The sequence below is a fragment of the Ascaphus truei genome, chromosome 7 (assembly GCF_040206685.1).
Source record: "Ascaphus truei isolate aAscTru1 chromosome 7, aAscTru1.hap1, whole genome shotgun sequence".
Lineage (NCBI taxonomy): Eukaryota > Metazoa > Chordata > Amphibia > Anura > Ascaphidae > Ascaphus > Ascaphus truei.
The window spans coordinates 51,259,660-51,331,748 of NC_134489.1; the positions used below are offsets into that span (position 1 = coordinate 51,259,660).

General features: G+C 43.6%; 1 protein-coding gene across 1 annotated transcript; it reads left to right on the forward strand.

The window, feature by feature from the left end:
• The first annotated feature begins 6,786 nt into the window (after positions 1-6,786).
• Positions 6,787-56,717, forward strand: STAT1 (signal transducer and activator of transcription 1). Its single transcript, XM_075608355.1, has 24 exons — positions 6,787-6,927; positions 8,421-8,549; positions 9,881-10,025; positions 11,567-11,665; positions 13,213-13,302; positions 16,796-16,874; positions 17,619-17,710; positions 24,578-24,729; positions 25,501-25,659; positions 26,828-26,920; positions 27,803-27,862; positions 28,409-28,438; positions 33,519-33,612; positions 37,059-37,100; positions 37,829-37,912; positions 40,645-40,743; positions 41,853-41,988; positions 43,622-43,674; positions 44,478-44,572; positions 44,701-44,840; positions 47,918-48,103; positions 48,596-48,671; positions 48,868-48,970; positions 51,708-56,717. Exons 2-24 carry the CDS (start codon positions 8,422-8,424, stop codon positions 51,726-51,728), a joined length of 2,256 nt encoding a protein of 751 aa, XP_075464470.1. The 5' UTR covers positions 6,787-6,927; position 8,421; the 3' UTR covers positions 51,729-56,717.
• The last annotated feature ends 15,372 nt before the right edge of the window (positions 56,718-72,089 follow it).

Consider the following 72,089-nt stretch of genomic DNA (forward strand, 5'->3'; position numbering starts at 1 on the left):
TCAAAGCCAGAATACATTGTACAGCCCATTCAAACATTCTGTCACAGTGTGACAAATTGCATGATCACTTGCAAAAGGGACCAGGGCATTTCTACATATCTCTAATGGTAACTTTAAACTTTACTCCTTTTGGTGCTGGAAAGAAACCCAAATTTATTTAAGACAAGTAAATTAAGCGAGAATTATTTTCTCATTTGATAAAGAATACATTTATATGTAAATGTTTACAGTGAGCTTTTTAAATGGGGATCTAAAACATTTTAAGAATACTGCTGCACACATCATACAGTATTTTGCTCTCTTCCTTGAGAGTTTTTTCCTTGAAAGTTGCATAAGAATTACCATCTGTGTTTTTCATTATTATTTATAGTCTAATTTGACAGATCATTGATTCATTAACCGTGTAAGCATGGACACAGAAATATTGGCAAACGAGGTGTTTGATCCACCCATTCTGCTCATTTTCCAACCTGCTGTGAAACACCTTACTTGATTTTTATAGAGTTGCAACAGACAAACATGGAAACCCATTATGATCTTCAGAGGTGTGATACAGTAGATTCTACCTGTATGGTGGTTTCTAAATAATAGATAATAGTGATGAGACCAAATGACACTAAGGTGCTGGATACAATGTGTGCAAACTAATTTTCATGCAACAACTTATCCTTGGAAATGCAGATGGTTCACTTTGTACACCCCCATCATAGAAACCATGGTGTTATTGCCAGCCTTGCGTACCACAAGGTTCCTGAGGTTCAGTACTTACCGATGTAGTTACCAGTGTTTCTGTTCCATCCAGTGGAAACAAAATGGGATCCCACTGATTAATAGGAAGCAGTACTGTCATTGGTTGTGATATCCCATTGTATGGCCATTCAAATCTCAAAAAACGGGAAGTAACACCTGTATACAATGAATTACTACGTTTCTGTCGGAGAGAGGCCTACAACACATTAATGACAACACATTTAGATCTTTTTTTCTATTTTTTTTGAAGAGCTTATCAGAGCAATATGAAGGGTAGACCATCCTGTGTATGCCCATCATTCACAGCATCAGGACACCCCAGGGCATGATGTAATAATGAGTCGAACAATAGTGGAAGGAAATGGAAATACCTGCATGTCTCAACATCATAACTTGCCTACAAATGTACTGCATACATAATAGATCTCTTAAGCAGACCAACAGGCTGCTATTGTTAAAGATGGGGCTGTATTTACTGTAGTGCCGACGAGTATTCTAAAACAAATCTGGGGCAATCACCAACAAGACCCAGGTGCGTATTTTTTTTTTAATGCCAGGGGTTGGGCTTGTGTAGAAACTGGGTCTTGCTGATTGGAGGATGCGGCCCGGCATTGTACAAAGTCCCGCCCCCCCGGCATTTTCCTACCTTGGCCAATCCCCTGCGTCCCGGCATTAAGCCCCGCCCCCAGCAGTGGAGGCAGTGAGGAGGAGGGGGTTGCCTCCTGTCCTGGTGCTCCCTTCCCCTGTCCCCTTGATGTGGGAGATGAGCGCGGGGCGGGTAGTGGTGATGCACTGCTGGCTGGTCAGATCGCCGGCCTTTCCCCCCCCCTCCCGCCCCCAGTCACTTACATCCGGCGCTGCATCTCTTGCTCCACTTTGTGTGTGTGTGTATATATCTGTGTCTGAGTGTGGGTGTGTGTGTATCTGTGTGTGTCTGTCTGTGTCAGTGAATGTGTGTCTGTGTCAGTGAATGTGTGTCTGTGTCAGTGAGTATGTGTCTGTCTGAGAGTGTGTGTCTGTCTGAGAGTGTGTGTCTGTCTGAGAGTGTGTGTCTGTCTGAGAGTGTGTGTCTGTCTGAGAGTGTGTCTGTCTGAGAGTGTGTGTCTGTCTGAGAGTGTGCCTGTCTCTGTCTGAGAGTGTGCCTGTCTCTGTCTGAGAGTGTGCCTGTCTCTGTCTCAGAGTGTGCGTGTCTCTGTCTGAGAGTGTGTGGGTGGTCAGTGTGTGGTCAGTGTGTGTATTGGTCTGTCTGTGAGTGTCTGTAGATCAGTGGCTGTGTACAGGTCAGAGAGAGAATGGGGGGGGGAGAGGGAGAGAATGGGGGGAGAGGGAGAGAATGGGGGGGAGAGGGAAGGGAGAGAGAATGGGGGGAGGGTGAGAAAAAATGGGGGGGGGGAAGTAGAGAGAGAATGGGGGACAGGGCTGGCAACGGGGGTCTGTCTGGGTTGGCGTCCCGGGCCCGGTGAGTCAGGGGGCCCACCCAAGTGTCAGTCAACCACCCTCTCACCCTCCCTGTCTCTCTCCCTCTCTCTCCCCCTGTCTCTCTCCCTCTTCCCCCTGTCTCTCTCTCCCCCTGTCTCCCTCTCCCCCTGTCTCCCTCTCCCCCTGTCTCCCTCTCCCCCTGTCTCCCTTTCCCCCTGTCTCCCTCTCCCCCTGTCTCCCTCTCCCCCTGTCTCCCTCTCCCCATGTCTCTCTCCCTCTTCCTCTGTCCCTCTCTCCCTCTCTCTCTCTCCCTCTCCCCCTGTCTCTCTCTCCCTCTCCCCCTGTCTCTCTCTCCCTCTCCCCCTGTCTCTCTCTCCCCCTGTCTCCCTCTCTCTCTCATCTTAACTGCCGTATACCTACACCGAAGTAACCTACCCTGCTTTCTTCCAGATCTGACTCAAGTTTCACGCGGGAGACATCGGAAGACAGGTAGGGAACACCTCCCCTCCAGTATAGTACCTTGAGGGACTGCGGATCAGGTAAGATCCCAGCCGGGATTGCTGCTTTAGAAATTGTGAAGAGGGGGCGTCCTGACAATGGTTTTTTTTTTGTTCGATTAGTGAGGCCACACACCACACAACACACACCACACACCACACACCACACACCACACAACACACACCACACAACACGTAACTAGGACTAATGGTAGTAAAGTATAAGTGTAATACAATAAATAAACTGTTAATGTAAAAAAAAAAAATTGTGTCCCGGTTTTTCATTTTCAAAATCTGGTCACCCTAACTAATGGCCCATCGGATTAACAGCGGGGTCCCTGGCAGCCCCATTCAAACTGAATGGGACTGCCAGGGACCCCTGCTGTGTTAATCTGACGGGCCATTAGTCTCTGCAGAAATGTCACTGAAATGTTGCAGCATGTACCCAGCATGTACCTGGATCTTGTTGGTGATAGTCCCAAATTTTTCAAGGCAAGTTTTAGAATTCTCATCGGCGCACCTGTAGGTACGCCACTCAGGTACCTATTTAATATACTGCTTCCCAGTGCTGCAGAATTGTTCAGCTCCATTCAACAGAATGGGACTAAAATATCTGGTCTCTTCTACAGGGTACCGCTCACGACTACAGTACATGAATAAATTAGGGGGGTGTATAAGGGGAGGATGTATTGTGGGTCAAGCTGAGGGTCCAGGTACTGTCTCAGGACTGACTCATACCAGTTTTATGTTTCTTGATAATAATTGAATCGACCTTGGAAATCTATGGAGAACTATTGCAAATCAACTGATTAGGAGAGCAGGCGGGAGGATTAGAACCTTCATGCTGAAAACATAGGGGGTGCAGTTCCATTGTACCCCTACTTCTAGCCAGATGTTATTATATGTTATATTTTTCTTATTACTTTACAGAGTTGCAAGCAGCAACCAATCACAAAAATGCTTGTGACTTTGAAATGAATCTCCTTGAAAACTGCATTGGTGATCAAAGTTAAAGAAAAAAATTCCACTTTTTTCCTTATTATTTTTTTTAACTTCTTAGTAATGTTTTGCCTTTATTTTACGGGATTAATTAATCAACATGACATCTTAGCTGACACTGTCAATTGTAGGGACTTTCCACATTTTTATTTAATCGACATTACTTTGGATGCAGAGCAGAATGCTAACATTTAAAAGGCGCTGGCTCAGTACAATTATTTTTACTGTAAATTGTATTTCTTTATTTGTTCATCCCCTTCACACTCGTTTTTATGAACTGATATGGCAGTGTTTAATTTTGTTGACATATGAACTATTCATAATAGTTTTACCTTATTTTATGTTTTAATTAATAATGAAAGCCAAGATGAAGCCAAGATTGCATGGATTTTAAACATTGCAGATATTATGATTTTGTATAAACTGCATTTTCAGCATTGAAAATCATAAAGCAACTAATTCCTTCCTCCTAGAAGTATGATCATAGAAACCAAAACAGAAAGCAGCTGAAAATAGATCTACTTTAGTTCCTCCATTACTGCTGGAGAAAATATGAAGTTGCAACAATCTTACAGGCACTAATTAAATGTTCAAAACGTGAAAATTAGGCTTATTGCATTAGAAATTGACTTTATTGTGGAAGAAATTTTCTGTTTATCCATTCATAGGATTTGGAAGCACATTACATTCTCTTGACATCTTCCAGTAAAGATGAAAATGTAGATCAGTGTATTTCAACCAGGGTTCCTAGTAAACCTTTGGTTCCCTGGGCATCCCTAAAGGGTTCCCTGCAATTTTATGGTCATTAGAAAATGGTATCAAATAGAGAAGACTTTACAATGCATCGGATCACAGAGTTGCTATTAAAGATAGTTGGGGGATCCTCAGAATTTCATGTAGGGTTCCTTAACAAAAAAAGAAAAGGTTGGAACCACTGATGTAGAATATATGGAACAGTTGGCACTCCTGTAGGTGCTGGTAAGCTGCAGGTGCATATCCCACATAGATAATATATTGCAACCCCCTGAGGACCTCGGAATGGTGTGTGTGTGTGTGTGTGTGTGTGTGTGTGTGTGTGTGTGTGTGTGTGTGTGAGAAAAAAGGTTAAACCGGCGCCAAAGGGGGGTAAATACCAGACCAGTGGAGGGTGTGACAGTCCAAATACAGTCCTTGGGATGCTGAATAGTGATGATTTCAACTCAGCAGTGCATATGTGGAAAAAGAAAAAGAAAAGAAAAAGATAATGGTGCAGTAAATCAACACAGGGGGGGGGGGGGGGGGGGAAATGCACAGATAATTTACAGATAATGACAATCAACAAACTAGACATACAAACATGAAACAATAGCACGGCCTAAATATTAATAAAAAGCAATTTATTTGTGTGGAAAGTGCATGAACCGCATCCGGAGGGGTAAAATTACAACCCTACTCACAGAATGCTGGAAGGGTACAGGCAATGATCTGGTGCGTGCAGCTGGGCTCTCAAGATGGCGACCGGAGCACTTGGGCTGGCGTCTACACGTAACTGGAATGCCAGGCTGGTGACTCAGATGACGGGACCTCTGGGCGGACGTGACGTCACCTCCGTTGTAATTTCTCCACCGGCTCACAGGTCTCCAGTCCTCCAGTCCTCCTCAGCAGCCGCAATGTCGCCGCACCGGTTTAAAACACTTTTCAGAGACTGCAGATTTCTCCTTAGGAACTGCAGACTTCTTCCACACAGTGAAACACTCTAAAAACTTTAGAGTTTTTAGAGTGTTTCACTGTGTGGAAGAAGTCTGCAGTTCCTAAGGAGAAATCTGCAGTCTCTGAAAAGTGTTTTAAACCGGTGCGGCGACATTGCGGCTGCTGAGGAGGACTGGAGGACTGGAGACCTGTGAGCCGGTGGAGAAATTACAACGGAGGTGACGTCACGTCCGCCCAGAGGTCCCGTCATCTGAGTCACCAGCCTGGCATTCCAGTCACGTGTAGACGCCAGCCCAAGTGCTCCGGTCGCCATCTTGAGAGCCCAGCTGCACGCACCAGATCATTGCCTGTACCCTTCCAGCATTCTGTGAGTAGGGTTGTAATTTTACCCCTCCGGATGCGGTTCATGCACTTTCCACACAAATAAATTGCTTTTTATTAATATTTAGGCCGTGCTATTGTTTCATGTTTGTATGTCTAGTTTGTTGATTGTCATTATCTGTAAATTATCTGTGCATTTCCCCCCCCCCCCCCCCCCCTGTGTTGATTTACTGCACCATTATCTTTTTCTTTTCTTTTTCTTTTTCCACATATGCACTGCTGAGTTGAAATCATCACTATTCAGCATCCCAAGGACTGTATTTGGACTGTCACACCCTCCACTGGTCTGGTATTTACCCCCCTTTGGCGCCGGTTTAACCTTTTTTCTCATTTGCTTCCCTGACTGGTTGTACTACCAGTCATCCACCTGGCTGCCTGAACATTTATTTAATTTCAATATAATTATCATTAGCGCTGTTTTGCACCTTACCTTTTTTCTGTGATTGTGTGTGTGTGTGTGTGTGTGTGTGTGTGTGTGTGTGTGTGTGTGTGTGTGTGTGTGTGTGTGTGTGTGTGTGTGTGTGTGTGTGTGTGTGTGTGTGTGTGTGTGTGTGTGTGTGTGTGTGTGTGTGTGTGTGTGTGTGTGTGTGTGTGTGTGTGTGTGTGTGTGTGTGTGTGTGTGTGTGTGTGTGTGTGTGTGTGTGTGTGGTTTAGGTCCTTAAAGGGCATAATAACAAATAGCAAATCTACATTTACTAATGCGAGACACACACTTTCCTGGAAAAATAACACCGCACTCCATTATTTATTTATTTTTAATTTTAATATCCGTATCAGCAAATAATCTAGTACATTTCCCTGAAACCTTTCTTAATTTACATTAAAAAAAACATAAAATGCGATGTGTTATCTCTTCCAGAGACCGCGATATAATGTATACAGTGCGACAGCAGACAAGAACAAACAGGTGAATCCAAACACTAGTGATAGCGTCAGGGAACCTTGTGAGCACTTCAGTGTAGCAGAGGGCGGTGTGTGACTGAAAGTAACAGCCTGTGCTGAATACGCAAAGCTGATTGGCTGAGGTATGAGGCCGGCCTTGTGACTTTTGAGCGGGGATTGGCTGTTGACTGGGAAGTGCTTGATTATATGTTGCTGCTAACTTTCGGTTTTGATCAGTCTGAGAATAGACAGCTAGGGATCCAGTGATCCAGTCTACTGACGAACAGCAGAAGCATCTCTCAACTACAAGGTGAGCTGGCATAAGGTCTATTGCATTGATTCACCTATCTTAATTATCCATAAGTGGATCCTATACAGGTATTAATTAGTATCCCATAACTGAGATCCACATTGTAAAGGCTGCAGTCCTTCTAAAATGTATATTTTGGCTTTATGCAGAACATTAAAGCAATTCTTCACACTCAGTTATCCTCACAAATCCTTAAATAAGATTTTAACCTGTGTTGCCAGGGGGTCTTTCAGTGCATCGCAAAGCATGTGTAGGTCTGTGTATAGCTATACATGTGTTAGTGCATGTGCAAATCTGTATACGGTGTTGCTTTTTATTTATGTTGCCGGAGGTGTTAATTTGGGATAAGGGTGAATATTAACACCTTTTGATGACATAAGGCTAGTAACACTTAGCTGGCCCTTTTGCAGTACAGAGGGTTTCCACCCTAAAACATAAGATTTTCACTTTTATCCCCCCCCCCCCCCATCATATGTGTGTAAACAAAAAAAAAAGTCTGTTTCTATTTTATTTGGGTTTCTGTAATTGGATTATTATTTACAGCACATAAAAATACACTTTCTGAGCACATTCAGATGTCTCGGACAGGACTTCAACCCTGCTTTCCCCATTATCTCTTGGCATACAATGCTTTCACTGCAGCCAGGGATTCTGGGTAAGGACAGGCAAATGAGCACTCGCCGTGTGTCACTATTAAGAACTATTCTTCTTCCCTGTCTTTTTATACTAATTGTGCTGCAATAATTAGAAATATAAAACAAAAGGGGGAAAGTCTGTGTCACCGGTTGCCTGTACTGTATATTCTTGCCTGTTCACAGTCTTATCACAAAAGACATTAGGTAAATATTTTGAGCACACCAAGGTGCTTTTGAGATATTAAAAGATAAAACAAATACAAATTAGTACACCAACAGCATGGAACCAGAGTGCCTGCCGGAGCTAAGCCATGTTATTTTCAGCTCTGGGCACCCACCGGTCCACGAGCTATTGCCAGGGCCGGCTTGATGGCCGTGCCATCAGTGTAGTCGCACCTAGCCCTGCACTTCCAGAGGCCCCACGCTCTTCCCCACAACATTTAAACTGATTGCCGGGGGAGAGTGTGGGGCCTCTTACCTTCTCCGGCATCTCCTCCTGCTCCCCATCTCCATCATCTTCTCCTTGTGTCGTCGCGATGTAGCTGGAGGATATGCAGAGATGAGGAGCAGGAGTGGATGCTGGCACAACTCCTAGCTGGCCCTGTTAAACTTACCGTTGTAGTTACCAGTGTTTCTGCTCCATCCAGAGGGAGTCAAATGTGGTCCCACTGACGAATAGGTAGCCACAACATCATCAGTTGCTGTAAAATAACTAATAATAATATTAATTAAAAAAGGAGAGGGTGGTAGCTAGGTGGAATTGCTGCTTTAAATTGAATTGTATATGTCAATACAAAAGGCACATGAGTAAAGTAAGCATGCGATGTGATCAAACCTTTTTGTATTCTTGATGCTCAGGATGGCCCAGTGGTATCAACTGCAGCAGATTGACACCAAATTCTTAGAACAAGTTCATCAGCTGTACGATGACAGCTTTCCTATGGAGATCCGGCAATACCTGGCACAGTGGCTAGAAGCACAGGACTGGTAAGCGTGAACCATCTTGTCTTTTTGCTTTTTTGGATGTTTTAGTAAGACAGGTGGAAAACTCCAGGGTGCCTAAAATTCAGCTACTGGCGCCTGTGCTGAGCACTGTACTGACTGACCTGTCCGTTAGCGCCACGAATGGCAAGCACGCTCTCCAGTTTACCATGCCCGATGCTCCTTTGCGGACGCGATGACTGACCGGGTGTGGTGGTGTTTGTCAGAGTGTGCGTATCAGAGAAGTGTGTGTCTGATACACACACACACACACACACTGATTCTGTCTGGCTTCTTAGTAATTTTGATTATTTCCCACCCCTAATGTAAGTGATACAACAAAGAAAACCGAATACAGGTTTAGAGCAGCAGTCATCTCAATCTATTTTTGCATTATATAATATAAGTGAGACCATTCTGATATAATTGGTCATTGAGAATAACTATTGTGTACATGGTGGTCCCATTGAAGTCTCTCATGGAAACAGATGTGTAGTTGTCATTGAAGTCTACGGCACCTGTTCAGTATAGTGAAAATCTGACTTTAGCTCCATATGTATTTTGTGTGTGTTTCGGCAGGGGTTTAGGCCTTAGGCCCGGGCCATGGTGTCTTCGCGCGTGCGGAGGCTGTGAAGTCACCCGCGTGACGCGGGTGCTTTCCTTGACCATGCTGGACCGGCTGTGCGGGGCGTTCCTAGGGGCGTCACAGAGCTGGTTCGCCCTTATTGGGCAAACTGCTCACGTGACCTGCGTGTCGCGCCACAAAATCAATTTCAACTGATTTCTTTCACAACTCGCATCCCCTCCTGCCTCAGTCCGCACGGGCGCACACGATGTGTGTGTCCAATGCCTTAAGGCAATCTGATCGTGCCCGTCTCCCACACCATGGACTCAGCTTTAGGGCAACTGGGTTAAGGTTTTTAGGGTAGGGGGTAGCATTAGTGTTGGGGTTTTTTAGGGTAAGGTCAGGGGCTTTCCTTGGCATCTAAGTGGCCAGCAGAGAGAGAACCCTGCGATGAGGTGAGTAGCGGCTATATGCTGGCGGCGATTTGGTCACGGCAAAATGGCCATGACCAAATGTCCTAGACTCCATATATTGTGTGTATATGAATGTATACATCTGGAACAGAATATACGCACTCACAGGATAGCTTGATAAAATAAATGTTGGTTTCAGTGCATATACGTATTATATACAAAGTACCATTCTGTAAGCATGAAACATGCCAGTGTAAACTGTTTGTGACAAAACTTAATACTCAGATGTTTTTATTGTCTTACTGTAGAAGCATAAAAAATAAGAATAAATATTAAATACATTATATTTAATATTTTAGGGAACATGCTTCAACCAACATCTCCGTAGCCACAATATTATTTCATGGTCTGCTGTCTCAGTTGGATGATCAGTATAGCAGGTTTTCCTTGGAGTGCAACTTCTTGTTGCAACACAATATCCGGAAGAGCAAACGCAACCTACAGGTATACATTTATTTCCATACTTCCCCAAAGACGAGCTGCAAACCAGAGACAATAAAGTCTTTAGAAGTTTAACAAAGTAACAAATACACTCCCCTGCTAGTGGCACAGTAAATACACACAAACATGAATGTAACAATGTATGTATACGTGACAAAATAATAGGAGACATCATTAGAAAACAGTAAGCTCTACAGACGTAAAAGTAAACAATCTTAGGCTCCGCTTATAGTGCTGGCAACAGCGGCGCGACATTGCGGCAAAACAAATGCATTGCCGGCATCGTGTGCGCTTATAGTAAGCGCGACGCGATGGATTGGTCGTGATCGCTGGAAGTCATCTCTATTTGATTTTCCAGCGACCGTCGCGTCGCCGGCACTATAAGTGTAGCCTTAGTTAGCAGATCTATGGATGTTCCACTAGCTAACTATACCTATGCTATTACACACAAGACTACATCAAGCTCCATCTGGCGTTAACTGCCATTGACTTGCAATGGTTCTCTTTATCCTTAATAATATAAAGTAACTATGCACACCCATAAACTATGCACACCCATTTCAAAAATAGGGTTTACCAGTTGGTGCCTTATGGAAGTGCAGATAACCATGTACAAATGAGAATGAAAAAGACGAGAGCGCCCAATAATACAGTACAACAATATATACTGTGTCCTATTATGACAGTTAAAGAAAAAAGAATCCAGCATTTTTTGGTTTCTATAAACCTTCATCAGGGATGATCCCTGACGTTTTATAGAAACCGAAACGTTGGATTCATTTTTCATTGACTGCCATAATAGGATTATGTCATAATTAGGGTTTCTGGTTTTAACCGAAAAAACTACGCCGACCAATCAGTGAGTCTTTTGATTAACACCGGAAAGTGAAATTTTATGACGGAACTGATCAAAATTACTTTGATAATTTACCGGGTGCGATATTTGACCCATAATCACGATGCGCGAATTAATGTGACCATTCATAACGCGTTTATTACCACATCGCGATGGCAGTAATACTATTTATATCATAGGCTTCTGTAATCTATTGACAGAAACCTATGGTAGAAATAACATTTCCCCTTTGATTCCTGTGGTTACCTACAGTAGGTATACCACAAGCACTAACGGGGCTAATACACCAGCACAATCTACTACCTGTCCCCCTTGGCTACCTTAGGGCCAGTAAAGCATTGCCATGCAATGTTTTACTAACCCTTATTAACCTCCCGCTGCCCTGGAGGCCTAACCACCCTCCTGTAATTATCCCCATCATCCAACGCCACTAACCTAACACCTCCTCCCAACAAACCTACCTTCCACTTGACTAATGGCCAATAACCCTATTAGCCAAATGTCGCTAATTCAACTTTTGGCCATTCCAAAGGAAATAAAAAATTACACCAAAAATATAGTGAAAAAATAATCACGTAATACGAAAAAAAACTTTGGATGATGCTCTGTATCCCAATCTTCCGCCTCCTTTTTCTTTTACAAGCATTTCTTTTAAATAATGTATTTTTTTATTTTTTTTATTGTCTAGGATCATTTCCAAGAAGACCCATTACAAATGGCCATGATCATAAACAACTGCTTGAGAGAAGAAAGTAAAGTATTGGCCAATGCTCAAACATATAACCAGGTAAGCTCCGGTATAGTAGCTTCGTATGTATGTATCAAATGTGTGACACTCGTTCATCAAAGGAGTGAGCTCTGGCAGGAATAAGATTTTTAAAGATAAGGAAAAAGGAAATAAATAGCTGACGCAGGTGCGGAATTTGACCATTATGCATGGGGTTACCCCCACCTAACTACTTTTATAATCACCCCCAAAATCACCAACAGCAAAGTTATTCCATGGCTTGTGCGCATGCATACATACACAAGCATGTATTCACCCATGGATACATACAGTGCATCCAGATTTACATACTCCGTAATAAATGCATAACTGTGTATATTTATATATAGAGCTTACTCAAATTGACATACATACAGAGCAGCTGGACTCTTTCTGCAGTTGCAATTACAGACCCTGCCAAGGGAGATCCATCCAGTCACTAGAGCAGTGGTTTTCAACTGGGGTTCCGCAAGCACCCCTCAGGGTTTCTGCGGCCGCCAGGGGGGAGAGCTGGGACAACTCTCCCAGCTGCCCTAGACCTGGCAACGCGGCCTCACCCTCACATTGCAGTGACTGGCGGCTCCCGACCTAAGACGAGGCTATTCTTCCTCTCTCTGCCTGCTCAGTCTGACAAGAGGGAGAGAGAGAATTGGGCAAGCGAGCGTGCTGCTCTCGCAAGGGGGGGGGGGACGACACTCGTCTCCTGCAAATGCCCAGTAGTTGCAACACTAAAAGGATAAGAACAGGGTTGTGAGAGTGTGGAAGTGCTGGGTGATGATGGTGAAAGGTGGGGTTGCAGACCTGCCTGATATATATATATATATATATATATATATATATATATATATATATACATACATACATACATACATACATACATACACACACACACATGTACGTACGTACGTACGTACATACATACATACACTCATCCATTGTCTGGAGGATTATGCTATTACAAAGTATATGTAATAATATTGATTATTGATCCTGTCTTACATTTACAGTAACTGGTTGGGTATTGTTATTGGGAGCTGTCAGTCGACTACAGTGGGAATTTCCACCTAAAATGACTGCTTCAGACTAAATAACATTTACCCCCTTATTATTGAAACCAAAAAAGAGAAAATGGAAGTGAAGCAGGCATTTTGTGCGTGACAAAAATGTGGTCCTAAGGGGATTTTGTACAAAAGGTTTCAGGTGTAAAAGAGTGGTAGAAACAGGTACTGAAGGTCACAAAACTGGCAATATTGAGAAATTTACAAGAGGATAGTGGGCATGGGGTCTCAGCGACATTTAACAGTTGTTGAGCACCTTTTTGTTACATGCAGGGATGCCCTTGATAGATACTCACGTCAGGGGTTCAAGCGTTCTGAAGTTAACAGTGTATTAAACAATAAAAATGATGGGCTTAGAGAATTCTGTGTTAATGAAATCAATCTGGAATAATGATATAGTCAGCCTGCTTTGGTATATACTTTTCTGGAAGCCTGGCCTGTTGCTAGCCCTTGCAGTCTGAGCTGGAACAGCGCTGTGTTAATATTTTAACATGCTTTATTTCCTGGCAGAATCAGATGGGTTGCACGCAATCCACAGTGATGCTCGACAAGCAGAAGGAGCTAGATATGAGAGTCAGAGATGTGGAGAAGAGAGCACTTGTAAGTAGTCAACAATCACACTCTCGGATGTATATTCATACATAAGTGTTATATTCAAGGTCTTTTTATACAAACAGTGCTATGGACATTCTTCTTTTCATTTCAAGATGCCTCACACACTGAACTTTCATACGTGGAATACTCTAGCTCTTCATATTGGGGTCCCTTCAGTCCACAAATATCAACTCAACACACTGAACACGTTGGCCCATATTTTCTAAACCTGCTCCTGTCATAAGACACTTTACAGCCCATTGACATAAATGGTCTCTTATGACTGAAGACTGCTTAGTAAATAGTACCAGCAGTATGCAGTAAATAGGCCATATCTTTATTAATACCAAGTAGAAATGTCACGTAATCCTAGGGTTACCATAAATTCATCCGCCAAAAAGGACACCAAAAGCCGCATGCGCAAGCGATGAGCGCTGACTGCACATGGGCGAGAGATGAGCACCGGCTGCAGATGTGCGGTTGGTGCTAATTGCTTGAGCATGCATGGTTGGCTTTCGTTCACTCATACGCAGCCAGCTTTGGACGACTTTGCATTCCTGGTCATTTTTAGTTATTTACACATTTTCTCGGGCCGACGACCTTCGATCAAAAATCCGGATGTCTAGGGAAATACGGACATATGGTAACCTTACCTAATGCCAGTTTCCTATCATCATCTGCTCTTAATGACTTGTTGCCTTATAACCTGCAGCCATTATTGGGGCTTTATTCCATATATTCCAAAGTGGGCTATTGGGCTTTTTTTCATGCAAAACATCCCCATGGAAGTCAGTGGGGCTTTCTGGTCGGAAACGGCCTGAACTGCCGCTTCAAGCTATATAAAATGACTCCCTTGGCTTGTGGGCAGCGAGTTCTTGCTGCCTGCCAGCCTGGCCTTACATAGGCCCTCTGGAAACTCCTCCCCTGGGCGGGGGAGGGAGGTGTGGGGACGGGCCAGCGAGGGGAAGGCCAGCCCCCACGGTCATGAGACCCCCCCTGCCTATGACTAGGGGGACCGCTAACTGGCAATATATCTTCAACTTGTACCAGTTGTGGCAAATTGACAGTCTCGGAACAACTCAAATGTAATATATCTCTCTATCTCAATACAACTACATCCAATTATTCTATCATAACCTGTTCCTATTACCACAGCTTGGTGAGTGGACTTTAGTGTCATCCTAATAATGTTCTGTCCTTACCTCTTCCTCTTTATTTCATCCCCCCAAGATTCGAGGCCCCTCTCACAAACAGAGATGTTCTTCCTGAGATCACATAACTCCTCTTATACCCTCAGTGCGCCATGACTGTCATGTGACACACTGAATCTACCTTTCCATTCTACGGTCAAAACAGCATTTATATGGTCACAATTCATGTGGGAATTCTGTTCTGCATTCAGTTTCGGACTTACACTTTGCATATAATTTTTTTTTGTTGCAGTATACAATAATAATTAGTAGGAATAATGTAAACTCCCTTTTTATTTTACACATTGGTCCAGCTTATTTTCCCTACCACATCTTATTGTTTCCAATAACCCTACATACATACTTATGTACATATGATTATAGTATATTTGTAAATTAGTCTCATCATAGTTGCATAGTAGATGAGGTTGAAAAAAGACGTACGTCCATCAAGTTCAACCTATGCTTAATGTAGACAACAGACACTTTATCCTATATCTATACTTACTTATTGATCCAGAGGAAGGCAAAAAAAAAAAACCTGTGTTATATCATCCAATGATATCTCATAAGGGGAAAAATAAATTCCTTCCTGACTCCAAGAATTGGCAATCGGATCAATCCCTGGATCAACATTCTTCCCATTTGGTATTTTCCTGTATACCTTTCCTTTCTAAAAAGATGTCCAACTTTTTTTTGAACCAATGTATTGTATCTGCCCACACAGTCTCCATGGGCAATGAATTCCACATTTTAACTGCCCTTGCTCTAAAGAACCCTTTCCTTTGTTGCTGGTGAAATCTCCTTTCCTCCAACCTAAAGGGATGCCCCTGAATATATTTGTATATAGTTATCATATACCCTCTTAGACACCTCCTTTTATAATGTAAACAAATCTAATTTAGCTAGCCTCTCATAAGTTAGATTGTCCATCCCCTTTATTAATTTGGTGGCTCTTCTCTGCACTCTCTCTAGTTCCATAATGTCTTTTCTAAGGAGTTGTGCCCAAAATGGTACTCCATTGTGAAATGTAAAACCTAGAAACTGCTCAATGTTTAGAACAACTATATACTGTACATACAGATGCAGCAGCCGTTATTCGAACATTTCACGCGTTGAAACATCCGTTGGTGTTGCGAGATGTTCCGTTGCAGACATAATGGCCCATCGGATTAACACAGCAGGGGTCCCTGCTGTGTGAGTCCTACCGGGGTCTGCCTGTCTGTAAGAGGCGCGCAGCAGGAGGCTGAATCAGTCACTCTAAGGGCTGGGACCCGCTGCGCCCGGCGGCGCGGATGGCCGCGCGAGCGTTCCCCACCAGCAGGGGAATCCTCCCGAGCCGGTCCCAGTCCCCCCTCGCTGACGGCTCACTACGCACTGTGACGCGTCAGCCGCCAGGGGATTCAAGAAAATTGTGATCCCGAGCGGTGACACGTCACGTGGTGCGCTGATGAGCCAATCAGCGGCGGGGGCGGGAGCGGGAGCTGTCATCAGGCAGCTTCCTACTCAAGGTAGTGTGTGTGTGTGTGTTTTGTGGCAGAAGGGGGAGGGAGCTGCTTACCTTACATCAGCTCCCTCCTGCAGCCCGAGCCCATGGTGGGAGGGGGGGGAGTAGCTGGTCCCTCCGCTCAAGCCACGCCCCCCCCCCTCCCCTCCGGCTCCCGCTCCCTACAGACCGCATATCGCGGTCTGTGTCTGTCAGCGCCCCGCCTGTCTGCAGTGTGGGTGCGCTGACTGAGGGAGCGGGGCCTTAGCCTAACTGCAGGCCTCTCACAGGTGATCGCAGTAATACTGTATTGTATTGTAATTTGTTTATCTTTCTTTTATTTTAGCCTTAGTTGATGTGATCTTAACTTACTAATTGAATAAATGTTTAATAACATCAGCTGCGTCTGCTGTGGTTTTCTTAATTATTTACGCAGCACCTATAAAGGTGCTTGTTTCCGGTTTGTCCTATACTCCTTGGGAAAGCGCAGCAATTGCGTGGGAGGACACACTCTGTTTTCAGACTGCCACTCTCTTAATGTTTTAATAAAGCCTCTATGATTTTTTTTCACTATCTGGGTTTCCTGATTTTGGGCTTTTCGTGAGTGCCCTGAACCTCTGTTGCAGATTCGTATGTACAATATGTCTGTGTGTTTCTCGTGTGTGTGTGTGTGTGTGTGTGTGTGTGTGTGTGTGTGTGTGTGTGTGTGTGTGTGTGTGTGTGTGTATATATATCTCTATCTCTGTAAACATTTCAAACTGTTTGCTTCCTGTTGGGGATGGCAGAGCAGTTTAAAATGCTAATTGCTTTGTTTTTACGCTAGGAAGTAGAGCAAGAAATCAAGAGTTTAGAGGACTTGCAGGATGAATATGACTTCAAATACAAAACTGTGCAAAGCAGAGGTGAGCCTTTTTTTGGCTAATTTAATAGAATGCGAATCATCTTGAGTAAATGATCTGTAACGAATATGGCTATGTTTTTCATATCACACGCTAAAAGATGTTCAAAATAGGAATTACAGGCAGTCCTCGGTTATCCAACGGAATCCGTTCTGAAGTTGCGTTGGATAACGCATTCCGGCGTCGAAAAATGGCTCTTAGGGTTACATTGTAAAGTGTTGGATATGCCATTCGTTGAAAGTGAAACGTTGGATAACGAGGACTACCTGTACTGCATAGTTGGGCAAAGGCTGTTATGGAAATTGCAGCTGGCTATGTCCAGTCCTTGAGCGATATCAAAAAGCCATTTTATCTAATGCGTAATAAACCTACTGTAACTCTAATTGTTACAAAGACAGCATGATTAAGTATGGTTTGGCCTGAAACCGCCGGTCCTGTTAATAGCTTCTGATGACTAAACTTGTCCAGTACTGTTATACACACAATTCCCAATCAATTACAAAAAAAGAAGGTAAATATATAAATTTTTGTATCCCATTGTAATTGGGCTTTTGTCCACTAGGGTGAGCCATGAGCACAACGTTACATTGTACGTCATTTAACACAGTGACATTGTATATGCAATGTGAATACTTGATTTACGATTGGAACACATTGTTGGTTTGAATGTAATCTCCGTTCCAGTATTGTACATTTTGAGCTTTTCCGTTGCCATTTAATCTATACAATTTCTCTTCTATTATACAGAAAATGAGCACAATGGTCTTGCACAGAATGAACTGAAGCAAGAAAAAATGATCTTAAAGAATATGTTGATCTCTCTAGATCTAAAAAGAAAGGTATGTATATATTTTGTTCTAATATATATTGAATGCAGTTGACTTGTAAGGTAAGCTTACTGCTGTTATATATATATATATATATATATATACTATATATACATATATACATATACACTGACCAAGGGGACACTACATTATTACGCACACTCAGTGTTACTACTGCAAAAATGTTTTACTCATAGCTGATTTGACACTCTATTCTTCCCTGTTTTTTGTATTTTTTTTTTTTTGGGTGTGTGTAAAATTTAAGACCTTACTCCTAGTAAGGTCCAGTATTTTAAAAGATCCCACACAGCATTGATTCACTGGTAAATCTTGTCAAACAAACATAATTGATTTCTTAAGACTGGGTGACAAAGGTAATTGATTAGGGTGGAGCAGTATTTGTAGATGATCTAGATTTTAGTAAAGCCTTTGACACTGTCCCACATAGATAACTGGTTAACAAGTTGCAATGCTTGGGACTGGACTCTAAAGTGGTTTAATGAATAAGATATTGGAGATTGCGAGTTGTGGTAAGAGGAGTGTATTCAGCGGAGGGGAGGGTGAACAGTGGGCTACCGCAGGGATCTGTACTGGGACTGGTGTTCTTTAATATCTTCATTCGTGACATTACAAATGTCCTGGAGGAGAAAGTATGACTTTTTGCAGATGACCCAACTCTGGGAGGGGGATAAACAAAATTAATGAATGATTTAGGTAAATCGGTCAAAGATTGAGTCTCTGATTGAGCCACCTGTGCTGAAGCAGGGATATCCTGAAAACCTGACCTGTTCGTGATGCTTGAGGACTGGAGTTGAGCAACCCTGATCTACATCATACTGTAACACTCATCAGGAAAGACTGGACCTTAATATGTACAGCTTAGAGGAGAGAAGGGCAATACGATAGAAACGTATGGTTATGTACGGGAGTACAGTTGTGTGAAATTTTTACCCATATTTGCGAATCATGCTGTAAACATTTTCACAAACATCTTTTTTGTTCCTCCATACTAGAAAATAGAGGTGGCCAATTTGTATATGTAAATTAGCTTGTTTGCATATTTAAATTAGCACATTTTCCAGGTATGTCAGGTGTGTACGAGTATGTCTCCACGTGTTGTATAGAGGAGTGTTTTGAAAGGTATAAAAGTCGACCGATACTCATACTCTGAATGCTGGAGGATGGCGGGCTCAGTGGAAACGTGAGGATGTCCTGCTTCACGGAAATCGTGGTGCATTCATGGGATAGCTTCTCAACGGAGGTGGTAGAGGCTTGTACAAGAGGATATTAAAAAATATCTGGGATAGACAAAACGCTATCCTGAATATAAAAGAAAGCCAAGGACCAGTATAGTCTGAGGTTTTACAGCACAAAGGAAACTTGGCGTAGGGTCCACATGTTTCTTATCCTGTTTTTCCACTTCCTGGAAAATTTTCCGATTCTCCGGGATCAACTTTCAAGCACCGGGAAATACCAGGAAATCGGAATACTCAAGGCCAATGCGAAACGCAAGACGGACTCTTGCTGCCTTGCCGGGCTGAGATGCTTAGAGACAGGGAGTGAGGGACTAGGAGCCTTTCCTCCTGTGATGTTAGAGGGGCCGGGTCTCTGAGCTGCCTGCCTGAGTATGTCTGCGGAGAGCTCAATAGTTGAGCACAAGAAGGTAGGGATCACCCACTGCCCTCTACTTGTCACTCCCCTCGTGTCTCACTGCCCTCCCTCCCCTTGTTTCTCACTGCCCCCACCAGTTGGCCCCCTTTGCCCCCACCGCTTGTCTCTCACTACCCCCACCCTGTGTCACTCCTCTTCCCCCTCCCCACATCTCCCCCTCATCACCCCCTCTTCCCCCTCATCCCCACTTGTACTCAGGCTATACTATGTGTTGGTGTATAGTGCCGTCTGGTGATATACTCTGGGTCGGTGTATACACTGAGTATAGCCTGACTAATACTATACACGGTATATAACCAGACCTTATTGATGCAATGCCAGGTCACCTCTTCGGCATGCAGCTTTGTTGTCTCGTTGCCATGACAATGGGGTATTACATCATGGCACCACAGGGCGTACCTTTGTCATGGAAGCGTGACACCATTTGACTTTGCGGTGCCATGATGAAGGACCCTGCAGGAAGAGATGGCGACGGAGAAGATGAGTTACATAGGCCCCTCGCTCTCCCACTGCAATCAGTATAATTGTTGTGGGGAAGAGGGCGGGGCCTTTGTAACCGTGGGGCTTGGTGCAGTGGCAATTTGTTACTCAGTTTAAGTTAGCAGACCCTGGGGGAGACACAGACTCGCAAACTAAATGCTCTCACACACAAAATGTGTAATACACACACACACACACACACACACTGATTGCAGCAAGTTTATTAACTGCAGAACAGCAGATAAAAAGCAGGGAATCACACAGAGGTGTCTCATGTCCTCCTATAAGTTCAAACTGCTGTTAAGTCTACTTATTATTGCCTTTTAAGTATGTTTTTGGACCAGTAAATTTGATCACTTGACAGGAAAAAACAAAGAAATTTAGGTTTTGAACCAGGAAATCTGAAATTTGAAAGGGGAAACACTGTTCTTATCTGCCATTCAAAAAATTATTTTTCTATGTTCCTTATTAAGCTGTAGGGATTTATGCTTTGAAATAAGGCCATCCGCCGACTGAAACTTAACATGGCAAAAACAGAGCTCCTTATACTTCCTCCCAAACCTGGCCCTACTACCTCCTTCCACATTAGTGTTGGAAGTACCATCATTCACCCAGTAGCCCAAGCACGCTGCTTAGGGGTCACACTCGACTCCTCTCTCACATTTGCCCATCACATTCAAGACATATCTAAAACCTGATGCTTGTTCCTCCGCAATATAACAAAGATACGCCCTTTCCTCTGTTGCTCGACTGCTAAAACTCTGACTCAGGCCCTCATTCTCTCCCGCCTCGATTACTGTAACCTCCTGCTGTCCGGCCTTCCTGCCTCTCACCTGTTTCCCCTACAATCTATCCTAAATGCTGCTGCCAGAATCACTCTACTCTTTCCTAGATCTGTCTCAGCATCTCCCCTCATGAAATCCCTCTCCTGGCTTCCGATCAAATCCCGTATCTCACACTCCATTCTTCTCCTCACTTTTAAAGCTTTACACTCTTCTGCCCCTCCTTACATCTCAGCCCTAATTTCTCGTTATGCACCATCCAGACTCTTGCGTTCTTCTCAAGGATGTCTTCTTTCTACCCCCTTTGTATCTAAAGCCCTCTCCCGCCTTAAACCTTTTTCACTGACTGCCCCACACCTCTGGAATGCCCTTCCCCTCAGTACCTGACTAGCACCCTCTCTATCCACCTTTAAGACCCAACTTAAGACCCACTTGCTTAAAGAAGCATATGAATAGCACTGTGGATATTCTGAACACATGATACATAAAGCTTGGCCCCCTGCAGACGCACTTACCTGAATGCCCTCCTACTGCCTCTGTATGTTCTCCCCACCAATTAGATTGTAAGCTTCCCAGAGCAGGGACTCCTTTTCCAAAATGTTATTTTTATGTCTGAAGCACTTATTCCCAGGATCTGTTATTTGTATTATTTGTTATTTATATGATTGTCACGTGTAGTACTAATGTGAAGCGCTCTGTACACTAATGACGCTATATAAATAAAGACATACATGCATGCATAAGAAACAACGATGGAGTATTTTAAAATAAATATGGCTTTCTTTAATATATAGTTTTCTGGGCTAAAAACAAGCAGTGTTCGACAAATCACCCAAAAAATCTACTCGCCACCTAGTCCCGCCCCCAACCCCGCCCCTAGTCCCGCCCCCAACCCCGCCCCTAGTCCCGCCCCCAACCCCGCTTTAAAATAAAATATATAAATAAAATACATTTAATAAATTCCTAGTCAGAACAACATTCGTTTTTTTGACATAAATGTATTTATTGTATTACATTATACTACAATTAGTCCTTGTTACATGTTTGTGTGTGTGTGTGTGTGTGTAAATGTCGGATCTAGAATTAAAAGCCAGGTGTGAATGACTAGTTTCCTGAACCCCTTAACCAGTGTCTGGATGCCCCCGCTTCACAATATCTAAAGCAGCAATCCCACCTGGGATCTTACCTGATCCGCAGTCCCTCAATGTCCAGGTACGCTCATTCCCGCAATGTTTTACATTGGGGAGGTGTTCCCTACATGTCTTCTGGGTTAGGGGGGGGATTCCGATGTCTTCCGTGTGAAGTTTGAGTCAGATCTGGAAGAAAGCAGTATAGGGCAGTTAAGATTTCGGTGTAGTATAGGGCAGTTAAGATATATAGGGTAAATAAGAGATCCAGATCCAGAGTGTGAGTGACAGAGAGAGAGAGTGTGGGGGAGAGAGAGAGTGTGGGGGAGAGAGAGAGAGTGGGGGAGAGAGAGAGTGGGGGAGAGAGAGTGTGAGGGAGAGAGAGTGTGGGGGAGTGGGAGAGAGAGAGTGTGGGGGAGAGAGAGAGAGTGTGGGGGAGAGAGAGAGAGTGTGGGGGAGAGAGAGAGAGAGTGTGGGGGAGAGAGAGAGAGTGTGGGGGAGAGAGAGAGAGTGTGGGGGAGAGGGAGAGAGAGTGTGGGGGAGAGGGAGAGAGAGAGTGGGGGGAGAGAGAGAGTATGGGGAGAGAGAGAGTGTGGGGAGAGAGAGTGTGGAGAGAGAGAGAGAGAGAGTGGGGGGGGAGAGAGAGAGAGAGAGTGTGGGGAGAGAGAGAGTGTGGGGAGAGAGAGAGTGTGGGGGAGAGAGAGAGTGTGGGGAGAGAGAGAGTGTGGGGAGAGAGAGTGTGGGGAGAGAGAGAGTGTGTAGGGGAGAGAGAGAGTGTAGGGGGAGAGAGAGAGAGAGTGTGGGGGAGAGAGAGAGAGAGAGTGGGGGAGAGAGAGAGAGAGTGTGGGGAGAGAGAGAGAGTGTGGGGGAGAGGGAGAGAGAGAGAGAGAGTGTGGGAGAGAGAGAGAGTGTGGGAGAGAGAGAGAGTGTGGGAGAGAGAGAGAGTGTGGGAGAGAGAGAGAGAGTGTGGGAGAGAGAGAGAGTGTGGGGGGGGAGAGAGAGAGAGAGAGTGTGGGGGAGAGAGAGAGTGTGTGGGGGAGAGAGAGGAGAGAAACGGTGGGTGACACACACAGAGGGTGGGTGATACACAGAGAGAAAGAGGCTGGGTGAGTGACTGGCTGGGTGAGTGGTTTGCTGGGTGAGTGGCTGGGTGGGGCAGGGGTGACTGGGGGTGGGGGGTGACTGACACTGACTGGGGGTGGGGGGGTGACTGACACTGACTGGGGGTGGGGGGGGTGACTGACACTGACTGGGGGTGGGGGGGTGACTGACACTGACTGGGGGTGGGGGGGTGACTGACACTGACTGGGGTTGGGGGGTGACTGACACTGACTGGGGGGTGACTGACTGGGGGGGTGACTGACTGGGGGGGTTACTGACTGGGGGGGTGACTGACTGGGGGGGGGGTTACTGACTGTGGGGGGAGGTTACTGATTGGGGGGGTACCTCTGGTGTCACACACATACACATACTCCCATACACACATACATTCATTCACACACACACACACACAGCACCACGCTCCTCCCCCACCCACACGCACCCATCTCCCACTCGTGTGGGGGGGCAGGCCGACATCCCCCCCCCCCCCCCCCAATCAGCAGGGTGGGTGGGAGGCTCGTGGCGAGGTATCCCCCACTGGGCGCCCCAGGTGACAGTCAGCCCCGCCGTGGCCGCCACTGCCCTGCTCCCCTCGCCGGCATGTCACAGTGCACGGCCAAGCTGCAGGCTGCTTCTTCCCCCCCAGCCCGCGGCGGCATGAAGCTCGTGGGGGGGGGCGGGGGAGGGGCCAGGCCGACATCCCCCCACCTCATGCGGCGGCTGCGCCATCATGAAGGTAGCTGGCGCATGGGAGGCACGTGGTGAGGGCCGAGCCCTCCCCCCCCCAAAAGCCAACCGGGCTGCAGCAGCGGGGACCTCCTGCCCCGGACATCGATCGGTGGATCGAGGGGAAGGGGACAGGAGGAGGGGAAAGGGACAGGAGCAGGAGGAGGGGACGGGACAGGAGCAGGAGGAGAGGAAGGGGACAGGAGCAGGGGAAGGGGACAGGAGCAGGAAGAGGGGACGGGACAGGAGCAGGAGGAGGGGACAGGAGGAGGGGAAGGGGACAGGAGCAGGGGACAGGAGAGCTGCCGCGGTGGGGAGTAGGGAGCCATGTGGGGACCAGGGGGATCGCAGGGAAGGAGCAGAGGGGCCGCAGCATGGAGAGTACTTACCCTCCAACAGATCTCCAGGCAGAAAGAATGGCCACTCGTTGGGGGCGGGCTCATATAGAGCCTGGCCGCGCGCCCACAAAGCCAGGGAGCGCGCACCAATCAGCTGTCAGGTAGGGGGAGTTTTTTTTTTTTTTTTTTTTTTAGCGCAAGCAGGGAAATTTCAGCGCGAACGGGGGAATTTAAAAAAAAAACCGTGCTGCTTGGGCCAATATTTACACGCCCGGGGGTTAAATCCACCCGCCCCGGGCGAGTAAATGTATAGGATTGTCGAACACTGAAAACAAGTATTGGTATTCTGTATTATAAGGCTGCGCTTATAGTGCCAGCGACGTTGCGTCAAAACAAATGCATTGCTGCCGTCGCATGCGCTTATAGTAAGCGTGGTGCGACGACTTGGTCGCGATCGCTAGAAGTCATCTCTATTTTTTTTTTTTTTTACATTTTTCCAGCAGCCGTAGCCTGACGTCACGTCACTTCGCCGTCGTTGGTACTATAAGCGTAGCCTTAGAATCATCAAATTGAGAATGTGTTTCTTCTCCTTTCTGATCACGTACTTCCTCTTTACCAACGAAGGAAACGTCTCTCTGCTTTTATTTTCTGTAGGCAATTGTTCAAAAAATAGCAGAACTCCTAAATGCAACGGAACATACACAGAGTGCTCTGATTAGTGAAGAGCTGGTTGAATGGAAGCAAAGGCAGCAGATAGCTTGCATTGGAGGTCCACCTAATGCGTGTCTCGACCAGCTTCAGAACTGGTAAGATTTGTACTTAGATGTATAGACTTCCTGAAGTACGAGGTATTTAAGGTCCAGTCCCCCCTACATGTCTGTTTCAACCTTTTTTAGTTTTACTGCACTGATCACTCATTTTTAAACCGTGTTTTACTCCAAAAAAAGACCTGCTGTAATGCAAAATTAAAAGGGCTGCTAAGCCTTTCCCTCTTGGACTTCAGTGGACTTCAAAGATTCTTCTCAGAAAAGCTTCCGATGAAACCATTTCTCTGATAAATCTCTTTGAAGTCCGCATGGAAAACCGCTGCATGGGGGAATAAATATCACAGGTTGCCATGTGGACACTCTACTCCAGGCTTTGGGCCTTTTAAAATAAAATTACAAATACATTTCAAGTAGCAAGAAAAACAAAAAAAATATATGGTTTGTAACATTTAGCTCACTTTGAAGATGGATCTTTTTTAGGTTTATTTTTATGGTTAAGCAAAACAAATGTTTATACCTAGTTATAACTGACAAGCACAAGGCGACATACTGGATAAGAAAAAAACAATGTATTGTTTCTTTAATGTCACACTTTTGAAGCCTTACAGAGCTATTTAAACTTTAAGCTATTACAATCCAACACAAGGATCCTAGCAAAACTATTTTGTATTGCATACTTATAAAGGCTACACTTTTCAGAGTGCAGTAATATCTTCATTAGCTGTTGTGTTCTAGAAAGCATTTTCTACCATGAAGGACAGGGATAAGTTGGAGAGTCTGGTGTAAAGATGTCCTTGTTTGTCATTGCAGGTTAACCTGTATTGCTAAAAGCTTACAGCAGGTCCGCCAACAGCTAAAGAAACTAGAGGAACTAGAACAGAAGCTGACGTATGAATTTGATCCCATTACACACAACAAGCAGGCCCTGCAGGAACGTACTCAGGCTCTCTTTAAGCAAATAATCCAGAGGTACGTTTGTCTTCTCATACATGGACACAGCTTTCAAACTTACAGTTCTGATTTATTATGTGGGTGATTACGAAGGGCATATACTATACTATAGTATAAGATGGGGTGGCCAACCTTTATTTCAAGCATGCCAATAAATGAGCACACATTTTTGGGTGGGCCACTGTTCTAGTGCTCCACGTCCACTCTCAATCCCCCCCCTCTCTCAATTCCTCTCCCTCCCTCTCACTCAATTCCTCTCCCTCCTCCTCTCTCACTCCATTCCCCCTTCCTTTCTCACTCACTCAATTCCCCCATCATCTCTCTCAATTTCCTCTCCCTCCTCCTCTCTCACTCAATTCCCCTCTTCCACTCACTCAATTCCTCCTCCTCCTCACTCACTGATTTTGTCCTCCTTCTCCTTCCCCACTCTCCTCCCCCCCTGTCAGAATATTACCGTGGGAAAAAGCAATTATGGTGAATAGCATGGGATGTGTGACATGTATGCAGTGCCTAAGGGCTATTGACTATCATTGCGTTTTGTCTTTGCAGTGGAGGCAATACAAAAGCACACTATAACATTGGTAGTGTAGGACCTGCTGACAGGGGTCTTCCTTGATGTGGTTTCATGCTTGAAATGTTTACTGTGGGTCAAAAGTTTGAACTAAATGACCCATACCTATGAGAAAAAAACCATATAGAAATTAAATAACTGGTTTGTCGTATTGGATGTGCATTTGAGCTTCTTTGATAACTGTCATGTAGTATATCTCTGTCGCTTGATGTAGTATAAGTGCATGATCCTAACCTTCAAGTGCGATTGTCATCTCTATGGGGAACTAGTTCAAGAGGATAATCCCAATTTAAGATTTGGGATTTTTTAAGTTGACGGGGCAACTGATACAGTATGTGGTTTAGGGAAGTCTGTGAGGGCAGATGATGTGTGCATGAGGGTCAACCAAACTAAGGTCCTGGAGGGCATCCAATGTGTGTAATAGGGAGTGTATGATGAAAATAAGGCTGATGTTCCCACGCTGGTCAGTGCAGATTTCTGTATGAAACGTCTTTATGCATGACCTTTTTGTGAGATGTTTTGCCATATCTTTCCAAATCATTACATTTGCAATATTTAAAAAAAGAGTAGTGTGTTTTAATACTCATTAAAGCTATTCCCTTGTTTCCAATCCAGTTCTTTTGTGGTTGAAAGACAACCTTGCATGCCCACACACCCTCAGAGGCCCTTGGTTCTAAAGACTGGAGTGCAGTTCACCGTGAAGCTCAGGTACTGTCTGCTCTTTTGGGTCACAGTTATTTCCACTGTCATTCTGCAATCAATGAGTCCATGGCATATTTCCATAATGTATCTCACTACCTTAGAGATAAACCAAGTTCTTCCTTTTACTGCTAGATGTATACAAGATAATACAAACATACTACATTTAACACAAAAAACATTGGGGAGCTTATAATTGGCAATATTTACCAAACACTGCTACTCCATAAGATACCATATTAACCATTCACTTCAAAGGTCCATAAGCGGTCTTCCAGCACCAGAACTTGTCTTATAGCATTGCACCACTTACTAATTATGGCCAACAGTCTTTAAAATGACGGAGTATTTAAAATGCTGATACCAGGGCCACTATTCAATAGGCTGTAAAGCCATTCTCCTGTGCTGAAGAAGAGCTGCTCTACAATATCCAAAAGAATAGGGCTAATATTTTCTCCAGCAAGGGTTTTTAATAATTGGACATTGATTGTTGGGCAGACATGTTTACGTCCAGTTAGAATAGACCGATACAGAATTTGATGCACCATATTGTAATGTGCCTGTTACCTTCTCCCTATCTCCTCCTCCTAAAACTTCCCATACTGCGAGCTGATGCACCGGTGGCAAAATAGGTGCAAAGTATGTCAATGCTCCAATCTACAAACAGATCAGACTGAAGAGTCATATAGAAGAATACTAGTTCATTATGGACTTTGGATGTACAATGTGTTTAATGCAACATGCTTAAGACATTTATAGGCCCATATTTACTAAGCGGGGATGGTCCATAAGACACCTTCCGTCCATTTCAAGTGCTGGAATGTGTCTTGGAGAATAGCACTGCTTAGTAAATATAATTTCTCCTGTTTGTTTTTATTTTCTGCATTACAGACTTCTGGTCAAACTACAGGAGCTGAATTATCAATTAAAAGTGAAAGCCTTGTTTGATAAGTAAGTATTTATTTAACAAGTTAGTATAACGTGGGTATATACTGTTGCATGTTGCTTTTGTGGTCCCACAGTGCAAGATTACTCCGTCTTAAAATAAGCAATATTTAAAAACAATAATAGTAATTTAAACAGCATTTGCCCCTTTTTAAAGATGGTAAACCAGAAAAGCGCCCTCCAAGGGAGTTCATCAGCAAGAGTAACATTATCTGTCATACTTATGTATTGGCTCACTAGTGACTTCTTGATGGACACAGAAAGAACAGTTCAAATATGTAAAGAAATAATATAATATAATACCATAATTAATCAAAAAGTAGAGAAGAGCAAATTTTGGTTTTAAACATCATTTAAAAAAAACTGTACTTTTTAATCTGAGCATTTTTGATTGCTGCAGTCAACTATATAAGATACTGTAGATTACTATGAGAATGGTGGGTGCTCAATTGATCGCAGATCTAACATAGATGGTAGACTCTGATCATATATAAAAGTGCAGCTGCCTTTTTACATCTATTTTCCTGTATTCTTTCTCACTCCTTTTGTTAGAGATGTCAATGAAAAGAACACAGTAAAGGGGTAAGTCCTCTCTATTTTACATTTAGCTTTTAATCACACGTACATATGGCCAGGTGTCCCCATTGGCCCCCTTACCTTCCGTTATAGTACAAAGGTGCGCGGGTGCACCCGGAGAGTGCCGGGAGTAGTGGTGTGGTTGGAGTTCCTAGGTGGGACGCTGGTACGGGCATCGCCATCTTGGGATTGGCTGCGCATGCGCAGAAGCATCTGGCGCATACGCAGAAGAGTGGGAGCCGGCCATTAGAGGTAGATCAGTGGTCGCGGCGGCCATTGGGGGAGATTGCGCTTGCGCAGTGGGTCCGATAAGTGGCGGCCATGTTACGTGAAGGGCCGCAGGAGAACTACAATTCCTAGCAGCAGTAGGGTCTGCTAGACATGTGAGGTGCAAAACCAATAGGGCTGCAGGGATTAAGGCCAGAGCAGAAGATACATTTTATGCGCTCTGCACAACACGCCAGTCGGAGCTGGGACACAGAAGGGTGAGGGTGTGTTCAGGGTATCAGTAGCCCCTGAACTAGGCCAGAAACCCCCTTATAGGCCCCAGATAGGCACAGACTCCCCCATAAGTTTGTGGTTGCTACAGGGACAGGCCCATAAGATAGGGACACTGTCCCTGTAGTTGAATAGTGTCAGGGACACAGCAGGACGCTGTGCAGAGACTTGTGGCCTGTGGTTTGGGCCCAGACAATCACCGCAAGGCAGAGACTATTAAGGTGGGACACTCCAGCTGGAGTCCACCCCACGTAGAGGCGGACGCCATCACTGAAAGCGACAGTGTGCGACCGGACGGATCCATTACCTCAGTTGGTGGTACCAGGTGCGGGAGCACCTGGCAGGTATCATACAGTCAACAAGTGCACCAAATATACACTCTTACTGTGGGCAGCGCTGTCACACACACTTGGGGTGGGAGGAACAATTGGGGCTGGATACTGTTGCCCCCTGCATCCGAGTATTGTGGAGTTAATACATATCTGTGTACACATATGTATGGTGTAGCATGTTCAGTAAACCTGTCAATATATACTGTGTATGTATTTATTGTATTGGGTCCTGTGAAGGGGTTATCCGGCACTACTCGGATCCTTCGCAGTTGGAGACGCTGTCACCGGAACAACCAGGTACACCCCAGGCTCCCAGCAGCAGAGGTTCAGGCCTCCTGTGACCCTCAAAAATACAAAAAACACAGCGCACAACGCTCATAGTGCATTAAATGATATCTTTAGTAACCAAAATAAGGAGGTAAGTATTGTGCGTACATTTAAATAAAATAAACAAGCATTTCAGGGTTATTGTTACCCAAACACCAACGGACGCCCGTGATAGTCTCGTGGCTCTCTCCTTCTCACTCCAACAGCCTCGGTGTAGGGTCTGGATAATCTCCACTCCAATCGCTGGTATTTCAGCCTCTCGCCTTGGGGACCACTCGCATTAGCTTGGGGCGCACGATTATGTAGGGGGGGCGCGAGCAGCTTGCAGGGAAACCTGGGGCGCTCCGTGCTGCTGCTTCTATGTCTGTGTCTTGCAGAGGGGGCGGGGCCAGAAGATCCGTGCTGCTGCTTCTATGTCTGTGTCTTGCAGAGGGGGCGGGGAAATATACACCAAATATACACTCTTACTGTGGGCAGCGCTGTCACACACACTTGGGGTGGGAGGAACAATTGGGGCTGGATACTGTTGCCCCCTGCATCCGAGTATTGTGGAGTTAATACATATCTGTGTACACATATGTATGGTGTAGCATGTTCAGTAAACCTGTCAATATATACTGTGTATGTATTTATTGTATTGGGTCCTGTGAAGGGGTTATCCGGCACTACTCGGATCCTTCGCAGTTGGAGACGCTGTCACCGGAACAACCAGGTACACCCCAGGCTCCCAGCAGCAGAGGTTCAGGCCTCCTGTGACCCTACAGGTAACATGCACCACATTACACTCTAGCTGTCTCATCTCCCAGAGTGTGGGGGAAACAGCATTTGGAGGCACTGCTAAGATTCTGACGTGGGGTGCCCGAATCAGCAGTTAAATTAGAGAAACCAAACTCGACACCATGTACCCTCCCAGCAAGAGGTCCACAACTGGGCCTTACAACTCCACAAACCCCCACGCAGTGGGAGGAGTCCCTGCCCTCACGTCTATGATTATTGTCCGCGACCACGCGAGAAACTCTCGCCAAGATCATAGGTCGAAAATATGACCCCACTTATTGTTGGAGTATCGTACTATTGGCCACAGGGCGAGAAATATGCCTGGAAGATGCCCCATAGGCCCTAAATCAATCAGAGGCCCTGCCTGAGGGTTACCCGCTCATATAACCTGGGTTATCAACTTCTCTGGCAGCGTCAACCACGGGATTCTCCTCAGAGGTCCCCTATCAGGCTGAAGCGTCCACCTCCTCCTACACCCCTGGGGGATGGAAGATTAAAGCCCCAGCCTCAAGTACACTGACCAGGGAAGATTTATTCCTACCCAGGGTAACCTTCACTCCAAGTGCCCTGTTAGGGGCATCCAGCCAAGCCATGACGCAACACCTGTCACCTACCCCCAGCTAGTATGTGAGGTCTTGCACAAACTCCTACCCAAGAGCCCTCATACCCAGTCACCTGTCCACTAGTGGCTCCGTCTTGGGAGTGACTCTACCACAATTAGTAGAAGCCCTAACCATGTCTTCTCAGTCGCAGAACTATAGAAAACTCAAGACCTTCTCCGAGATAACGCCCACACCCGTGGGGGAGGAAGGGTTCGAGGCCTGGAAAGAGCATGCTCTCCAAGTGCTTGATGAGTGGTCCTGCTCCGAGGCTGTCAAGAGACAGCGGCTGGTCGAGTGTCTCCGGCCACCGAATGCACCGGAAACGGAGGGAGAAGTCACCACTCATGAGTTGGTGGAACTCCTAACCCAATCCTACATGGCCGAAGACGACGAGGACGAACTCCTGGCCCAGTTTCGGGCTCTCTGCCAAAAGGAAGGAGCAGAGCTGTCAGCCTTTGTCTGACGGCTACAACTATCGTTATAGACGCTACTCTCCAAGGGAGTCATTCCGACAGCAGTGGTGGACCAGTACCGACTTAAACAACTTCTGAAGGGATCTCTACCCTTACACCGTTTGGCCCTAATGATGCAGTGCGCTCCTCCGGCCACCACACCTCCCAGCTACATGGCTCTGAGCAACTATACTTCCACACCCCCAAGAAAGCCAAAGAGTCCCACAAGGACGAGCCCAAGGGAGTGTCGGCCCCATAGCTCAAGGAGGCTGAAAGTGCAGAGGATGACCCTTCCCCCAAGGTGCATGTTGCCATGTCCAGGATGCCCAGGAAAGGATCTCCCACCTCCAGCACCGAGGCAAACCAGAGTGATATCGTCTGCTACAACTGTGACCAGAAAGGTCACTTGTCTCAGAAATGTCCGGAGCCCCCCCAAAAAAACAACTAGGACATCCAACCCTAAGTCCATCACCTGCAAAGTTCAGTTGGCAGAAACACCTTTCATGTTCTCAGAGAGCACCCCAGTACCAAGTCCCGATGAAACACCCCCATCAGACGCTTACAGTCGCGTGGGACCGGCGGCCATAATACGTGTCCTCGTCGCGGCATATATTCCTCGGCATTGCTGGATACCGGGTTTCAAGTAACAATTATATGCCGACCCTTCTACAACCAACATCTAAAACATCTGCCTCTGCAGTCGGCGGACAAGATGAAGTTGTGGGGACTCAGTAATGAGGACTACCCCATTGGCGGTGTGGTGAAGGTTAGGTTGGATATAGCGCAGCTGAACACTGGCTAGTCTCATACCATGGAAGTGGAGGCGATGATATGCCCCGAACCCAGAGAACATCCAAGCTCCCCGATCATATTGGGGCCAACGCCGATGTGGTGTGCTCAGTGATTCGAGCGTATTTGCAAGAACCCGCCAACTAACAGTCTTCCCTACGGATCCACCCAGTACTGAAGAAAGAGTGCTGCAAAATATCGTCCCATGATGGCTATGGGGATCTCTTCAACCACAATGCTGGGTTAACCAAGATTCCACCAGGGGGAGTGAAGTGCATGGACGCAGTGTGTGTAAGGAATCGGGGAACATGTCCTTTGCGACATGTTCCCTCCTAACCTGTCATCTCTCAAACCTCCGCTCTGGCGTGCGCGCAACCCCGCTCTGCTTACAGAGCGCACGCGCAGCTCTTCTCTCACGTGTGGCGCGCACACGTGACGACGTGTACCGCTCCCCAGCTTCGTGGCAAGTAGTCGTTTAGCCCACTTGTCTCCTGCAGCCAATCCTTGCCTCTGCGGAGGCAGTGCCTCTGCTGCACCTCCTTTGCTACTGGTTCCTGTGTGCTACATAAACCATGCAGTTCCTCTCATACCTTGCTGAGCAAAACTTGTTGTAGCCTTGTGCTCCTGCATCTGTTGTGCCTCGTGCCTTGCTCCTTGTCCTGTATTTTTTTGCAGTTTAACTCCTTTTGTGTACCGACCCGGCTTGACTTTGGAACACCTCTGGATATTAATTTTAGCTACAGGTCAGATTTTTTTTTATTTTTTAGAGAAGTCAATTAGACCAGAATATTTTCGCCTATACTGTACCTGAGCACCATTGTACTGTGCATATGCATAGAATAGATACAATGAGAGGTTACTGAAGTGCAAGAGCAGTAGGGTAGGGAACCATGAGCACCACATACTGTATTACAGTGCCTGTGAGACAACCATCCGTTTCCTCAGGACTGCAAACCGGAATGGGTGCTGAGCTGGCTGTAGCTATTCTACCTTTCTCAATGTCTTGTATAGCGCATACATAAAGGAATCCTGCTCCTATATCCTGTTGTGTATGCTCATAATCTTGGTGTGTGACAAAAAATATGTGGGTTAAAACCTTTGCAAATCTTTGCAAATATCCAAAGTTTCCCTGAAAGATCTCAAAAATGTTTGCCAAATGAACTGTGAGACATTTGCACATCTGTGTCCTTCTAAAGTGCAGGTTGATCATGGATGAGAGTGAACCTCTGAAATCTGAGCAAGAACTTTAACTTTGTCAGTGCTACAAATGAGTTCAATGCTGATTTTTGTCATTTACTTTTATTTGCAGGTTCCGTAAATTTAACATTTTAGGAACACACACAAAAGTAATGAACATGGAAGAATCCACTAACGGGTGTTTAGCGGCAGAATTCAGACATCTGGTAAGTGAATCTTTACAATTTAGAGTGCTTCTACAAAGTCATGTTATGTCCATATAGGTACAGATCTGGAACATGAAACATATCATAACCTAGCTGGTTCCAGATTACATTTTCTACATTTCAAAAAGTGAAAGACTCCGCAAAGACAAAGGATTCTGGGAATGGGCTTGCAAATTCGCAAGGGAGCGAAGCATTAACCTAATCCGTAATCTTGTACAAATGTCAGTCCTGTTCATTAAATGTAGCAATATTGTGTGCATCATAATGAGTTTGCTTAGTATGCTATTATTGATAACCACGTGGTAAATATAAGTAGAGACATGCAAACCTTCCAACTAAATTTGCGAACCTGGTGAGATTTGCCATTTTTACGGAACTTCAAAAAGTGAGCGAGAAAAAGCGTCCTATTTAGTAGGGTATCCATTGTCCTATTCACCTCTCAAAACACTCATCTATACAACACGTCGCAAGATACTCGTAAAGGTACCTGGGAAATTAGTTCTCTCACCAAAAAGTTTGGTAGAACTTTTCAGTTGTTAAAATTGGTAAAATGAGAATCTTCTAAAGTTTGCGCAAAACAGAAATTAAGCAATTTTTGGACCAGTTCGGACATCTCTAAATATAAGAATGTTACAATCTGATACCAATTGAATTCAAGCCTCTGATAACATTTTGTTATAAAAATCCATGCACATCAGGGCTAGAGTGGAGCAAGAACGCTGAATATATTTTGACAGCCGGAACAGTGTTCCGGCAGTTATGCGGCCACTCTGCCTCCTTTCCCAAGCCCTACCTGGGGAACGTGGGTGCAGAGCTTGTCAGTGACCTTGCTGGCGGCAGAGGGGGCTTGCCACAGCGATCTGAACCCACAAGTTAGGCCTAGCCGGAAGATGGGGCACAACTTCTGGTATTGCCTGGGTGGGCCCACGTCCTTGCGTGGCTTGGGTAACGACAAGCTCTGCACCAACATTCCTCAGGTAGGGTCCGGAGAGAGGGTGTAAGAGAGTAAAGACGAGGGGCGTGGGGGTATAAGCGTAAAAACAGTAAGGGGGGCTGTGAGTAAAAACGGAGTGTGGGAGGTGAGTAAAAACGAATGTGGATGGTGCGAGTAAAACATGGAGGGGGTAGGGGGGTAAGAGTACAAATGATGGGTGTGTGAGTAAAAACAGAAGGGGGTGGGAAGAGTGTTTAGAGACAAGAAGGGGGTGAGTTGGGGGGGAATGTAGGAGAGAAGCTGGTGAGGAGGGGAGCATGTGGGGGAAAACTGGTGGGAAGGGGAGTATGTAGGAGAGGAGTTTGTGAGATGCTGGAGGGGCGCTTGTAGGGGCGAAACTGGAGAGGAAGGGAACATGTGGGGGAGAAGCTGGAAGGGAGAAACTGGGGAGCATGTGGGGGAGAAGCTGTTGAAACATTGAGCATGCACCATAGAGAGCTGGAAAGGAAACTGAAAACAAGGAATTTTTTAAATGGCAGTGTTTAAAATATTATGGGGAAAAAGAATTCCTATACTTTTTTAGGCCTCTAATGAGTTGTACAGACGGTCCTCAGTCATCCAACGGATTCCGTTTAGCAAACTGCGGTAGATAGTGAAACCGTAGGATGGCGAATCCCATGTTAATGAGCGGCGGATAATCCCTTCCGATGTCGGATCAGTGAAATGCATTGTGATAGGGAGAAGGAGCGGCTAAGTGAGTAAAGATACTGACTGGCACTGAGAGTTTGAAGCAGGGGAACTTGGTTCAATTCCCGGTGTCGGCTCCTTGTGACCTTGGGCAAGTCACTTTATCTCCCTGTGCCTCAGGCACCATGTAGGCGGACGCTCACAGAGGTATGCAAGGGAGACTGGTTATGGTGAAATTAAATAAGGCTTTTAATTGCGCCTGTTTCCTTAACATCAGGAAACCATCCAAACAAGGGGTAAACAAAGCTTCTAATCACTTGGGAGTATTTCTAGTGAAATACTATGCAGTCCACAACTCCCTTTAGATAAGCATGTCTCCCAGCCCCAAACATATATCATGAAATGAGCAGATATAAAAAGTCTTATAAATGAAAGTCTTATCTGTTCCTTGTGGTTTGGAGGGAAAATCTTCTCTGTTCCTGGTTGCTACCTTTTCCTCAGGGTTTGTCAGCATTCGGGTTTAGAAGTTTCCCCTTTGTCTTGAAAGCAGCACTGCTGTTTCTTCTGGCAGGCTCAAGACAACTGTCCCCATGCTCAGTCTCACAAGTTGTGTGAGATTCAGGAACAAAATCTCCCTTTCTGTTTCAAGGGCAGGCTTTTCTAAGCAACCTAATCAGGCAGGTGGTGTTTGTTAATTGACTACCAGCAGTTAACCATCACACTGCTGGATTAGAGGCATATTTCCTGAACAGGGATAACTCCCCTGTTACACACCAAAACATAGATTGTAAGCTCTACGGGGCAGGGACATGCCTGCAAAATGTCTCTGTAAAGCGATACGTAAAACTAGCAGCGCTATACAAGAATTTCTTCTTATTATTATTATCCATCGGATAATCCGTTCGTCAGAAAACGAAACGACGGATAGTGAGGACCACCTGTACTACTACATTGATTGTCCCAGTTCAATCCTTTACTGACATGTAGCATTTTCCATACTGTTTATATATTTACTTAGTGAATAATTGTTGCAAACTTGATACATAACTATAATACCCACAGAAAGCCATGGAAGTGTGTGTATTTGTACCTGTATTGCCACAGATTTTGATAACAAACCACTAAATAATAAAATATCCATTAACGTTCATTCAATGTGATTTTATTTTTCCGTAAGTGGCTGACTGATTTAATTACTATTGATACCCTTTGTGCATTAGTAACTCTTTTATACACAGCCTCGTGAAGCTGGTAGCTTGATCACCAGACAACGGAGTCTATTCCCTATATTTAATATGCTGTGAAGTGACTTCCCAGAGCTGGAGAACAGTTCAGCTCCATCTAAATGTGTGGAGCTAAAGTCTTTCCAGCACAGGGATGCATCATCTTTAATAGGGGTCTGTGTATCTGCAGAAGGTACGCGAACCCAGTAATACTGCACTAGAATCCCATTCATTTCTTAGGACCAAACTAGTGCAAACAAAAAACTGCACATGGTTAATCAGTTTTGCTGCTGAGAATCTTTGCTAAATATACCTTACTATGTTCATGGCAGGTAAAAACAACAAATCAGTAGAGATAATGTGCCATATTTACTAAGCCGTGCTAACCGATAAGACACCTTGCAACACAGCTTAGTAAAATGAGTAGGCTGCAAGGTGTCTTCCACCAGGTAAGGTATCTTATGGAGTAACACCGCTTAGTAATTCTGGCCTTTTTTAGCCATTTCGCATGAAACGCTCACGTTAAACCTTTTGTATAGAAGTATGTTGTTTTCCAGATCATTAAACAGAGCACTTACTGTCCTCATGTTTTTGCATTTTAGCAACTAAAAGAACAGAAGAATGCAGGAAGCAGAACTAATGAGGTAATGTGAACAGTTTATGGGTCTGTACATAACATCAAGCTGATGTGGGCATTAGAACTGTCCACATTTGACCAATGAAGATAAGCTCCATGCTGAAGATAAACTGCGCTGTTCCATTATAATGATACAACCTGTAGGATATATTGATGGACAAATATTCTGTTTTGACAATGCTACTTAAAAGGGCAATCCAGACCATATTATCTAATACTACAGAACTGATATTTATTTATTTTTAAATATAGGATTTTTCATGTTTTGCTGCTTTAACAATGGAGCAACACACAAGCTGAATATGATACATCCATACATGATACATCCTTAAAATATTTGTGCCTGCTAATGACTCATCCTGACACTCCCCAAATACCAACCCAGAGCTAAAATTGGAGGAAGTATCATACTATATTGGAACAAAAATAAGCAAATAAAATTACTCTTTTTGGCCAGTATAAAACTTAATTCTTTGACGTTACTCCCCAGTGCTTGCGTAGAGTTTAGCTCCACTTAAATGAATGGGATTAAAATGTTCTCCGGCACTTGGATGTCGCTTCACAACATTAGCATAAGGGCCAACTGTGATTCTTAAATGCCTCAATACATCTCCACTTCAGACTTCACCTTGACATCAGATAAGCGTGAATGATCTTTTAAAGTTCCTGTTATTTATACTACATTAATTATATTACATGATGTTATATATTGTCTTTTCTGAATGCTTACTTTAGGGGCCTCTGATTGTTACTGAAGAACTTCACTCCCTCAGTTTTGAGACACAGCTCTGTCAGCCAGGACTAGTGGTGGATTTGGAGGTAAGTTTATTGGAGGTGTGTGTGTGTTATATATATATATATATATATATATATATATATGTGTATGTATATATATGTATGTATGTGTATAAATGACTATTTTACTAGTGAAATGTTCGGTACATGTTAACATTTCTCCATGTGACACTCCCACTTGCTCTGAATTGGTATGAAACCAGTCCAAAACTGCTTATTTCCCCTCCCCAACTGTTTGTTATCCACAACAGGGGAGCACAAGATGATACCCAAAAATTACAAGAGATAAACACAACATAGTGCAGTGTGTACCAAAAGCTGTTGGATCTCTAAGAATGGGGTGAATAGGAATATTACTCACATATTTCCAGAAGATCGGAAGCCCTTCAAAAACCGTGGCAAATACTGGATAGTCTGGATCTTGATCCAGACTATCCAGTAACTGCCACAGTTTTGGAAGGACTTTTGATCTTCTGGGAATATGTGAGAAATATTCATTTTCACCCCATTCCCAGAGATCCAACAGCTTTTTGTACGCACTGCACTATGTTGTGTTTGTGACTGTAACTTTGTGACAGGCTATTAATAATAATCACCAAAAATTTAACTGGGTTGAACTGAACGAGGCTTAGATATGATAAAATATAATTTATTTCTTGAATAAGGTGAACACAACAAGATAGCACAAATAACAACAAAATATAACACTTACTTCAGATGGAATGATCAAACAGTCATAATTCTGGACTGGCAGTTCATACAGCCATCTTCAAAAATCACCAAGACACGAAAGACAATTGAGTAAGGGCTGATCCTGGTTTAAATACCATTTCAAACCCCTCTCTTAACCCTAGGCGCCGAGTTGGCTAGAAAAACTCTTTGAAGTAGATTGTAAGTGTAAAGGATGACACTCCCAAACCACTCAACTTCCTTTGTTCCGGCCCTAGTATAAACAATCAGAGCAGTTAACTTTTGATCACTTTGGATCACAGGGCTATGCCAATTCTTCAGGATGCCCTTCCTGCCCTATTTAGCATAGCAGATGGAGTCTGCATTTTCAGAGCAGATCCAAAATCCCATATACACTTTAATATTTTCACATATTAATAAGTTCCGTTCTGATGGGTCCAGTGGGTCGAAATCTGCCAATTATTAAAGCCTACATATTGGCCAAATTTCAACTCTGCGACCTCCAGAACCGGAGATACAGAAATGCACTTTAACACATTTTTAAAATACAGGATTCTTCCCTTTAAAAAATGAATCTCTGTTTTTCACTCTTTCCCCATTGAAATCAACGGGGTCCGCCGCCATAGCGTTGAATGGCGGGCTCCGCCGTTGCCGTCAATGGGGTTTCCCGCCATAGGCTTTCAATGGAGAAACCGCTGCCATTGAAGCCTATGGGAAAATCCAACAAACTTTACATTCGTCCATACTCCGTCTGGTTGTTCGGAGAGGGCTGGGAAGGGTCATACATTAAAGCCAGAACCTTGGCTACATGCCACCCAAATCCCATCCCTCTGGTCATTCCAGAACCGGAGATATGGACTTACCTTTTTCATCATTTTACACTTAGTCGTTTTTACGACACGCGGCTTTTCCCCATTGAAATCAATGGCCGGCGCCGCCATAGACAATGCATGGCGCACGCCGCCATTAGATTCAATGGGACCTCCGCTCCGCCATTGAAGTCAATGGCGCGACACTCCTTCTCCGCTCGACCCCTTACGGGGGTCTCTCATTCCTGGACCCGGTGTGGATCGTGTGTGGGGGTTCCTAGGAGCTAGGGGCAAAAAGATCTTTATTCCCAGGGGCCCTAGAACCTAAGATTCCCACGCCAATTGTCTTTGAACTTGACCAAAGTGATTAAACTCTTTTGAAAGACATTGTATCCGCTTTTGCAGTCTGCGGTTTGGATGGCTGCCAACCTGTTCCTCGAGGCCGGTGTTGAGGAATCTCCATTGAAGTCAATGAGCCCATTGACTTACAATGGGAAACCGCCGCTCCTCCTCTCGGACGCCACCTGCTGGTCGTCGCTGGAAAACAGGTCCAAAACCGCTATTTCTGCCATTAGAACGCATGGAGGCTCAATGGCGACCTATGGCCGGCTGCAAAATAGAGCCTGAAAAGGCGGGAAAAGGGAACAAAGGGCTATAATCACTAAATTAACATTAACCCCTTCCCTCCCGCATCAACCCTAGTGTATGTGTGAGTGCAAACACCAGGATGAGACATTATATTTACTCAGGGGAATAAACATTTGGATACTGAAGCAAGGTAAAAACACATTACTGGCCCTCAGTCCAGTTAACCCCTTGCTTCCCAAGTGAGAGTAGGGGGTGGCCAAATGGGGTGTAACCCCTTTAATCCCAGGCCAAACCCCCTCTATCATGACAGTGTTGTTTTTTTTTTCTTGTAATTTTTGGGTACCATTTTGTGTTCCCATGTTGTGGATAATAAACGTTTGGAGAAGAATTTGTGGAACAGTTCTTTTTAGGAGTTTGAGCTGCAGTTTCATGATTTTCTTTTCATATCACATGCACTATTTTATATATATATATATTTTAAATCACATTAATGGTTCATTATATTTCATTTCACTTTGAATTTTCTCACTATTGTTACATATACAATCTGTGCTTCTAAGGATGACGTTTCTCATTTATTAAATCTTTAGTTTTGTGTTGTCACATGGTCAATGGGGGAGGAACGCCATTTGTAACACTTTTTGCACCATTATTTCTCCTCCCCGCCAGACCGCATCACTTCCTATTGTGGTAATTTCCAATGTCAGCCAGCTTCCCAGTGGCTGGGCCTCCATTTTGTGGTACAACATGCTGACCACTGAAACAAAGGTAAGTCCGCTAATGTCAGCACATTAAAATCTTAATTTGAATGGTGTGAAGATATGTACTGTAAGCAATAGAATTTATCAAATAAATAAAGTGACTGAACAAACACAGAATATGATGCTGTCATTACAATCTGCACATCATCACACATCATTTAAAATTTGGAGCAAAGTCCTTGACATATTGACACAAGGATATTTACCATTTGTGTACATTCTGCTCCAAATTTACCTTGATATGTCACCCATTTTAAATTGCGGCAGAAGTTTGTGACCCACATTCTCAAAATATGTTGATAACCGGTTTTGGATCACATTTACCAAGCAGTGCAAAGCTGTAACCTTATAACCCATTTAGCGGAGTCAGGACCAGACAGATTAAACCAATAGGCCCATATTTACTAACTGGTTCTCAATCCGATCCTTCTATACACTGTTGGCACATCCCCTGTGTGAGCATCTTTAGCATTCAGACACCTCGCTGTGTGTGGAGTGTCCATCACCTCACTTCTGTCCTCCACGCGTTTCGTTTCCGGAGTATCGTTTCATCACGTACCCAGATTCCCGAGCTGCTCTATGCCAAGCACCATACTGTTCCTACGCATTTTGCGCGGTATCCACTTCATCAGGTGTTGGCAGTACTGTACTAGAGTGCTATATATATGGCCCAAATCTCTCTGATTGGTGCAAATATCTACATAAATAATTCTCCAAATAGAGTGTGTGTGTGTGTGTGTATATAGATTTATTAATACATGTGCTATACTACCTTTCTAATGGTTTCAATGTTATATTAAGTCGATCTCACATTTATATTGAGAATACTGTAGATCACAAAATATTGAGCATATCACCAAATATTTTGTTCTGTCAATTTTTTTCTATCACTCGTGTATTGGCACAGACCATTAGATTAAGTGTTACTTTGTTTTTTGCTGGTGATGGTTTCTTACCAAGTGAACATGCTTCACCCCCCCCCCCCCCCAACCCTATTTTCTCAATAAAATACAAAGATTGTGTGTTTATTTGTAAAACTGTAATCATTCTCTTACTGTAACTAGCTTTGTGCTCAGAGGTGTTCAATATTGTTGGTTGATGATCTTTCTCCTTTAGAATCTGTCCTTCTTCTTGAACCCGCCTGCAGCCAGATGGGTACAGCTGGCTGATGTGCTGAGTTGGCAGTTTTCCTCTGTAACCAAACGAGGACTCAATATGGAACAGCTGACCATGCTGGGAGAAAAGCTGTTAGGTACGATTTAATGCTGATATAACCTGATCTCCGTAGACTGAGGTCCGTATCTGGACCATGAGTCTTTCAAGCTATTTATAAATGTTGTGACATGATTAATAAAATGTTGTACAGGTTGCTTTATTCTTACTGAGTAGCAGCAGCCTTTTCCATTTATATACAGTATGCTCTAAAAATAGGCATGGCCAGTCTTTCAGTGTATGCCTTATTAGAAGAGGCACTGCAATATTTGGGCAATTTCTTATTTGACCAAAGTGTACTAATGGCAGTGACATGTTTAATGTGTTTCATCTGGGCCAGGGGTCTGCAAACCTGTCCTCAAGAGCCGCACACAGGCCAGCTTTTATGGCCCAGTCAAGCACTGAGACACTGATCGAGCCACCTGTACTGAAACAGGGATATCCATAAAAGCTGGCCTGTGTGCGGCTCTTGAGGACAGGTTTGCAGACCCCTGATCTGGGCGATTGATGCCCTTTTAATCCAAATCTGACAAATATACTGTAAGTATTTAAAACTGTATTTTTATAACTGATGTACATAAATATGGTCCTTCCATTAGTGCCCACTCCGAACACGGAAATGGAGGCGTCTGACTTGGTTGCTCTACTTGTGTGGGACCAGGCCCCCATTTGTTGCTTTGGGATCATTATCGGTATTACCCCAGTATCACTAGGCCCATATGGGAATCCTGGTGGGTCCTTTGCCAGTGACCACAATACCTTTGGCCTGTTTGGGAACTGCCACTTCCAAAGAGACTGAGAGGATTATGAATGCGGATTCACAGTTAGAGCCGATCCGCCAACACCCATGAGCCTTCTTTCCTGTGGCCCTCTATGGCCAAATCTGTTCAATAATTTGGAGTCCATTAGCCTTCTCTTAGGGACAGTGCCCCTTAAAGTTAGGATCCTATCTACAACATAATAAATCAGGGGTAGTCTGGTCTATGCTACTACTTTATGAACATCCCTATCTACTCTTTACGAGGCTCCTCCTCTTGTCCTCTGGGAACGTAACCTTCTTAAACCTTCCCCTCCTCTATATAGAATCTTGTCATGATCCCATGGCAACAAGGTGGAGCCTGATAAACCCCAAACCTCTAGTAACCCCTTAGGAGGTTGATTTTTTTTAATGCAGCAATCCGTTGTAATTGCCATATTTCTGTTTTATTGCAAGTTCTTTTATTACTTCCAGAACTCTTCTTGTCCTTTCCAATGCTGTTTTCATTTTTTTAATTCAATGCTCCGTTCAGGAGATATGTGTTTTGAAGTATAAAGTGTCTGCCAGGTTAAAATGGAGCGCTCCACAGAGCCCAGTGCAATCTATAGGTTACTATGTTAACCTCAGAAGCCAGAGAATTAAAACAAACATGATTTTGAACATAAATAAAAGACCAGGATATGATCAGGGGATAAGATAGTAACCTTATATGAGTTCAACCTATAGGCTTTTGGGCGGGATTGCTGTTTTAAATGTTTTTCGAAATAAATAAATAGGTTCAACTTCAAATGTTTCTGCATCATTTTGTCCCCACAAAAAATGCTTCCACTGAGAGAGGCTCCCTTATTTTAATGGTGTTCAAAAATGTAATTTGTAATATTGCATTTGTATTTTGGTTTTCTTGATCTCTCTCCAGGTCCAAATCCAAGCAGTGGGGATGATCTTATTCCATGGACTAGATTCTGCAAGGTAAGTTTTATGTTTCAAGCAGAAATTAAAAAAGTTCTGGTGGTTAAAAAATAAATTACAAAAACCCTCCACATACAGTAGACCGTAAATAATACCACTTGTGGTGCATTTGTAAGTCTCCGACAACCTTGTCTTTCTCCATTATCACTTGGCAAACAGAAAGAGGCAAACAGTGCTTTCACTGCAGCCAGGGATTCTGAGTAATACGGTTCCATGTTAAAATGGGTAAGCAGTAAAGATGGACACACTGTGCTTTACCCAGAATCCCTGTCTGTTGCCACCTTGGGCCCAGGACCAATGGCAAATCAGCCATTGATTGTACCACAGAGTTCATGATGCTTAATTGTGGGATTCTACATTTACTAATCAATCTTCTGTTATAAAGCACCTTTTTGGCACTGGAAGACACTATTCAAGTCAATTGGGCTGTCTCTTCCACTGCAAAAAGGTGTCTTATGGCAGAAAACTGCATAGTAAATGTTAAGGTACGTTTTTCTTGAGTTTGGTATGGGCCTTAATTCTTTTATTTACGACCAATACAAAAGGGAAGGGAAATACAAACCGCATATATTAGCAGCTTAGTGCATTTAATTGACTGCAGTATCATCTTAAAATGGCTTTACGGCTCTAAATTGGCTGCCGGAAACTGGCTGAATCCGGTGACCTTATTGTTTTGGCTTTGTATTGAGGAATCATTTTCCGGGCAATTTTAAATGATGCCAGGTGGCCCCAAATAATTTAGTACTTAAAACAACATGATTTTAGGAACTGATGCTTAAACACACTGTCGTTTTTACTGTTAGGAAAACTTAAATGAGAAGAATTTTCCCTTTTGGCTTTGGATTGAGGGCATTCTAGAGCTGATTAAAAAGCATCTCCTGTGCCTGTGGAATGATGGGTAAGGATGTGTTTAATTCATGTTGGGATTGTGAACGTTTTATAGAAGTTGTTCGGATATGATCGTGTTCTTTATATTTTCATGGGCAGTATCCCTTAAACTGTTTTTCTCTCCCCCCATGTAAACAGCCGCATTGAGGGCTTCATTAGCAAAGAAAGAGAGCGTGGTCTGTTAAAGGAAAAGAGTCCTGGGACATTTTTGTTGAGATTTAGTGAAAGCAGCAGAGAAGGAGCCATCACTTTCACCTGGGTGGAAAGATCACAAAATGGTAAGGAAAATGCTCTATCGATATTATTAGAAGGAAAATCCAAAATTGCTATTTGTATCTGACAGTGTAACTCATAGCATGCTGGGGATCTTCCATTATTGAGAGCATGTGATTGGTGGTTGCAACCCACCCCCTGATGACTGATGCCAGGAGAGTGGAAATAATAATAGAAAGTTTCAGATACATCAAGGATTTCAACATGGTGTAGGGGGGAAGCTTTTTTGGGAGGACTAGGCTAGACTAAGAAGTCACGCTCTGAAACTTGAGAGCGGGAGGCTCTGGAAATGTGAGTAAGTATTTCTTCACAGAATGAGTGGTGGATTCACGAAATAACCTCCAAACAGACGAGGTAGAGGCTAATGCAGTAAGGGAGTTAAAAAATGCTTTGGACAGACACAAAGCTATCTTAAATATGAAAGAAAGTAAAAAAAAGTCGCTGAAGAGGAGAGTGGGCAGATTAGGTGGCCAAGTGGTTCTTACCCTGTTTCAGTGGAAGAGGAAATAGTCATTTGTAAAGATCACATTCACAGGTCCTTGTGATCTCTGAACGTGATCTTCCCTAGAAATAAGAAAGAAACTGATGATGGCCAGTGGACATTGCAAGGGTCACTAGCGTACCTGCCCTTCCGACATCCAGTGGACATCACAAGGGCACCCAAAAGGTGCATAGGCTCATATTTAATATGATTGTGAGTCTGTCTTCCTATCCTAGAGAATTGTTATACTCTCTTCATTTGGATGGAACTGAACTCTTTCTCAGCACGGGGGGTTACACCTTCGTAGCATATTGAACAGGGGTGATAGAATCAAGAAGAGGAAGGACAAGACTGCTACTGTGCAGATTCCTGCTGGCAAGACATAGGGAAGATGTCATAGAATGATGAGGTTGAGAGGCAGCCATCTTTGATTTGTGATGTCATTTGGAATTTTAAGGCTGAACTGCCTAGAAATGAATAACTCATTTCCCTGCCTTCTTCTGGAATAGCACTAACCTGTTATTTTTCTCTTTTGTCAAATTAATTTTGAAGAAAAGTTTGTGTTTTTGTGCAGAAGAAGCTGAAGCCAGAGGGATTAATGGTGAATTGCAGTATACCTCATAAATGACATCACAAATGAAACCTGACTAACTCCGAATAAGAAAATAAGGCTTCCACAATTATTCGATTCTTAATTTCATTTTGTATAATTCTGATAGATTATAACGTGCTTATTTTTACATATGTATAACTTTACTTTAAACAGCACATATTATTATATACTGTATGTGGCACCCCTTTGGTGCCACAGGGGAATGTATCACGTTTATTTGCAATGTCTTACAATCCCCCATGGAGGAATAATACCACATACCAGGGGTGGGAAAACTCTTCTCCCTGCGCTCGGCTCCGGCATCTCGTGACACGGGTTGCTATGGCGACGTGTTGATGGAAAGCTACGGTAAGTAAAGTCACAGAGGCCTCGCGCGATCCCCAGCATTTCATTTAAATGCCTTCGGGAAAGCGCTGGGCCTCTATAACCGCCGCGCCCCCCAGTTTGTGCACCCCTGCCATACACGATGCACCTTATTATCACAAAACTGGTATGCTCCATTTGACATAATTTTTTTTTTTCCATCTGGAACCGAGATTTAACAAACTAAATTGCAGAAGATGTGTGGCTTTGCAATGAGAACGCAACTCCCCGCTGAGTTGCGGGTGTATGAAACATTTGAATAATATTTTGGCAGCTGTATGAGTAGATTGATTGATTAGCTCTGACTATTGTCATGAATACAAATAAACCTGAGTTTTCCATATCTAAAAGCTGTGCTTTAAAGGGATAGTACCACAGAGCGTGTAATAATAAAAACGTTTTCTTTTAAAGGAACAATCCAGATGGGCAATTTTATTTATTTATTTTGCATTTTTTTTTTTTAACTTGGGAATGAAGCAGGGGGTCTCTGGAGCTGATCCCCCTTTCATTTCAACTCCGGGGACCTCCTGCTTCCTGAGATTCTTGGCTCCGTAGAGTGTGCCGGTATCTCCTGCAAATTTAAAGCACCCGCGTCACGTAGGCCAATAGGAAGCAGCGCCAGATAGCGTCACGGCTTACTATTGGCCTGCAGGACATGGGAGCTTTGAAAAATGGCCATTACGTGATCCCTGCTAGCCGAGTGGAGGGGCTACCGGTCTGAATCTCCAGAAGCAGGGGGTCCCCAGAGCTGAAATGAATGGAATTCAGCACCATAGGAGACCCTTTGCTTTAATCTTATGTTACAAAATAACACATTTTTCCCCCAAAAAAAATCACGCTTTTATTGCCTCTTGAACAACATATGTATGTAGTCTTGGAAAGATGCAATCCCCCTGAAAAGTCAAATTTTCACTTATTTGCGTCTTGTTTTAAAATGAGTACGTTTCTACTTTTTGTGCTATCATCGGTAGTCAAACAAAACAACAAAATAAAAAATGTATGTAAGTTGTATATACAGGTAATTTGTTGATCCAAACGGTCTTATCTCAAAAGATTGTAAGGACACTATAAAGCAATTGGTTACTACAAGGGTCATATTTAGTAAGAAGTGCTACTCCATACAATAATACATCTTCAATACTGAAAGGCGCCTTATGACCCCATTCAAGGGAATAGTCCAAGGGCCATATTTACCCCGTTAATTTCAACTCCAGGGACACTTACCTCCGTAGCGGTGCTGGTATCTCTGCAGCCAGGGAACTTGTGGGCCTAACAAAATGGCGGCATTTAAATTTCCCGCGGGCCAATAGGAAGCCGTGACGTCCTCCCTTGAGGCTTTAAACTCCACTGAGATACCGGCACCCCCTACTGAGGTAAGTATCTCCGGAAGCAGGGGGCACCCCGGGGGGGGGAATTATTGGGGTTCATCCCCGGAGACCCCCTGCTTCAATCCAGTAATATAAAAAAGTAAAAATAAAGCGAGCAATGTAACCTGTACTGCTGCTTTAACCTATTGAGCTGCCCATTTTAAATTGTACTGTTTGTGAGGAAATGGCTTCCGTAACATTAGCTTTTAAATTAAAGTTGCATTTTTCTTTTGTTTCTTTTTTTATTTTTTATTTCAGAGCCTCAATTCCATGCGGTGGAGCCATATACAAAAAGGGAGCTTTCTGCTGTGACCTTTCCTGACATAATTCGCAGCTATAAAGTGATGGCAGCGGAAAATATTCCAGAGAATCCTCTAAGGTTCCTGTATCCGGATATCCCAAAAGACATGGCGTTCGGGAAATATTACTCTAGGACAAAAGAAGGTCGGTGTCTGCTAGTCATACTCCACATGGCAGATCATAAGTAGATGTGGTAGAAAAATGTTGGGAATCTCTTGATTTTACATTAGTGTCTCTTGGTCTGCGGGAACTTTCCAGGTGGAGATGGGTAATATACTGATATGATAGTAATATTGCGATAATGGACCATGATATAATAATAATAATAATACCATCAGTCAGCAATGGGGAGTCATTGACGTTTTAGGGACAGCTATAGTGATGCACAGTTTTTAAGCCATAGAAGCAGCACTCGACCCCCCACATCACGAGAATAGCGACACCCCTAATCCCCTTGTTATTAGCAGCACCCTTCGTTCACTCCCCACCCGCGGAGGATAGGCACACCCCTCCTTCGCTGCCCCATCCCCAACAGGAGAGCAGCACCCCTTCTTCAGTATCATACAGGCTGTAGTAGTATGTGTTTGGGAAGATTTTATGTCGTGAATGTTTTTGACCAGCTTTATATCATTCTAGCACCTGAACCAATGGACCAGGATGGACCCAAAGGAACAGGATATATTAAGACTGAGTTAATTTCAGTGTCTGAAGTGTGAGTACTTTTAGTATTGCTAAACAATTATTACTACTGTGAAGCACTATGTACATTAATGGCGCTATATAAATAAAGACATACATTACAATACAATCATATTTTCATAAACACCGTCATTTTAGTTTTACCTAGAAGCAATTGAAGTCATCCGGCTTACCTGAGCTCTTATTTGCTTACTACCTGCATGTTGTAGGCATCCCTCCAGACTTCAGACAACAGAACATCTCCTGCCAATGTCCCCTGAGGAATTTGATGAGGTGACTCGTTTAGTGGGACCTGACGAATTCGACACTGTGGTGGGTATCTTGAGAAAAAAAATTACTTTGTCGTATACAGATCAGAGCTCTCACTTACAAAAATGGGGCACAAGATGAGCAACTGTCAGAAGCATTAGTTCACTATTTTCCTCAAATATGTTTTATAATCCACATTACATAGTTCTCATTCGGGGTTGTACATTCATAAAGTCGGCCATATCGCTTCTGCACTTTGCTCCTGATGCATCAAACGTAGTTATGGTATTGCAATCGTGCCTTGTAGAATCCCATCCTTTGACGTTTGTTTGAATTCTAAAAATATATATATTTTGAACTACAAACATTTAAGGCAACTTTGTTAGGAAGACATGAATGAAAGTAGCTTTGTTCTAGAAGTCGAAATGAAGAAAAGATATTACGAATCATAATTAAATACTCTTATTAATATATCTCCCTTATCTTAATGTATCAGTGAACTCCTATCTCCTCCATATAACCTCTTCCCATGATGCTTGTTTCACTATACTGTAGAGGCAACATCGGTATAAGGTATCTTCTATTTATGTTAGCGATTTAATATTTCAGCAGCAATAGTTTGTTTATGTGCGTCATAAATAGACGTATTGAGTTTGGGTACACAATCTGTATGAGTCAACGTCGGCGTGAATTTCCCATTATCTCTCCCAGCATCCTTTGGTGACATTGATCATGCTCTGCTCTTTTGTACATTGCCACCATAAGATTTCCCCCAGATTTAGCTGCTTAAATTCATCAGTTTCCTTTACTGCCAATGCAATGCATTTATCAGTGCAGAACAGTGCATTGTTGGCCATTGTGGAAGCAAAGACAGACATTGCAACATCATAAAACACTGATCTCTGTGCTTCAATGAATGGCATACTATATTGTATATTGACAGTCCATTATTGGCATAGTGAACAATATTTTGTAAGTGTTGTATATTTTTTTTCTCCATGTAAAAAATTTAAGAATATTGTTGAAACAAGAGTGAAAGTGCCTGCTCATTGTGCGATGGAGTATGGTCCAGCCACACAGCTGATACAATTAAGGTTTCAGAGTGTGGATGTTAGGGTGTGTGAGTTAGCGTGGAGATTGGACCAACCGCATAGCTAGTCCCAATAGGATTTGAATTGGAGGTGGGGAGGCCTTTCAGGGATTTTTTACATGTATAAAGCTGGGGGAGAGTCTGGTGGTAGGGAATTCCAGAGAGAGGGTGCATCCCTGGAGTAGTCTTGAATGCTGGAGTGGGAGGACGTAATAAGCCAGATGTCATGGGCAGAATGTAAGGGCGTTTAAGGATATATTTGGGGATGAGGGTGGAGACGTAAAGGGTGGGGGGGGGCAGCATTGTTGAGCGCTCTGTAAGTGTGATCTAGGGTTTTACATTTGATTCTAGAGGAAATGAGAAGCCAGTCTAGGGATTTGCGTAGTTGTGCAGCAGAAGTGAAGCGGAGAGTAAGGTAGATGAGTCTGGCCACAGCATTTTGGTTGAATTGAATTTTGGATAGGTAGATAAGGGGAGTGCTAAGTATGAGAATGTTGCAGTAGTCAAGGCGGGACAAGATGAGTGAGTGAATTAGGATTTTAGTTGCATCATGAGTGAGAAAAGGGCATATCCTGGTAATACAGCAGGACTTGATGGGGGATTGAATGTGAGGCATAAAGGAGCGATGATCCCTTGACAGCGGACTTGGGGTTATTGATGAGATTGTGGTATTAATGACAGAGGGAGAGTTTTAGCGTAGGGGTGGCAGTGGAACGGGCGAAGCGTTTTAGTTGTGTTTTGGACATGTTACGCTTCAGGTAATGGTGGGACATCCAAGCTGAGATTGCAAAGAGCCAGTTGGTGACAAGGGACTAGAGAGGGGGAGAGGTAGATTTGGGTGTTATTGGCATAGAGCGGATACTAATAGCCAAAAGATTGTATTCGTTCACCATGAGAAGAGGTGTAGAGTGAGAAGAGCAGAGGGCCTAGGACAGTCTTGTGGGGCCCTAACAGAGAGAAAGAGTGAAGAGGAGACACCAGAGAAGGAAACACTGAAGGAATGATTGGATAGGTAGGATGTGAACCAGGAGATGGCTGTGTCATGGAGGCCAATGGAGTGGAGAAAACAGGAGAAGTGTGATCAACAATGTTAAGGCAGTAGTGAGATCCAGGAAAATTAGTAAGAAGTGACCCTTTTTTGTTTATGCTGTCTCAGTGCAGTGTAGATAATGGAAACCAGATTGCAAAGTGTCTAGAAGGGAGTTAGTTGGAGGAGAGAAAGGGAGTCAATCAGTTGTTTACAAGTTGCTCGAGTAGCTTGGAGGCAAAGGGCAGAAGAGAGGCAGGCTGGGTCAAGAGAGGGTTTCTTTAGAATGGGCGGGATGAGTGGCACAGTCCCATCATCTTTTAAACATGCAGAGGTGAAAGTGAGGTTAAAAAGGTGAGTTATGTCTTAATGTGCGGAAGTGGAATTATGTGAGGAGATAGGATCAAGTGGGCAAGTTGTAGGCTGAGATGAGCATGGAGACATCATCCTTCGTCACATGGGAAAATGAGCTGAGGGTGGATTTAGGTATGTGAGTGGTGGTAGGTGGTGCATGTGGAGCTTGACATAAAGAAATGTCATGTCTGGTTTACTTAACCTTGTCTGGAAAGTAGGTTACACGTTCTTACAATGTTTTCCAGCAGGAAAAATGAACTGAGGTATATTAAACACATTTTTAAGTATGCTAAAGAAAGAATAACTTGTATTTTTTTTTCTCCCAACAGATGTGTTCCTACAACAGTTAAATAACAGTCCCTGAATTTGTGCATCATATTCAAGTTCTTATGGATAACCTCAAAGTACTGGTGTAACAGCTCAGCACACCAAGCTGTTTTATGGAGTAGTTGTGTGAGTTTTCAATTTCCAGAGAGAAAATATTTACCACACTCTTATTAGTCAAGGGTGGGCATGTTTTTTTTCCAAACGCTGGTGAATGTTATCTTATTTGTAACCTGCATTACAGAACAAAAGTCTTTCAGGGCCCTTTACTGAACGTTTTGAAGCTATTCACTGCCACAGTGATTAGAGCTCTCTCTGTCGCAGTGCTGGTGGCCTTTGCGAAATATTGTCAACACATTTGCCATTGGTTTGTGTAGGCCTTGTGTAATAGATTGCTATTGTTTTAGTGTAAACTGTCAACACAGTGATTTTGTGTAGTCATTGGTTTAACTTGGACTTTGTCAACACCTTACTATTGGTTTGGAGTTCACACTGCTCACACATTGTCACTAGTTTGAGCATAAACCCGGCCAACAGAGTGAAGAGATAAATTAGGCCTACAAGTAATTAATTACTACTGTATTTTTTCCTTGTAAAAATCTACTAAATTGTCACCAGCACATTAATGGTATTCATGTGTCAAACACTTTAAAACACATATATATATATATATATATATATATATATATATAATGACTTCCGGTGTTACATCATTTTGCACATGTCGACATTTATTCCAATGGTGCTGCCTAACATTATGCTAGCTGCGATGCTCAGCGTTGCGTTAAGGGGTTTATTAACATTGACTGTATCTGTAATCACTTCCTGTTTATAGTGGGACTGAAGAGAGGCTGAATGATTGTTGGCAGCAGTGTTTTTGCAACTAGTCACAAGCATTTAAAAATCATTCCCACATCATCATTTAAAGCTTTGAAGACTGAGCAACAGCAGCATACTCCTGCTCAGCTACTTAACAACTACGATCCTCATCGAGGAGCATTGAGGTTATTTACTAAAGTCTCCCGGCTGCAAAACTGGGTCAAAAAAAGTGCAGTTATCAAAGGAAAAACTCCAATTGATTCAACGGGATTCCGTTTCCCTAATATAAATATAGTTCTGGGGGTTTTTTTGCACTGGATTTGCAGTTGGTAAATATGGTTGGTTATTTACTAAATTCTCCCAAGAGGTGCTAAGCATTAAGGCACCTTATAGTCTATTCATTTTTAGGTACAAAGCTATTAATGGCAGGTTGGGGTATTTACTTCTAGTGCTACGTACTTGACCAATTGTCACAAAAACGGGTAGGTGACCTGATGGTTTTTAAGTGCATAGTTGATGGTGAATTATAATCTCTTGATTAATCATAAACAGGATAGAAATACTTACATATCATGCAACTGTACAGAAATTATGTGTTTAGATCAGAAGCACACATTTTCCATAATTTTGAATAGTTTGTGCAGTTGTCACAACTCCCATTAAAACTCTCAAGACTGCTCAAAAGCAGTATGTACCATAATAACTCCTATGTAAGTTGAGGTTTTTTATTTCCATTGTAGTATATGGATGATGGACACTGAGATAAGGCGCCTTTAGAATGTACCCATATCCTGGTATCAACAGAGGTCATTCATCAAACTGTTAGTGCTGACTGAGGCACTACTGCACTGAAACTCCCATCAATGAGCGTTTCCATGTGATCGTGCCTCGATCGGTACTATCACAGTTTAATGAATAACCCCCCCAATGTGTGTTACAAACTCGTATCCTGTGTATATGACTTCTAAAGCTTAATAATATGCATACAAAAACACAGCACCTGGTCACTTCCTAATCCTAAAACCTGCAACAAAGAATTTCAATAAATAAATCATCTGTTGAGGTTTCCTATTGGCCCGCATGGAGCAGGGGATTGAAATACCAGAAAGTACCGGCGCTGCTTTTAACGGTATTCCGGGAACCAGGGTATCCTCTGAGCTGAAAATACTGCTGCTTAGCTCTGCATCCCCCTGCATCCCATCCTGGTAAAAAGGAGGGGAGTTGCGAGGGAGTGCAGCATGAACTTATTCTATTCATTAAATGCTGGATCGGTTCTTATAAATGCTTCTGACTTTGAAGCAGCATTTATAGTTGGGAGGTGTTGGTACTGTATTTTTGCAGTTTTATACATTCTCATGACATGAATTATTATAGCTATTCTAAGCCCATGTACTTTGGGTATCAGCCTGTTTTTTTATTTATTCTTGATGTCACCATGGTGTGTGTGAAGTTAGTTAAGTTATGGTGGGTAAATAAAGTGACAAAACCCCTCCACAGTAAAGCATATAGCAAATGGAAATATTACTGTATGTTCATTTGCATGTCTTAGACAGGTCTGCAACCCTGCTTTTCACCATTGTGCTGGGTGATAATGGTGAAAGGCAGGGTGGCAGACCCGTCTAAGACATGCAAATGAGCATACTGTACAGTAATATTTCCAATATATATATATATATATATATATATATATATATATATATATATATATATATATATATATATATACACACATACAGTGTGTGTATATAATTAGTTAATCCTATTACTATCTATGTAAACCACCTGTATAAGTGGTTCAAATGTAGCTGGCGTGTGTGTGTTTTATGGTTATAAAATGCCATATTCAGCGTTGCATACCACGCTAGATTATTATTATACCGTGCGTTAAATCTCATTTGCGGAAAATGCTACAGTATGTTTACCAAATTTTAAATAACAGAAAGTTTTTTCTTTTTTTATAGTTCTAAATATGTGAGGGTTCAACAGTGCTAGGGTACATAATCCCATGTAACAATATTAGTTTAATTTTTTACTTTGTGTTTAAAATAAGATTAGGACCACTTTGCATATAGGTACCGTGAAGCGATAGACCATACACTAGGAAAATGCTATATTTTATACAGAGTTGTAGGGATGAGCGATTAAACCAAATAGGACAAAGATTCATAACACAGAATGAAACACTGGCAAAACTTAATTTGAAATGCCAATTTTGTCATCAAATTGTCCAAGTATTCTCATGTCGCACATTATTGCGACATGAAAAGAAATATGTTTGATACATATATCAAACCGCAAAACACTTCCATGTAACAATGACAGTTTCATTTGCAATAAACTCTCTGTGAAAGTTGAAAAACAAAAACCACACTCAACTCCATATATCACATGAGAATAAGAATAGTTATGCTCACATCGTGGAAACCCCCAATCAGAAACCTATTGCACAGTGAATAATTATCACTGCTATCTGGTGTCCAAAATAAAACTACAGGTGGTTGGTGGACAGTGTTTGTTACCAAGGTTACTAATTTTCATTTGAAATATTTAATTTCTGTGAAAGTGTTCGTCAATTGTCTGAAAATTTGGGAGAAGTTGCAGAATAATACATTATACTGTTTATTTAATTTTTTAACGCTTCACAACAACAAAACATGTATCCCAAGATGGGGCTGCCTTGATTTGATTGAAACATCTGGCAGATAAAAATTAAGATGACAGAAAGGTGCCCTCAATGTAATCAGAATCACTCAAGGTGTTTGTACGTGTGTTCTCTCTCCACAGGCCAAATAAAAAATAAAAAAGACTAAAAAAAACACACACACACACTCAGTGGCCACAAAGTCTAGTGGCTATCTTCCCTTTGTTCACTCATTTGCTCATTGCACTTTGCTCATCCAATAATTACTGGTGTGATTGTGTTTTTTTTTTTTTTATTATTGTAAATTTTTTTCCAGTGAAATGTTTGTATTGTTTTTGTTGGACCGAAAATGGCTTTAACTCGGTGTATTGATCTCAGTATCCGGAACATTGTTATTTGCGTCCAACTTCCGGTGCTGCCCTTCATATGTATGCAGCGATTGTTCTTTTTCCCTCACAGGAAGTGAAGTTAAAAGTTGGCGGATAATAGAAATGTAAAGAAAACTTTTTTTTTTTAAACATTAAATCATTGGATTACTGTTAGTCAAAGAATAATACACGTTATAGACATTGCCTTCAGTGTTTAGTGTCTATTACTGCTACTTTAATGCTTGTGCTATGTTTGGGTTTAAAAGGTTTCAAGATTTTAAAGTAAAAAAACTATTGTCTTTTGTTTTTAGATGGTTTTTCTGGGGAAAAAAAGTATAAGCATTTTGGTATTATGATTTATGTCACAATAAACTTAAGTTCTACAACGGTTTCCTTTATTTAATACGTAGGTTGTAACTTTGTATTCCGAAGGATGCATTTGTTGTGTAAATGCCATATTACTGTTTAGGCATATTTTAAACTGTCAAATTTGCTAAAATCATATTGAGTATATACAGTATGTGTATCTTAATTTATATAGCGCTGTCCTGGAACCTCTCTGCATGTTTGGTTTCCCTGTTCTGAGGCAGTCATCACTCCTCAATGTAAATTGCAACATTGTTGCGTTGCCTTGGCAACCCCCCTCTGCTTAAATCTGAGATGGTTTGGCTAACCTCCCCTGCTAGTTGTTATACCCCATGTCTAGTTCCTGCTTGGACAGGAAAGCATGCTAGTGTAACAGGGTACATGTCATTCTGCCTTTCTTTCCCTGCCCTGTTATGTAAGTCCTGCAGGCTATAAGGGGTTAATCTTGTGGGCTTGTCACCCCACCCATGCTTCTCTATGATGGATAGCAGTAAGGTGGTGACTCATGGCCTGTGTAAGCCTATCAGGGATAGGTATAGACCATGAGCCCGCCCCTTCTATCCTAACTAGAGAAAGTTCAAATTTAGTGGGAGTCCTGTTCCTGCTCTGGAGTAGAGAGGAAGCAGAGAGCTGTGAGTCTCTTCCATAGCGGGATGAGCGTGCTCACCCTCAGCCTTGTGGCTGAGGGAACATCTGACCAAGGAAGATGACCCTATACTATCAGGGTCAAGCACCATCCAGAGGTGGGAACTCTCTGAACCCTTGCACTGTTGTAATATCATCATGTAGTGACTTCTGAATAAAGCCCCTTGTTAATTATACACCAGCCTGGATTGAGTCAGTGCATGTGGTGTATGGAAGATGTGCTTCAGAGACAACTGTCTCTGGTACTGCCAGAGCCCCCCCTGAAGCTGGAGACGCGGAACACCAAAGGAAAGAACTACAGATGACATCGAAAGCCTGTCCTGATCTCCATTACATCGCAGATCCACTCAGCTCTCCTGGAACCAACAGGTATGCATCAGCACCACACGGTAGCAATAGAGTAAATCTCCCAGATGGTGGGGGAAACAGTGCTACACTTTCTTTTACAACCAGCAGTAATAGTGAGTAGACGTACCTTTCACTGTTCCCCAGAAAAGTATTTCTTTTCACCTTCCCCCCACAAATGTTACCTGCCAGTTATTTTATACCTTCTGTATACCCCATCCAATAAGTTACAGAAAATAGAAGGACTCTGTGAGCATTTAAAGGAGAGGAGTTTAGATACCTGATCCTACCCACTTTCCACAGTGCGCTTGGGCCAGAATAAGCACCATCCATTATAACACATCATGGGAACAAATGCTTTGAGAAATAAAAGTAACACTAGGACAAGCAGTCTGTGCCAGGAAGAGCTTACAATCTAAGTGATAAGTAGGGAGAATTTACAGAGAAACTAGGTGGCTGTTCTGGTAAGTCCATCTGCAAGGGGCAAAGGTAAATGCACATTTGATGTATAGTAACAACAACACAGCTACCTATATGCTTCATTAAAGAGCTGTGTTGTGAGATAAAAGTGGAGAGGATGCTAGTCGGATATTGAAGAAGGGATTCCAGGGGTGTGGGGCAGTGAGTGAGAGGTTCTAGGCGGAGAAAGTTTAGGATACAAAAGGGGTACACTGAAGACATCTTTAAGTAGAACGCAGGAGTCTGACAGGTGTATAGCCTTAAAAGAGAGGAGGAGAATTTTGTAAGTTTTATACAGGATTTAATAGGAAGCCAGAAGAGGGATTTCAGCAGGAGAGATGCTCACAGATTTAGGAGTTAAGTGATTCTAGCAGCAGCCTTTAGGATAGATTGTAGGGGAGACGGGTGAGAGGCAAGAAGGTCGGACAGTACAAGGTTACAATAGTTGAGACAGGAGAGACTGAGGGCATATGTTGGTTTTAGCAGTAGAGCGACAGAGGAAAGGGTGTATCTTTGCAATGTTATGGAGGAGAAACGGTTTAGCTACATTGTGAATGTGAGAGGAAATGGTGAGGGAGGAGTTAAATGTGACCTCTATAGATGAAGTCCTGAGTTCGGTTACATGGTTATATACTGTATACTGTAGTTATATAGTAGATGATGTTGAAAAAAGACTTGTCCATCAAGTTCAACCTATGCTAAATTTAGACGACAGACACTATATCCGCACTTAGAGTATATTGATCCAGAGGAAGGCAGGCAGAGGAAGGCAAACAAAAACCCCAGTGACATATCATCCATTGATATCTCATAAGGGGGAACATAAATTCCTTCCTGCCTCCCACGAATTACTCCCTAGATCAACATCCTTCCTACAGTACGTTTACTTATTTGGTATTTCCCTATATACCTTTCCTTTCTAAAAAGATGTCCAACCTTTTTTTGAACAAATCTATTATATCTGCCATCACAGTCTCCATGGGTTGCTCATCTCACAAAATCCACTGCTGCTCAGTTTTTTTCCATCTGAGCGCATATATAGTGCAAGTACGGAGACTTAATGGCCCATCGGGATTAACAGCGGGATTCCCTGTGTCTGAATGGGACTCCCGCTGTGTGAATCCTACCGGGCTGCACGTGTCTGTAAGAAACGCGCAACGAGACTGAATGAGCACTCTCCCTGCGCGCCACTAAACAGGCGATCACACTTTTTTTTAATAACACAGTATTGAACCAGGTAGTCTCTGGATTAATTTCAACCCCGGGGACCCCTGCTTCCCGAGTTGCAGGCCTCGTTATAGGGTTCTGGTATCCCCGCCATGTTTAAACTCCTGCGTGACCGCAGGTAGATACTGGCACCCAGTAACAATGCCTGTAACTCGGGAAGCAGGGGGTTCCCAGGGCTGAAATTAATGTGATTCACCTCCGGAGACCCTTTGCTTCAATACTGTTATTAAAATGAAAGCTGTGCGATCGCCTATTAGAGGCATGCTGAGAGAGTGATTCAGTCTCATTCTTAGTGTGTCTCTTACAGACTGAAGCAGCGCAAGTCCTATTCAGACACAGTGATCCCCGCTGTGTTAATCCCGATGGGCCATTACTGCCTGATATGGACTGTCCCGTGGAGGATCCACACTTTCCACACTGTTCTGTCCCATGCCCGCGGACACTGATAAATAGGAAACACTGCATCTGTAGGCAGCGTGCTTGTGATACTGGGCGCATGATGGTGCTGCCAACAGTAATGTAGAACAGGGCAGTAGGCCATGCTTGGGAGGAAGTATGAGGAGCTCTATCTTTTGACATGTTACGTTTGTCAGTAGAGAGCCATCCAGGATGATATAGCAGCTATTCAGAGACTTTGATTTGTACAGCAGGTGTAAGGACAGGTTGAAAAAAGACATACGTCCATCAAGTTCAACCTATGCTAAATTTAGACAACAGATATCATATCCTATACTTTATCCTATATCTATACTTACTTATTGATCCAGAGGAAGGCAAATAAAAACCCCAGTGTCATATCATCAAATGATATCTCATAGGGGGGAAAATAAAATCCTTCTTGACGCCAAGAATTGGCAATCGGATTATTCCCTGAATCAACATTCTTCCCATGTATACTTATTTGGTATATCCCTGTATACCTTTCCTTTCTAAAAAGATATCCAGAAAGGGTAGAGAAGAACCCAGTGTAGCACTCAGGTTCACCCTCTGGTGATTAGTGTATGGTTTAAAATATAAACTTTATTAATACAACACATATATAAAATTATGGGTGTTAAAATGACGTACTAGAGGTCGTGGGATCGAAATACTGACAGCCATAGGGCTCGCAATCAATATAATAGACGTCTCCTGTTGTGTATCAATATCACACAGGAAACTGAATCCTGATAAAAAACGTCAGTGAGGGTGAAAGGTAGGGTTAACTCGACGATGTACTATATCACCAGGTCACAATAGGCAGTATATACGTAAACCATAAGTGGTAATGGTGTGACTGGTGTTGACTGGTGTACTGAAACAAATATATTGTGCACCAGTAGGTCTCAATGTGCAGTCTGGAGAGCCTTCCTCACTGGTTATATATATACATACAGTGTTGTGTGGAGCTGATCACAGGTAAACCTCAGGGGTTCACAGTGTAGGCATATAGTACCCTATAGTGACCGCTGCAACACTGTCACAATTTGTTATAGTTGGTAATGTACTTTGAGTGAAATGGTGGGCACCCTAATGTGACCAGCTGTGCACACAGATGAACACTGCATGTGAGGCGGCGGAGGCTGTATGTAGTGGTGATATTAGCTTAGTAGCAGTATATAACAGCACATATCTACCAGGACTGCAGAAAGTACTAAGTGGGGAGCAATAACCCTAACAATAGAACATGACAGGAGGCTCTAGGTGTCCATCGGGGCACTAGTAGCCTGTGTAACAGCGCGGAGATATGGTATGTGTGGTGCTCAGAATCAGACCGGTAACTTCTGTACACTGGCGACACACTTTATTCGAGCTCGGCTAGTCCCACGAATTCGGGTATACCCGGGTGTATTGAGGTTTGTGACTCTTTTCTGCCCGAGTGCATTGAGGTATTTTCAGGCAGGGATTGAAGCATTTTATTCCCGCTGGCTGCAATACTGCACAGTATTTATATATATACTGCACTACAATTCATGAATTTATGCCATCTGGTAGACACGCGAAGCATTGCAGCCTATTAAATCCTAATCATTATCATTTAACAGATCAGCCGCCCGTCAGCCAGGCATGAACCCAGGCTGGGAAGGCAAACGCAACGGGGCTTGTCAGAGGTGAGGAGCGGCGCATTCCAGGTATCTGCCAGGTACATACTGGGTATTTGCTCGAATAAAGTGTGTCGGTGCAGTAACATAATTGTAATTGAGACCATAGGCTTGGTGGTCTGGCGACGACGGAGTGCCCCTCAATAAAGCAATAATGCGTAATAACTGTAGGGGAAGTGACAAGTGGAGTCAGTTGGGACAGCCACTGTGATGTACACAATAATCACCCTAACAGTATATGAAGGAAGGAACTATGTCCATTGAATAGCAGGGTTTAGATAAGGCACATTGGCACTTTACCTGCGCATCGGGGGGGCACTCTCAGAATCAGTAGCGTGCAGTCCATCAGATAGGAAGTCCAGGAGGGTAGTTGGTGTAGATAGAGCACATCTGCAGACGCCCTGCAATGTGAAGCAGAGAAAACAAAACCAGGCCACTCCGCAGTAGTATTATCAAAAAGTGTATTAAGCCAGCAAGCACATACAGGGAACAAAAATAGAACAGATAGAACGCACCTACGCGTTTCGTACAATAGTACTTTATCAAGTAAATGCGCGTAGGTGCGTTCTATCTGTTCTATTTTTGTTCCCTGTATGTGCTTGCTGGCTTAATACACTTTTTGATAATACTACTGCGGAGTGGCCTGGTTTTGTTTTCCCTGCTTCACATTGCAGGGCGTCTGCAGCTGTGCTCTATCTACACCAACTACCCTCCTGTGTAACAGCGCGGGCAGGACACCGCATTAACTCGCGGTCAGAGACATAAATGCGGTAGTGATTACAGCCTTGCGCGTGCACGTGTGGAAACAGAGCCGACGCGCGCGTTTCGCGAGGGGCTTTCTCAAGGCGAAACAGTAAGAATTACTAAGGGTACCCTGCAGGTGAGCAGGTATATATAGGGAGCCTCCAGATTGGTGACGTCACTGCTTAACCCTTGATGTGCCTGGCTTTGCATGGAGCTGCAGCAGAACCGCAGTAAGTATACCATGGTATGTGACTGCAGAGCTGGCACAATAAAAATCTATCTGTCTGACTCAAAGTTATTACTAGTATTGTTGTTACAGATAAGTCAGGCTTTCACACAAGTAGATGTTTAATTACACTCTATTTGGGCTGCAAGGGTAATGTACAGATGATGTAATCAATACAGTTAATTAGGTAATATTGGGGGATGCTAGGGTCCAGAGATGCCCTAATTGAATTCTTAGATAATAATAAAGTGATGGATTAATAATCAGGATCTGGAAAAACCTGATATAGGCACAGCAGAATAGAAGATACATCTGTTATTATACACATAGATGACAGTGTATATAATGAGCTTGACACAGCGCCCAACATAGTGGCTGTTACAAAAAAGGAGTGTACAGGCATCCCTCATTGAGTCCTCTCGGAGAGAGTGTTCCAAGTATGTAAATCCATCTGGACTCTTTTTGGAGTAGTGCCTTGTCCCAATCTCCTTTTCTCTGTCCTCGCAAAGGGTGTTCGATCCCGCAGAAAGAGACCGCCTTGAGATCACCGTCATGACATAGATTCACATGTCTCGACAGTGGTTTATCAGCCTTATTCCTGATGGTGCTGATATGTTCCAGCACCCTTAGTTTCAGACATCTGCTAGTTTTCAGGCAGTTGATAAAGCTGCGTATTGGGTACCGCTTGGTATCATCCCAATTACCAAATTGTTTGGTGGTGGTCATATACTGCCATGCCTTGCATCTCTGGCAGGTGTATGATCTGGTAGGTTTTGGGGGAAGCCAGGTCCTAGGTGTCTCTTCCACATAATGACTATGTACCAGTAGATCGCGCAGATTCTTTGCCCGTCTACTGGTCATAGATGGATAGTCTTTTGTGACCCCCTTTAGCAGATCGTCTGCTCTCAGGATGTGCCAGTGTCTCCTCAGGATGGCTCGTGCCTTAGGCCATTCTCGATTAAAGGTGCCAATAAAGCGAACCACGCGCTCTTTTGGACTAGGTGGTTTGTCCATAATGACTGATCTCCGTGCGGTGTGTTTTGCTCTCTTATAAGCCTTTTTAATACACCTTCTGCTATAGCCCCTGTCCTCAAAACATTGTTTCATCTTGATGGACTGGTATTCAAACTCCTGGTCAGTGCTACAGTTCCTTCTTATCCGAAGGAACTGGCCTGTTGGTATGCCATTGACCTGAGCTCTTGGGTGATGGCTACTTGCTTCCAAGAGGCTATTAGTAGCTGTCGCTTTCCGATAAATGGTGGTATGAAGGAAACCATCATTCCCCCTCGAGATCCGCAGATCTAGAAAGCACATGGTGTCTTTGTTGTGTTCCAGAGTAAGATGTAGGTTGAACATATTAGTGTTCAATATACTAATAAACTCTTTGAGAGCTCCCTCTGGGCCCCGCCACAGGACAAACACATCGTCGATGTAGTGAACCCAGAGGTCAATATGCTCTGTGTGTACCTCCATCTCTTCAGTAAATACTACCTGGGATTCCCACCATCCCAGGTAGAGGTTGGCATAAGTAGGGGCACATTTAGTGCCCATTGCCGTACCCCTCAGTTGGTGGTACACTCTATTATCAAAGAGAAAATAGTTTCTGGTTAACACAAACTTGAGCAGTTCCAAGGTAAAGAGATTATGTTTTGTATACCAGCCACCCCTTGTATTAAGAAAGTGGGAAACTGCTTTTAGGCCATAGTCATGGTCAATACTTGTGTAAAGACCTTCTACGTCTAAACTCACTAGTATTGTGTCTTCGCTGATGTGTCCTTAAGGTAAGATGGTAGAGTCACCACGAAGGGTCTCAGAATCTTATCAATGTAGGCACTGGCCCGTTCGGTGAGGCTTCCTATTCCTGATACGATTGGTCTACCAGGTGGGGGGACCTTGTTCTTATGCAGTTTGGGTAAACTATAAAAAGTAGCGATTTTCTGTGTTTTCACCCAAATGTAGGCTAATTCATTCTTGACGATGACCTTGTCATCTAGCCCTTTCTGTAAAATTGTATTAAGTTTTTTATTGAAAGTATTGGTGGGATCCCCTCCCAATACCTCATAACACTTGGGGTCCGCTAGGAGCCGTAAATTCTCCTTTTTATAATCGCTTCTATTGAGGATCACCAGATTCCCTCCCTTGTCTGAGGGTTTTATGACTATAGTGTCATTTGAGGCCAGATCTTTCAGTGCCTTTCTTTCCTCTATAGTCAGGTTGTCTGGTAATCTACCCAAGCTGAGATGTTCCAGATCCGTAGTTACCAAATCAATGAATACATCGATATTAGCGAAATTGTCACTAAATGGGACAAACTTAGAGTTAGGACATAGATTGGTGAATGGCCCTTCCCCTGGGGTTCTACTGCTCTCTTCTAGTAGTGCTTCCAGGTCTTGACAGATCTCCATATCCTGAGTATCGAGTGGAGTAATATCCAATGAGTTGGCTTTTCTAATTTCCCTCATTCGGAAAAACTTGTGGAGTTTGAGTTTTCTACCGAACAGGTTAATATCTTTAACCCATACTGGTTGAAGGTGAAAAGGACAGGCCTTTGCTAAGTAGCTGGAGATGATGTTCAGTCAGGGTCGTGTCAGACAGGTTAACAATTTGTAATTTGGCACTGTCTAATATCTCGGAGGCTTCCCCCTCTTTTTCGGGTATTGTGACCCGGTGGCTCTGTTCCTTATTACCCAGACCTTTTCCTCGTCTTGTTTTCCTCTTCCTCTTGGGCCTGATGCCGTCCTGTGCTGTTCCAAAAAAGGAACCTGAGGAGGGAGAGGGTGGGAGGTGGAGGCTATCTGATTTGTCATGCCCTCAGTCAGAAGTGAATTAGGTCTTTCATCTTCACTATCAGTCACTTCCCATTCAGTAGATGAGGTCTGGTCGGGTGGCTTAGGCTTAGACTTCTTCTTGATTAGATTATAGCGGAAGATTTTATTCTCCTGGAAGTCCTTTTTGTCCCTGGCGAACTTAATTCGTTTGCGCTCCTTGAGTTCTTTTGCAAACTTATCTAGGTTATTTTCTAGTTTCCCCTCAAGTTCGCTAAATTTGGGATTGGGCCTCCAGGTATCTACTTCAGAGAGTTTCAGCTCAAGTTCACTTTCTATCTTCTTGAGTTTGTCTTTCTGAAACTCCAATAGAAGGTTCATTAGCATGATGGAGCATTGTTTGAGAACCAGCTCCCATGATCTAATGAAATCTGGGTCCACTATATTATGTGCTGGGGCAACGTTAGCACGTAGGCCTCTGGGGATCAGTTCAGCTGCTAGATAGTTTTCAAAGCTGAATTTTTCCCACCAAGCCCTCTAGCGTTGTCTATAGGTATTATCGAGCTTGTTGAAAAATTTGGAAATATCTGGTTGTTCGGGGTTCGCTTCTCCCTCAAACTCACTGGAAAATATATTCTCAGCTTCTTTTTGCCATGCTTCATAATCAGGTAGGCCAGACAGGAATCCTGACATAATAAATAAGTGTAGGGCGAGCTAGGGACAGAGTAGGCAGAGAACACCTATATAGACTGGATAAAGTGATAGGGGAGCCCCTGCTGCTGCCTCATAGAATGTGGACGTGAACGGTGAACGGTGCTTTGGGTATTCAATGAATAGGTAGAAAGGGTAGAGAAGAACCCAGTGTAGCACTCAGGTTCACCCTCTGGTGATTAGTGTATGGTTTAAAATATAAACTTTATTAATACAACACATATATAAAATTATTTCGCCTTGAGAAAGCCCCTCGCGAAACGCGTGCGTCGGCTCTGTTTCCACACGTGCACGCGCAGGGCTGTAATCACTTCCGCATTTATGTCTCTGACCGCAAGTTAATGCGGTGTCCTGCCCGCGCTGTTACACAGGCTACTAGTGCCCCGATGGACACCTAGAGCCGCCTGTCATGTTCTATTGTTAGGGTTATTGCTCCCCACTTAGTACTTTCTGCAGTCCTGGTAGATATGTGCTGTTATATACTGCTACTAAGCTAATATCACCACTACATACAGCCTCCGCCTCCTCACATGCAGTGTTCATCTGTGTGCACAGCTGGTCACATTAGGGTGCCCACCATTTCACTCTAAGTACATTACCAACTATAACAAATTGTGACAGTGTTGCAGAGGTCACTATAGGGTACTATATGCCTACACTGTGAACCCCTGAGGTTTACCTGTGATCAGCTCCACACAACACTGTATGTATATATATAACCAGTGAGGAAGGCTCTCCAGACTGCACATTGAGACCTACTGGTGCACAATATATTTGTTTCAGTATACCAGTCAACACCAGTCACACCATTACCACTTATGGTTTACGTATATACTGCCTATTGTGACCTGGTGATATAGTACATCGTCGAGTTAACCCTACCTTTCACCCTCACTGAGGTTTTTTATCAGGATTCAGTTTCCTGTGTGATATTGATACACAACAGGAGACGTCTATTATATTGATTGCGAGCCCTATGGCTGTCAGTATTTCGATCCCACGACCTCTAGTACGTCATTTTAACACCCATAATTTTATATATGTGTTGTATTAATAAAGTTTATATTTTAAACCATACACTAATCACCAGAGGGTGAACATGAGTGCTACACTGGGTTCTTCTCTACCCTTTCTACCTATTCATTGTATACCCAAAGCACCGTTCACGTCCACATTCTATGAGGCAGCAGCAGGGGCTCCCCTATCACTTTAAAAAGATATCCAACCTTTTTTTGAACAAATCTATTGTATCTGCCATCACAGTAACCATGGGTAATGAATTCCACATTTTTACTGCCCTTACTGTTAAGTACCCTTTCTTTTCCTCCAACCTTAAGGGATGCCCCTGAGTTCTTTTTACTGCCCTTGGGATGAATAGTTCTTTTGATAGCTCCCTGTACTGTCCCTGAATATATTTGTATATAGTTATCATATCGCCTCTCCTCATAAGTTAGATTGTCCATCCATATCCCCTTTATTAATTTGGTGGCCCTTCTCTGCACTCTCTCTAGTTCCATAATGTCTGTTCTAAGGAGTGGTGCCCAAAATTGTACTCCATATTCAAGGTGTGGTCTTACTAATGCTTTGTAAAGGGGCATAATTATGTTTACTTTCCTTCCATCCATTGCCCGTTTAATGCAAGATAAGATCTTGTTTGCCTTTGCAGCTACTGCATGACTTTGGGCACTATTGCTAAGCATGTTGTCTACAAGCACTTCTAAATCCTTCTCCATCAAGTATTCCCCCAATTTATCCCCATTTAATTTGAAAGTTACCTGTTTATTTTTGCTTTCCAAATGCAACACCTTACATTTATCTGTATTAAACGTCATCTGCCATTTACCTGTCCAAGTTTCCAGTCTCCCCAAGTCCTTCTGGAGAGAAATGACATCCTGCTCTGATTCTATTACCTTACACAATTTAGTATCATCAGCAAAGATGGAGACTTTGCTCTCGATGCAAACCTCAATGTTATTAATAAACAAGTTAAAAAGCAGGGATCCCAGTACCGATCCCTGAGGTACTCCACTCACGACCTTTACCCAACCTGAAAAAGTTCCATTTATGACAAACCTCTGTTGTCTATCCTTCAACCAGTTTTCAATCCGGGTGCATATACTTTTACTGAGCCCAATTTGCTTTTCTTTGTACACCAACCTCTTGTGCGGAACCGTATCAAAATCATTTGCAAAATCTAAGTAGACCACATCAACTGCATTACCCTGGTCTAAATTCCTACTTACCTCCTCAGAAACAAATAAGGTTAGTTTGACATGATCTATCTTAATATATAAAATCGAAAGGTTGGTACTAGCTGCGGTGAATCTGATTGGTCCTCAGCCTCTGGCCAATCAGATTGGTGACTCTATGACGTCACCCGGCTCTATGACGTCACCCAACTCTCTCTCTCTCCCTCCCCCCACCGGCTCCCGGACGGAGGGGAAGTGCGGCGCGGCCCTCCTGCAGGACCCCCTTCCTCCTGCAGATGTCCCGGGTAAGATGGCGGCACACAGTGGACAGGCAGGGGGTGGTATTCAGTCAGGAGAGAGGGGGGGGAGTTAGTCGGGAGAGAGGGGGGGAGAGGGAGTCAGGAGAGAGGGGGGGAGAGGGAGTCAGGAGAGGGGGGGAAGAGGGAGTCAGGAGAGAGGGGGGAGAGGGAGTCAGGAGAGGGGAGGGGGAAGAGGGAGTCAGGAGAGAGGGGGGGAGAGAGGGAGTCAAGAGAGAGAGGGGGGGAGGGAGTCAGGAGAAAAGGGGGGGAAGCCTGAACAGCTGTGAAGAGGGGGGGAAGGGAGTTGAGAGGGAGGATGGGGGAGGCAGAACATTACATCACGGGCAACACCGGGTATATCAGCTAGTCCTTCATAAATCCATGCTGACTATTACTAATAATTTTGTTTTCCATTAGGTATTCCTGAATATTATCCCGTATTAAACCTTCAAGTAGGTTCCCCACTATTGAAGTCAGGCTTACAGGTCTGGAATTCCCCGGTTGTGATCTAGCTCCCTTTTTAAATACAGGCACCACATCTGCTTTACGCCAATCTTGTGGTACTGAGCCTGTGGAAATGGAGTCCTTGACTATTAAATGTAATGGTTTGGCTATTACTGAACTTAACTCCTTGAGAACTCTTGGATTTATGCCATCGGGGCCAGGTGCCTTATTTACTTGAAAATTTTCAAGCTGCCTATGAACTTCTTCCTCAGTTAACAAATTGTTAATTAATATAGAGGTTGCGACTTTCTCTTGCGGCACTACAATTGAAATTAATTATTCCCTGGTAAACACAGAGGCAAAGAATTTGTTTAATACCTCTGCTTTTCGCGTATCTCCAATAATCTGCCTGCCCATCTCACACTGAAAGGGTCCTATATTTCTTTTCTCATTTTTTTGTTATTAAGGTACTTAAAGAACCTTTTAGGGTTGATCTTACTTTCTATTGCAAACCTTTTTTCATTATTCATTTTTGCTAATTTGATTGCCCTTTTTGTAATTTTTGTTACTTTCCTTATAATTCTGGTATGATTCCTCCGTCCCTTCGGACTTAAAGAATCTAAACGCCTTCCTCTTTCTTTTCCATTTTCTCCCCTACCTGTTTATTTAACCACATTGATTTTGACTTATTTCTTTTATACTTATTACCCAAGGGTATACACTGTTAAGTGTGCTTTTATAACAATGTTTTAAAGACAGCCGATTTATCTTCTACATTTTTCCCTGCAAAAACATCCCAATGTATTCATTGTAGATTAGTCCTCAGTTTATTAAAATCTACCTTTCCAAAGTTTAAGGTCTTTGTTGAACCCAAGTAATCTGTTTTTTTGATCATTTCTTTCAAATGAGACCATGTTATGATCACTGTTACCCAAATGTTCCAGGACTTGAATATTTGCTATTACTTCTACATTGTTGATATTACCAAATCCAGTATTGCCCCTCTCCTGGTTGGTTCCTCAATAATTTGGGTCATGTAATTGTCTTTACGCATCCCCAAAAACCTGTTTCCTTTTGTTGTAATGCTAATTACATTGCCCCAGTCTATGGCCGAGGGCATGGTCAGCGCTTACCCGCTGACCCGCACTCACGCTTACCAGTGAGCCCCTGCAGCCGCAATGAGAGCAGCTTTAGCAGGGGCTCAGCACGCTTCCGCAGGCGTGCGGAGGCGTAGCTCTTAAAATTTTTGGCGTTTGCACGCTGAGGGGAGCGGAGGGCCGGTCAAGTGAGCGGTTCGCCCAATGAGGGCGAACCAGCTCCGTGACATCACTGGCCCGCCCCCAGACACGCCCCCGGACGGCGCGCGGACTAAGGCCAGGGAAAGCACCCGCTTTCCCTCAGCCCCCGCACGGCTGAAGTCCCTATGGACTCAGCCTATGCCTGGATAATTAAAATCACCCATTATGCAAACATGACCTAGTTTTTATGCCTTCTGCATTTGCAAAAGTATTTGCTTCCTCAATCTCAGATATTTGGTGGTTTATAGCATATCCCTACAAACATTTTCTTTATACTTTTTACCTCCACTGCTAATTTCTATCCACAAGGTCTCTACATTTTCATCATTCCTCTCATAAACATATTCCCTTATACAGGCATACCCCACATTAACGTACGCAATGGGACCGGAGCATGTATGTAAAGCGAAAATGTACTTAAAGCGAAGCACTACCTTTTCCCACTTATCGATGCATGTACTGTACTGCAATCGTTATAGACGTGCATAACTGATGTAAATAATGCATGTGTAACAGGCTCTATAGTCTCCCTGCTTGCGCACAGCTTCGGTACAGGTAGGGAGCTGGTATTGCTGTTCAGGACGTGATGACATACGCATGCGTGAGCTGCCATTTGCCTATTGGGCGATATGTACTTACTCGCGAGTGTACTTAAAGCGGGGTATGCCTGTAATAGGTTTTATATCCGGTTTAACATATAAGCATACTCCACCTCCTCTTCTATTTGCTTGACCCTTTCGAAAAAGGGAATAACTCTCTAAATTAATTGCCCAGTCCTGAGTTTCATCCCACCATGTTTCAGTAATGCCTATTATATCATACTCCCTTGCAGCTATTAATTCAAGCTCCCCCATTTTATCTGTCAGGCTTCTTGCATTAGCAAGCATGCATAAGGTTTTTTTTAGCCTGTACTATTATCTTATCTTCTCCTTCCTTTCTGCGCCAACTTGGTTTAGTCTTTAGAAGTTTTCTAGTATCTCTATTTACAATGAATGTCTCGCTGCTTGTCATACTCACACTTGCCCCCATTCTACCTCAATAATCCCTTGTTTCCTCATCTATTCTATTTAGTTTATCTGTTTCATTCCCCTCCCCCCTCCATCCTAGTTTAAAACTTGAAATTTGAACCCAAGAGATGGAGTAAGGTGTTAAAAGAAGGTTGTAGGGCAGACCCCTTGGGTACGCCCAAAGAGAAAATGATAGGATATGGAGGTGTTGGCAAACAAGACACAAAATACGATGGGAGAGGCAAGAAGAAATCCAGGATAGAACGGTTACAGATACCAAGAGCATGGAGAATCAGAAAACAAGAGTGGTCCACAGTATCAAAGGCTGCAGAGATGTTGAGTAATATGAGCAGAGTGTAATGACCTTTGTCTTTGGCAGTATGGAGGTCTTCGTTATTTTGGTGAGGGTTGTTGGCGTCAAGTGAGCAGTACGGGAGCCAGATTGTACAGGATCTAGGAGAGAATAGAAAGTAATGGATGGGTGGAGAATTGTAGTTCATGACCAGGTTGTTAGGCTGTAGTGGAGCAGAGGGAGTAGCATCAAAAAACAGTAGATTGATGGAGTGCAGGTCTCTAGAAACAAGGGATAGGTGTAGAAGGGGAGAAGTAAGAGACATGGTCAGAAAGGAAATGAAGAAATTATATATTTTTGGAAGTTTGAATATTTTTTTTTTTACCATGTTCATCCTTGGGTGCGGGCTGCAGTCTGTTGGTGAAGGCCACAAAAAGAAGTTAGGGAGACAAAGCTGGAAGCCCAATGGAGAGAGAGGTCTCATCAACTATGGCAGTTGACGTCCCAGAGGAGAAGAGTAGGGGAGTCAGAGGAGAGAAAGGAGAGCCAGGATTCAAAGTCGGAGAGAAAGACAAGGGATGAGGTAGGTGGGCAAAGATGACCATCACATGGAGAGGGAGAGCAAAAAGCTGGACAGTGTCAGTCTCAAAAGAAGGAAAGAGGGAGGTATAGGAAGGATTCTGTAACGACAGGTTGAGAAGATGAGCCTCCTGCCTCCGCCCCAAGTCGGACTGAGTGAGCCAAGCCTCAATTACAGCAAAGGAGCCGATTAAGCGGAAAATAACTCATATACAGAAACTTATTAGAAAGAGAGCGTGCATTCCACAGGGTACAGGAGGGAGGTTGACGGGATGGGTATGAGTTAGAGGGGTTTATACCACGAGGAGTACTGGTTGGATATGATGAGCAAGGACGATCACATGTAGAAATCAGACTGGAGCCAGAATTCTGAGAAATATTCCGAGACACATGGAAAAGTGAATGTGTGAGGATTTGTGTTGGTGTGTTTTACTGCAGGGTGTATTGTGGAGTGCAGTGAAAGATCACAGATAGGCAGTGGTGAAAGTAAGCTGGTACACAGTACCGGTAAAACAATAAGTGCCAGTACTATGTACCGGTATGAATTATTGGGGATCTAAAATGAAAGATAACCAACATCTCTCTCCGTATCTGCCCAACAGAAGCCTGCTTGGTTGGTGACATGGACGTCCTAATATGGATATATCCAAAATTAGAGTATCCTACGTCAAGCCAGAGCCGGCTCTGCGGGGAGAAATGCAGAGACAGGCAGACAGCAGGGAAACAGAGAGGCACAGAGATATCAGGGAAAGAGACAGGGTTAGTTAGAAGCAGGGCTGCCGACGGGATGAGAGCCTGTCCTGGGCCTGGCCGGTTGGAGCTGGAAATTGGGTGTGGCCAGAGGTCAGGTCCAACTTCTGTTTGTGGATGCAGAGCTCCAGT

Bases quoted from the DNA above. Each gene is read 5' to 3' on its own strand.
- STAT1 (XM_075608355.1), top strand. From the start codon at position 8,422: ATGGCCCAGTGGTATCAACTGCAGCAGATTGACACCAAATTCTTAGAA. The intron at 17,711-24,577 runs GTATGTATATAT...TATTTTCTGTAG, and splicing joins CTCTAGATCTAAAAAGAAAG to GCAATTGTTCAAAAAATAGC. The intron at 37,913-40,644 runs GTAAGTTTATTG...CCTCCCCGCCAG, and splicing joins GACTAGTGGTGGATTTGGAG to ACCGCATCACTTCCTATTGT.